Consider the following 72,089-nt stretch of genomic DNA (forward strand, 5'->3'; position numbering starts at 1 on the left):
GGAGGCCATGACTGACAGTCTGTAGGAGTGGACCGAGCTGCAGCCAGTGCATCAACATCGGGGGAGGCCTCGTATACCTACCCACAGACTTTCTGCTGAAATAGTCTGTATGGGCATCCCTCCTTTAGAATCTCCAGTCACTGGGGGGCTAATCCTTGCTGTCACTGTTTTCTGTCGCAGACAGCTTTTCATTAAAAATCCTTTCTTAGGATTTTTTCCTGCTGAGAAGCTGAGAGGCTTCAGGAACAAAATGTAAGCAATGGTTATATGCTGCTGTGGATTGCAACAGGTGTGGTAGACAGGGAAAGGCGCTGCGGAAGATCTCGCGATGTCACGGAAAGCCAGGACCCTCTGATCCCCTTAGATAAGACCATCTGCTTCCCGTAGATAAGAAACTAACATAGGAAGGTAGCCTCCCTTAACCAAATTCCAGTAACTTTCCATCCCCTACCCAGTAACAGTCCACCTCTTACTAACCATAGATGGTAAAGACAGACCCATGCTGACGTAGAGACCCCTTAGACTATAAAAACCCAAGAGACGAGATAATAAACGCCTTTTGACCGTCCATCACATTGATGACTGCGTGTGTCATTGGCCCGAGTGGCCCTGGTGAGTGGGCCGCCGTGCTGTTCCTCTGAACCAGGTCGCCTGCCTTGTTCCAGAAGGCAACATACTGGTGCCGAACCCGGGACTGCTGCAGTGCCCGGGGAACGGGAATTCTCCTGGTCAGAGGGCGGCAGCTGTAGCGGCGGGTCCGACTACAGCGGGAGGGACGCCTCCGGACCAGCGTGGACCATGGAATCCACAGCGAAGGTCGTAAGTCAGGCTCATGAGCAATGGGGAATTAAAGGTGAGCTCAGGAACTCTAATCTTGCTATTGCAAGGCTCCTAGAGCTGGGGACGATCGAACGTCCGGTAAATATATTATATTGGGAAGCGCGGGAGAAGTGCACTGCTGCCTCAGCAAAGGACTCTAAGTCCGCAGGCAGTGGTAAAAACCTCAGAACGTGGGGGAAAGTAGAAGAGGCCCCACGCGAGACGTTAGAAGAACAGGAGACGCGGGAAGCCGCGTGTACAGGTTTATTAGCTACACGAAAGCTGGGGGTGGGGGCCACGACACAAACCGCCTCTGAGAGCGATCGGATTGACGGCGGGAACATGCGGGGGCCGGGCGCGTTCCACCCCTTCCCGAGCCCAGACCCCCCGGAGCCCCCAGGAGACCCCCCGGAGCCCCCAGGGGACCCCCTGACCTTCCCACGGAGCCCGCCGGGTCCTAGCCCCCCCGCGGAACCATCCGAAAAAACCGCGGTTTCTCTATCCGTCCCTTCCCCGCCGGTCGCCGATCCAGCACAAGAGGCAGAGCAGCGCGCGCGATGCTTCTGGCAGGGACCCGCGGAGAAGGCGCGGAACGCGGCCGGATGGTCGGACCCCATAGGGATCGGTAAAAACTCGCCCCTGCCATGTGCGTTTAAAAATGGCGCCGAACCACATGGTGAGGGCGGAAAGGAGGAGGCGGGGGGCGGAAATGCAGTCAGCCTGCTTAACAACGCATGCGCGGGCGAGCGGGGGGGGGGGCAGTCTCCGCAGTAGAGTGCCAGACCAACCAGAGCGCTCTATTCAAATTAGGTCCTTATAGGGCAAGGACCTCCCCCGGCAGGAGGCGGGGGGACCCCAGGGGGAGGGAATGGCACCACCCCCAAAGGGAGGAGCGGGGTCGGAGCCGTACAAAATGGCACGGAGCGCCGGAAGTGTACCGGCAGTCAGCTTCCGGCTCAGAGTCAAGTAACAGCTGCTCAGACAGCTCGGAAGAGCCGACCGAGTCCGGCTGGGACTCGGAAACGGAGAGAGCAGAATTAATGCGGTTTCGAGCGAAACCGAATAAAGCTTTAAACAATATCGGGAAACAATCGCAACACAAACTCACCGATAGGGGAAAAATAAAAGCAGCCTGTGGGGACCGGGCACCGGCAGCCTCCATGCACGCTTTCCCGGGGGGGGTTGCCGGAGCACGGGGGAACCAACAAAGGGCATATACTCCAGTTAACCCAAAAGAAGTCAAAGGGATTTCAGAAATAGGGATCAACTCAGCTGTAGTACCCACTCCTGAGGACGACCTTTCTAGCAATAACGATCTGCTCACTTTTGATATTACGCAAATAAGCCGCATGCTTTTTGATGGGGCGGGGCGGATAGTATTTAAGCAGGAATGGCAAGACGACCGTGTTAGCCCAGGCTTCCGGGGAAGGACAGCAACTCAGCGAGCTGTCCCCAGCCGGCACAGCTTTCCCTGGCAGCACCCTCACTCCAAGCACGCCCGAGAGGGACGTGTCGGAGCTGCGGGAAGACGCCTCGCTAGGGACTGTAGATCCTGGCCCCGGGGAAACGGGAGAGGGAGGGGGCGCGCGGGCCACACTCAGCCTCCTCCCGCTGCAAATGCGAGACGGCCCAGCTACAGCAACCCCCAGTGGGGCAGGGGACCCTCATACCCTATGTCCCCACAGGGAGCAGTCAACTTTGCAGAATTCTCCACCCCTGTTAGGAAAGGACGTCCTTTCCATGCTCGGATTTCGGATCACAAATTTACCACGAGGGCCACTGCTGTACACCCCCCGCTGCCAATCAAATTGACTTGGAAATCATCAGACCCTGTATGGGTTGAGCAGAGGCCCCTGACAGAGCCTCGAATGGCAGCCTTGCTGGAACTGGTCGATCAAGAACTGCAAAAGGGTCACATAGAACCCTCCACCAGCCCTTGGAACACCCTGGTATTTGTGGTCCCCAAAAGGTCCGGACAAGGCTATCGTCTCGTCCACGACCTGAGAGAAGTGAACAAGACGATCAGACCCATGGGTCCAGTCCAGACACTGCTACCCACGAACTCAGCCATCCCCGCAGGGCAGCCATGTGCAGTACTGGATATCAAGGACTGCTTCTTTTCAATACCCCTGCATCCTGAGGACAGAGAGCGATTCGCCTTTTCCGGGGCATTTCGGAACGGCGAGCGGCCCAACCTTCGCTTCCAATGGAGAGTACTTCTGCAAGGCCTGGTCGACAGCCCAACCATATGCCAAATCACCGTGGACAAAGCACTGACGCCAGTCCGACACTCCTACCCCACCGCAACCATCATCCAGTACATGGACGACATCCTGGTCGCAGCACCATCGACAAGCCAAGTAGATCGCCTGGTGACCACAGTCACGGAAACCCTTCAGGCCAACGGCTTCGAGATCGCGAGCGCAAAGATCAAGAGAGGACCCTGCGTGACCTTCCTGGGAGTAGGCATCACAAGCTCCCACATGACACCCCCCGAGATGAAGATCAACCGAGACATCGAGACGCTCCACGACGTGCAACGCCTGGTGGGATCGCTGCAGTGGCTTCGCAACATCGTCCAGATTCCTCCCGAGGTCATGGACCCTCTGTACGACCTCCTGAAAGGAAAGAACCCCTGGGATCCCAAGGAGCTGACACCGCAGGCAACGAGCTCCCTCGACTTCATCGAAAACCAAATGACCACTGGCACGCTTGCCAGGTGGAACCCAGCCATGCCACTGGACCTGTACGTCCACTTTACACTGAAGGGGGGAGTGGGAGCACTGGCCCAAGGACTTGCAGAAAAGGCCCGACCGATCCAATGGGTGGTCCTCGGAAGACCCGCTTGTGCACTTTCCCCAGGAATCGAGTGCATCGCCAACCTCATCATGAAAGGCAGGAGACTCGCCTTGAAACACCTAGGGACAGAGCCGACAAGCATCCACCTTCCGTTTCGCAAGCAACCGACCATAGAGTCAGCCGCAATATCGGAGTACCTGGCCCTTGCTCTCTCCGGCTTCGGAGGAGAAATCTCCTACTCCTCCAAGCCACCCTGGACTCAGCTGCTGACCATAGTCGACATGGACATGCCACCGAAGGTCAAGGACAGACCGCAGCCGGGACCAACGGTCTTCACAGACGCTTCCTCCACGACTTCAACCGCAGCAGCAGTGTGGCAGGCAGGAGAGCAATGGCACTGCGTCAAAGCGAGGGACCCCACACTGTCAGTGCAACAACTGGAAGCAGCAGCAGTGGTTTTGGCGTGCGGACTCTTCCAAGACGAACACCTCAACATAGAAACGGACTCCATATTCGTGGCAAGGCTCAGCCTAGCCATGGCAGGACCAGGAGTGTCAACATCAGCAGCAGCCCTAATGCTGGAAGAAGCACTCTCCTCGCGACAGGGCACCGTGTCAGTCATCCACATCAACAGCCATGATCCAGTCAAAGGTTACTTCCAGATTGGCAACGACAAAGCGGACGCCGCAGCGAAAGGCGTTTGGACCTTGCAAAGAGCCCGTCAACTGCACGAGTCGCTCCACATCGGAGTAAAAGCACTGGCGAGGAGATGCGAAATCTCGACGGCGGACGCAAAACATGTGGTGGCCACCTGCCCTCATTGCCAGAAGTCACCCCTTTGGACCTACGGAGTCAACCCGAGAGGTCTCAAGCCTTCAGAGATCTGGCAGTCGGACTTCACTTGGTGCGAACTGCTGAAGCCCCGAGCATGGCTTGCGGTGACAGTGGACACTTATAGCGAAACGATCATAGCTACACAGCACCCCAAAACTAACTCCAAAGCCACAATTCAGCACTGGCTGACAGCCATGGCTTGGCTAGGTATCCCCAAGCAGATCAAAACGGACAACGGCTCCAACTTCAAATCCAAACAAGTACAGGAATTCGCCTCGAAATGGGGTATCACGCTAGTGCATGGCATCCCACATAACAGTACCGGACAGGCCATAGTAGAGAGAGCAAACCAGACCCTGAAAACCAAGATAGAAGTGTTGGCAAAAGCAGAGGGCTTTGCCAATGCCATTCCCCCAGGAGATCAGGCACGTATTCTGGCAACCGCTTTGCTGGCACTGAATCAATTCCCTAGGGGAGATGAAACAAACAGTCCCGTTCAAAAACACTGGGTCACTCGAACGCTAGAAGAGGGCCCGCAGGTGGTAATCAGAAACGAGCTAGGCGAGTGGGAACGGGGTTTGAGGCTGATGCTCACGGGGCGAGGGTACGCAGCAGTCAAAAAGGACGGCAAAATCAGGTGGTGTCCACTTAAGTCGATTAAACCGGACCTTCAGGGCGAGCAGAATGAGACTGACGAGAATTGCGAGTTTTTGTTCACAGGACACGAGACGTCCTCGTGACGCGTACTTCCCGGTTCCAGACGAAAGAGACAGACCACCAAGCCGCCAGGCAGCACCCGAGAGACCCGCACGGGTGAGACCCAAGCACCAAGGGTGTTTCTGTGGGATTTTGCTGTTGGGGCTTGTTGCCAGGGGGCAAGCCAGCCCAGACCACTACCCCCATCGGCCCTTCAGGTGGGTCATGCGACACCTTAGTAGTGGCAAAGCACTCAGAGAAATCACCACACCGAACACCCCATCCTTCGTGCTCCGCATCACCGACCGGTTTCCAGGACGGCCAAAGGTACACCCCTATTCCCCACACGTCAAACACTCGTACCTATCCTACTGGTGCCCAGCTTCAAACCCTGGGAAAAGCTACTGCAATCACCCAGGGTGGGGATACTGTGGGCACTGGGGCTGCGAAACCATAGTTACAGATGCCAGACGGTCGGGGCCTGGGTGGGATCCACAAGAGCCAGACAAATTCTTACAATTCACCTGGGCACCCATCGGCTGCAGAATACCCCTCTTCTTTCACGGAAACTTCCATCGAAACCAGCATAAAATCCCTAGATTTCGGGCATGCACTGATTACAACAGGACGGTCTTGCAGCCAGATCACCCTAGCTGGGCCACAGGCAAAACGTGGACAGTAGTCCTTCAAGGGTCAAAAGAGAGGGAGAACGTGCAAATTATCAGGCTCCAACCGTCGGCACCCCGAGCGGTCGGACCCAACAAAGCGATTAAAAGCGTGCCAAAAGGGAGAAACGTAACTTACCCCAAAACCTTACCCACAGGGGTCAGCAAAGTCCCGACCGGTCAAGCGGAAACATTTCAGATGAGCCGCTTAACCGAGTCAGACTCAGACCCAATCCTTCGCATGTTAGAAGCTACCTTTGTATCCCCGAACGAATCCAACCCTAACCTAACCTAATCCTGCTGGCTTTGTTACGATGTCAAACCCCCCTTTTTTGAAGGAGTCGCCTTAAACACTCCCTTCAGTTACTCCACAGCCGACGCCCCTCACCAGTGCAGATAGGACACCCCTCGCAAAGGAATCACCCCAAGTCAAGTCACAGGCCGAGGCAGATGCTTTGGCAATGCAACCCTAGCTAAGCGGGGAGGTAACATCTGCACCAAAATTGTCAAGCCTAACAGGAAAAACAATAAGTGGGCAGTCCCATCCGCATCTGGGAGGTGGGTTTGCCAGCGAACCGGAGTGAGTCCTTGTGTGTTCCTTCCCAAATTCAATGACTCTAACGACTTCTGTGTCCAAGTTCTGATTGTTCCTAGGGTCCTGTACCACTCAGGCGAAGAAATGTGCCATCTTCTTGAGGGACCCAGCCGGATCCACAAAAGAGAAATATTGACAGGTTTCTAACAGTCACCTTCGGACCATGCCTGCCAAACAAGCTAGTCTCATTCGTTCAGAGCCGCCTGGAACGGACCAACATTCGGTTCTTAGGCCGACGACAATTGCTGTGAATTCAACCGGAGAATTCAACCAGAGAATTCAACCAGGGAACACTGTCAGTCACAAGATCCTCCGAACTTGTCTGGCAAAAGCTTACTCAGGACTCCCAAGACCCTTTTCCCTTGTCAAGTTACAACCTTATACCTCATTTAAGTACCTATGTGCATGACTACCTCATTCATTTGTGAAAAAGGGGGGGGAGATGCGGTAGACAGGGAAAGGCGCTGCGGAAGATCTCGCGATGTCACGGAAAGCCAGGACCCTCTGATCCCCTTAGATAAGACCATCTGCTTCCCGTAGATAAGAAACTAACATAGGAAGGTAGCCTCCCTTAACCAAATTCCAGTAACTTTCCATCCCCTACCCAGTAACAGTCCACCTCTTACTAACCATAGATGGTAAAGACAGACCCATGCTGACGTAGAGACCCCTTAGACTATAAAAACCCAAGAGACGAGATAATAAACGCCTTTTGACCGTCCATCACATTGATGACTGCGTGTGTCATTGGCCCGAGTGGCCCTGGTGAGTGGGCCGCCGTGCTGTTCCTCTGAACCAGGTCGCCTGCCTTGCTCCAGAAGGCAACAAACAGGTGCATCTGTGATTGGCCCCTCTTGGATGTTTCTAATTAATGGCCAATCACAGCCCAGTTAGCTTGGACTCTCTGTCCGAGACACAAACCTTTATTATTCATTCCTTTCTATTCTATTCTTAGCTAGCCTTCTGAGATGAAACTTTTCCTTCTATTCTTTGTAGTATAGTTTTAATGTAATGTATATCATAAAATAATAAATCAAGCCTTCTGAACATGGAGTCAACATTCTCATCTCTTCCCTCACCTGAAAACCCCTGTGAACACCATCACAGTTTTCTTTATGTTAAGATTTTTCTGTGCCTTCACTTGCCACAGGTGGTGCAGAAGACAGCGTGAGAATTAGATTAGGTGAATAGATTACACCATTAGAATGCTTTTCTTAATAATCCTATCTTTATATTGTCAGTTAGGTTTGGGCCAGAGGTGGGAGAATCATCTTCTAGTCCTAGGAGAAGTAGCAAAAACATTTGACTTTAGCAATTGTTGGGCCTGTGGAGGGCCAGGAGGATCTGAAGACTGGCCATGGGTGGCCAGCTGAATCGAACCTAAATGGTGGGTGTCCTGGGTTAGGGCAAATTTGGGAGAAAACCTCCAGAAGGGGCCCCTCCTCCCAACCGGTTCGGGAAGGATTCCTTGGAGAGAAGTGGAAAGAACTTGTTTATTTAACAGGTAAAGCTCTCCCCAGCACACAAAATGAACAATACCAGATGACAAAATTCATTTGCTGCTCTGAAGAGATGACAAATTCAGAAAGTCTCTCTGGTGTGTGGTTGCTCTGTTATCAGTCCCTCCGGCGCTGGGAAAGACTGCAGAGTAGGCTGCGGCAGGCTGCAAAGTACAATGTTTCCTCAGTGTTTCCCAGGGTCCTGGTCTGGAGCAGGTTTGAACGGATCCAAGAAAAGGGAAAGTAAAACAGTCCAGGGAAAGCTCAGAATGCCTCAGCTAGCTAAACTAACTAAAAAGCAAAAGGAGGGCAGTGTTCTCCCCGTCCGTGCCCAGACAACAACAGTGGAGTTCTGTGTTCCAGCAGACTGTGGGGGAGAAGGCAGCTGATAACGAAACTCTGTGCTTCTTCTTCTCCCCATCTTCGCTCTCAGCCAGTCTTCAAGGCACATAAAATTATATCCAGCATAAACAGAACACACGATTGGGGATACAAGCATCATAACATCAACTCAGGACAGTGAGTCAGCACCCTGAGTGAGGTCCATAATAGAATGGGATTTTGGGATGAGAAAGCATGTCCATGGTGACTTTATTCTTCTGAAAGAGGCATTTGTTGTCTAAATAGAACAAGAGGCACATACATGGGAAAAAGTGTTTGTAACTGCACTTTATCTTTGGGTTTACATTGCTGGACCCCCAGCTGCCCTCCTTATGATTGTTCCAAATATTGAGGCAGATGGAATCAAACACATGTTAAGCTCACTAATGGTAGCTGGGTAAGGTGTTCCTACCATAATTACCAAAGGGATTCTGAAGGCTGTAAAGCAGTGGGGGAGGACAGTTTTTTGGATCACTTATTTTTAAGCTGCCCCCAAGCTAATTCCACAAGTAGGACACGTTGTCTGTGACTATCAGTGGAAGTGGCAACACCAGAATGGAACTTGAACCCTTTTTAATAAGTTCTGGTCCAGATCTAACAAAATAGATCTGGGATGTAACTGCAAGTGGAAACCTCATGTGGGAGCTTGGAAATGCAAATATTGTGATTCTTATGGTGGAGCAACTATTGTTGGAGGACTGTTAGGCCCAGGAAGCAAACTGTATTTTGACCCACCAACTGATGATGAAAATTGAGAAGGCCCCTTTGCCAACAGGACCTGGGCTTTGAAAGGGCATTATTGGATTTGTGGCCAACATGCCTATTGCAGGTTACCTCCAAACTGGTCAGGGATACGTTATGTAGGGTATATTAGACTGTTCTTTTTGCTACCACAAGTTCAGGGAAATCAGTTAGGAATCATGGTATATGATGATCTAATTAGAGAAAACCAGTCAATTGATGCAGCCCTGGCTGGAGGAAGCACCCAAAAGTAGGGAAAAGATGAATGGCCACCTGAGCAAATCATACAACACCATGGACCAGCCACTTGGAATCCAAATTAATTAGTATCAGGTGCCAGAGCAGCCATTGATAATTTAAATCAGATAATTAGGTTACAAGGTGTCTTTGAAATAATAATCAACCAGACAGCTACAGCTCTTGACCTTCTTGCTGACCAATCCACTCAGATGAGAAATGCAATATTTCAACATCGGATGGTATTAGAATATTAGCAGAAGAAAGGGAAGTGTGTGGAAAATTAAAAGACTCAAACTGCTGTTTGCAAATAGATGACAATGGAAAAGTGGTGAAAAAAACAACAAAGGGAATAAGAAAGTTAGCTCATGTACCAGTCCAAACATGGAAAGGATGGGAATGGGACGTTTTGCTGGTTATCTGGTGGACTGTGGGTTAAATGAATGCTTTTTTTTCCTCTTATGTGCTATAGCAACTCTCATATTTTTACCATGCATGATCCCTTGCTTAGTACAACTTATTCAACATGTGATCAAGGGGATGCAGGTAGTAGCTGTGCCTACTGATCCAGAAATGGCTACTAAAGGACAGAAAATGATGTTGCTGCAAATAATTGCAAAACCAGAAAAGACCCAAAACCAGAAAATTAAGTCACTGATAACTGAAGTTTTTAAAGATAATTATTGAGAAAATAAGAAGAGGAGGAATTGAAAGAAATTAGAAGGAGGTGTCTTTACAAACAAACTGTGGGTCTGCTGGTAGATAAAGCCAGATATTGATAGGTGAAAGAAGCAATGGGGGGGAACAATAAATTCCAGAGGAATCCCACTAATTGACACAGACTGTTACTTACCCAAGGCTGTGCTAAATCCCTGGATTTAGAGAGAAAGAACAGACATGAGAAAAATGAAAAGGGGGGGGGGAGGGATGCACATTAGAAAAGGGGGTTCAAATTAGGAGATTAGGGAAGTCTGTACCTCTCAAGTACCTCAGCCAATGGGGAAAGAGAGGGAAACGTGACTGGGAAGTTAAGATAAAAAGGAGGCTGTGTCCTCTAACAATTTGAGAGACCGCATGGGAATTGCCCCATGACCTCACCTTTTATTAGAATATGGTTACAGGACTCCTCTGTCTCCTTTTTGGACATAAACTTCTGGTCTTTGTGGATTAATTTTCCTGACAATTACAACTCTGAGTGCTGTAATTTTTTTCAGAATTCTTGATGCAACTTATACAACAGCCCTGTAACACACCTAATGACCTTCTGTGGTAGAGCTATGAGTTCACATTAATTTGTCAAAGTGGTCTGAATTATAAACAAAAACTTTCCTTTGATCTAAATCTGATAGAAATTTTAAAGTGTCAAATTACCAGCAAAAGATTTCTCTGTAAAATTGCACAGAACTAAAAGACTTAATCACATTAAATAGTTGAAAGACTGTGAAGTAAACTACTCCATAAGTTAGGAAATAGCTAATTGCATCCAAATCAGGGAGAATTCTTATTGAGAAAATGCATATAGTAGCAAATAGGTACTTCCCTGAATTGGAGATTCTTCCTGCTTGACCTTATGTGCTATTATGTCAATTACATGAACAGGTCTGTGTCTGTGTTACATATTCTGTGTTCATAGAAAGCTATTTTGCCTTGCCAGAGCTGAGGCTTCAAGGGAACAGGGATAGGAACTGGGTTTCCTCTGTCTGGAGGGAACAAAACTGAAAAGTGCTGAGGAACATTAGTGGGTTGTAATGGTATTCCAGATCAAAGGTGGAAAGTATTAAATCTTCCTTATTTTTCGAACACGTGCAGTGCGCTCTGACATAGCCTGTCTGCTGCTGATAATTTTTACCTGATAACTCTCATCTGTGTATACAACTTGGGAAAAAGGCAGACAGATCAGAGAACAAGGTACTTCTGGAGCTGCTTGTGATTGCGAGAACTTTCCTAAAAAATATGTTTCTGCAAAGTCTTGGGATTTTTATGTTGCAAACATCTTACCGCTAGGTATATCAAGAGCAGGTATGTCTACATCATAGGCTGCTGTGTTGTTTGGACAGTTGGAAGTAGACTAGACTCAGCAGTGCAGCATGTGACACTAGCCAATTTACTCTGTTTCTCAGAGCAACAAGAGAATAAATTAAATAGTATGGAGCTTCATTAATTAAGTACCTAAACTAGCTTGGAATTTCTGCACTGTCTGCAAACCCAGTTTACAAACTGGTCACTTCAGGATACAGCCTTTAGCCTCCCAAATTCTCAGGATGGGACACAGTCTGGGGCATTATTGCAACTGAGTGTCACTGTGATGTACACCATTCCTCCAGTAGATCAATATTCTATATAGCAAGTATGGCAGATGGCATTTTGGCCAAAGGCAGAAACATGTGATTCTAAAGTTAAAAGCATGAATCTTTATAGCCTGGGATCAAGTTGAAAACGGCCAAATTCCCACTTCTGTGTACTGGGACAAAAAAAAACACTAAAAATGGAATAGATATTCCATTGTACATAAAACACTTCAACTTTTAGATACAATATCCACTGCAAAGTAAATTTCACTTTCTCTGTTTAACCCACAGCAGGCAATCAACAACAGCAAGGTTTGTAGGCTTTGACATTTTGTTTTCTGCTTCAGACACTTAGGATGCAAGGTGTTAGCATAACTACTCCACACCAGCACTTAGGAAGAGGCTCAATACGGAGTGAAGAGTAGGTCACAAACCCGAGTATTAATTGGCCGCAAAGTAATGTTTCCGCACAGTATTCCCGGCCCCGAAACAGGACTGCAAGTCGCAGCAGTCACAGACAAGCTGATTCAGACAGGCGCGGCATGGCGCCCAAACCAGGGGACGTCCGAGGTACCTTGGCTCCAGCCGGCCTCAGGGCCCCAGGGACTCCCGCTCACCTCCCCCAGTGACGAGCAGCTTCTGCTGGCCGAGGCTTCCCCGGGCGGGCGGCGAGGCGAGGCAAGGACAGCAGCCGGGTCCGTGCCCCTCGAGCCTAAGCTCCGCGGCGGGCGTCCAGCGCCCTCTCCAGGCCGGGCAGGCAGAGCGCCTTCGCTAGCCGGGGCGGGAGGCCGTGGCGCCGCTGGAGGCGGGGTCCCGACACGACCTCCTCCGCCCCAGTTAAGTCCTGCTGATCTCTCCGTTTCTTCGCTCCCTGTCTATCTTCGGCTAGAACTCGGCTGCTGCCATTGGCTTAGCGGCCTCATCCGGGCACTCGGCGCAACGCTATTGCTCAGCTCGATCGTCCCAATATGGCGGAGGTGAGTTGGGAAAGCGGGTTGGGGGTGTCGGAATTCGGCTGGTTCCCTGCGGGGTCCCGCTGCTGGCGGGCCTTCTTCACCCGCCTCACCATCCCCTTAAGGCGCTTCTGGGACGGCTCGGTGACGCGGAGTGGCCAGCGAGGCGACCTGCAACGCCTGGGCACTGAGAGCCTGCGCGACTAGGCCGCACGGCGGGTGCCGCGCAGCGCGGGTCCCGAGTTCGCCGCCCGCGGGCGGCCGACAAGCCGTGGCCAGGCGCGCGGTCGCCGCACCGAGCCACGGAGGGCGCAGAACGGGCCAGTGGCGCTGCCGCCGCAGCGCGGACAGTGGAGAAACCTTTGGCGGGAGGAAGGAGAAGCGAGCTCTGGCCTGGCAGCGGGGAAGAGGCTGCTAGTCCGGCTCTCTCTGCCTGCCACTGTCATGTTCCGCCGGGGTCGGAAAGAGTGGGAGTGTCGGGTCAGGCGAGGCTCCTTGGGGGACTTTTGCCAGGGGAGGAGGAAAGAAAGAGAGAGACAGGCAGGGAACGAGCGAGAGAAGGAGGGATAGGAGAGGGTGAACACGATGGAGGGGCGAGTAGGGCGGGGGCTGGCGGGGGAAGGGAATAGGTCCGGGGGGGAAGGGATGGGAGGGGACATGAAATGGAGACTCCCTACCTGCTGCTGGGTTGGATGGAGCCCGTGTCCCACCTCACTCTTTTCTCTCCCTGCAGGCTTCCTTTGGGAGTTCGAGCCCAGGTTCGTCTTTACCCACCTTCTGCCCCAGTACCTAGCCTGCTGCCTACATGCTGTTCTCTCCTTCCTCCTCCTTCCTTAACTTACCTTCTGTTGCCTCGTAGCTGTCCTAATACTTCATGTAACTAACTGCCTGCCTGATTTTTAAGAGAAGGTGTGCTCTGGGGAGTTCTTCCCTTACTTCTGGTCACAGTTAGTAATTGGCTGCTCAGAACCCAAGATGAAAATAAAATTTTGTAGTATTTTTAAGACAGCATCTCAGTAAAGCCATGTAGCCTGGAGAGAGATCACTTCTGCTGCTGCTAATTGCAGGGTTGTGTAAATTTTTGATTTCTTGATAATATCAGAAAACATTTTAAATTATAATGATATGTAATTGTTAAGGTTTTAACTACTGTTAAGGTTCTTTGGAATATTTACACAAGGAAGCCTATTTAACATCAGCAGGGCTACTCCTGAACAATATTTGGGAAATGCATTTGCTTCTGTGTACCTGCTCTTGGCACTGGCTGAGCTCTAGTATGTAAGAACTAGAAGGGGAAACCAGGGGTGAAAGAGAAATATCCTAGTCTGTTTTTTCCTCCATCATGACAGTCTTAAGAAAGTGAACACTGAAAAACAAAACAACCCTGCATTTCAGTAATTTTCATTGTAGAACACTGACATTGCTGTACAGAATATTTGCATCTTAAAAACTTTTTGAATATAGTGCTTTCTAACAAATGCATTCAAAATAACAACAGTACTTTTTTATGACTTATGAGTATCCTCTTGGGTAATGAAAAAGTGTCTGTTGGACCACAGAGCTGTCATAATGACTTGTTACTGTGATCTATTAGAAATGTTTTGTTATTTCTGGTATATTTCCCTCTATATTTCTTGAAACTGCTATGTTTGTTCTCTTTTAGATCAATTACTAAGAATTAAATTAGTTTTAATAAAAGATCTCATCTGTGAGACTAATCTGAAGTGAGTCTTGCTGCTTATTTTGCTGTTGTTAGGAAACTGGTTTGCAACCTAAGTTAGCTGTTAATCAGTAAAAAGCTATGCTAGTTACCATAAAAATAATATAAATGGAATCTGAGTCTATAAGTCAGTGTCTTGCAGCATCTGAAATCTTGTGACATGTGGATGTTATACTTTAATGATGATTTCCAGGATCTTTAAAACAAGCTTTTATTCAGTAAAATATTAATTTGTTATTGTACTTTCTGAAACTTTGTTTCAGTAGTTTAGATACTTTTCCCAAGTACTCTATACTGCAAGAGAGAAAACTGCACCTATTGCAATACAAAAAGGGAAGGCCAGCTAAAATAGTTGAATTTGTCAGGTAGTTAACAATTTGTTCCATTTATTCCATTGAGAGTTCTAACTATGTATGTAAAGACTCATGCAACCTTATTTTTTTCTGTGTTGTAATTTCATATGTTGGTATAGAAAAAGAAATTACTCAAATTAGGGTTTTTTGATAGTTGGCTCTTTATCCTCTGAGGATCATGACTTTGACCCTTCTGCTGAAATGCTGGTACATGATTATGATGATGAACGAACTCTTGATGAAGAGGAGGAAATGATGGAAGAAAACAAAAATTTCAGCTCTGAAATTGAAGATTTAGAAAAGGTAAGAGTGACTTGCTCTCTCCTAAATGTCCATATATGTTGTAGCTTTTTAGTGAAGACAATACTCAACCTGTACTTTAGTTTGTATAGCATAATATAATTTTCTGCAAAGTACCTTTGGAGTTTTTTTTTTTTTTTTAAAGAAAAAAATATCAGGTTTGGTTAGGACGTAGCAGTGCTTCTTCACAAAAAGGCTGACATTAGCTTCTCAAAGTTATTAGTGTTAAGTTGAGATTGGTCTTTTTCATTTAATAACTTTTTCACTTTGGAAAAGAAATTACTGAAGCAGATTTTAAAGTCTTATTATCTAATATCACTTGTCACTTCTAAGTTTTATAAGTTGGAAATAAATTTCAATTGTACATTAAGTGACAGCTAGCTGTGTTTCATTCTGTTGGTCAGATTTTGGTTTTCCAATCTGGAAGCGCAGTCTTGTTTTACACATTTTTCACGTTCCTTTGCTACATAAATTGTAGTTCTGTATCTCAGTTTCATCAGTTTGGCATTTGCTGGGTGTATAAAATAATCAGTGTGCTCCTTGGCTTTTCCTATTCCTTTTTACATTCTTTAATTACATGTTTTTTCTGTTTCTACCTTTTGTTCATCTGTGTCAGTGCATCGCCCATTTTAAATGCCTGCTGAATGCTAAATAGCCAGAAACTGATGCTGCTTGCATTACCATTCAGTGACCCACTTACACCACTCAGCATAACTGCAGATTTTGATCAGCAGACTTCCAGTGTAATTTTTAGCATTAAATAGGAGGTTGTGCTTTTGTAGTCCATTTAAAAACAAATTTTCTTAACTTCTGGGGGTTTTGTTTGTTTTGGTTTTGCCTTGCTACCTTTTACAGTTATATTTTTGCTAATTGTGAACTTGCAATTATAATAGCAAAGCAGCTTGCAAGTCCAGTGGTTGAAAGGGAGTTGGTACTCCACAAAATTATCTTATTGCTTCTATAAAATAAGGAAAAAGAACTGAGAGCCACTCATCTTAAATACTTTAGTACTTTATGTCCCAATCCTGGAAAGACTTGTACATGAATTTGCATTTACCCATTGTGAAAAATCTTTGCAGGACTAAGACCTTAGTTGATTAAAGAAAACAAGTAGCTTAATCAGTGTATAAGTTCAACAAGAAAATTTTTAAGGTAATATAACTTTTAAAGGTATAAATTATTGGAAAATATTCCTAATTATTTGATAACTTGAATCAGGTAACTAAAGAAAATTTCCACAGTTTGTTTTATTAAATGTGTTAGGATGCAAGTATGATGATATTTAGTCAAATAGTTTGATCAAAAGCTGTTGGAAAAAAGAAGTTATAAACTAAGCCTTTCTCTTGATTTTTGCTTCTGTATCATTAGCTGGTTTTCTCCTATTACTTTCTGTACTAGTCTTGTCTGGGAGAGTTAATTTTCTTGCTAGTAATTAGTATGGGGCTATGCTTTGGATTTGTGCTTAAACAGTGTTGATAACACACTGATGTAGTTATTGCGGAACAAAGCTTACACAGAGCCAAGGCCTTTTCTGTTTCTCACACTGCCCTGCTGCTCAGGGACTGGCTGGGCATTGGTCAGTTCATGGTGAGCAATTGTTTTCATTTGGATAACTTGTGTTTCTTGGGTTTTACTTCCCCCCTCTTTTTATTTTTTCTTTTCCTTACAATTAAAAAAGATATTATGTCTTATTAAACATTAAACTGTCTTTATTTTAACACACAAGTTTCTTTTTCACTTATCCAATTCTCTTCCCCCCCATCCCATGGGGGAGGGAGGGAGCGGCTCTGTAGTGTTTAGTTGCCATCCAGGGTTAAGACACAACAGGGCACAAATGGTTTGAGTTAACAGATTTGACCATAACATTAGGAAGAATTTACATCTGTTAACATTTGCTGGTCATTATATTGATTTTTCTGTTCTTGACATTAGCTTGTCTGGTCTATGCCATCCTCTCTTTTTTTGCTGTACGTGTTCAAGATTGGTGTTGGATTTTGCAGTTTGCTACTGCTCTGTAGTGCTTAGTGATGTTTTGCCTGCAAGATTTATTATTAAAATACTGGCCTTGAGCTTAATCTGGTATTTGGGCTCTGTACTAAAGATTAATGTACTTCAGGTACCATCTCATGGAGACAACAATTATACTTCTTCCTCTGAGAGATTTTTTTTTTTGTGGAGGTAATACAGAATGGCACCTTCACCACCACCTTTTGTCATGTTTTCTCCCTTGTTGCAATAACTCTTTAGTATCTTGAACATCTTTGAGTAGTCTAAATGCTTCTATTTGTATTTCTTAGGAATATTACTTCAGCTTTTCATGAGGTTAACAAGCTATTTAGGAATATGACCCAGGACCTTTAGCAGTGTGGTTATGAGTGGCAAGGCATGTATATGGGAGAATATGAACAGGTGTCTAGAAAGGTTTATACCTCCAATGGTCTGAAACTTCACTCCTGAAGAAGTGTGGAATCCTGATGAAGTGATAGAATATATGGGGGGAAAGAAAAAGATGCCCTGGCTATTCCAAAGAGGCAGAAACAATGGAAGCAGAAGTCAACTTGTTTAGTAAGAGATGAAGAAGCTTCTCCTAACAGGGAGCAGGAGAGCAAATCAGAAGAGGCAGCCTCAAAAAGAAATATTAGCAGTATATGAAGGAGTTCAAGCAGCTTCAGAAGTAGTTGGTACTGATGCACAGCTCCTTTTGGCACCTCAATTTCCTGTGTTGGGCTGGTTGTTCAAAGGCAGGGTCCCCTTTACACATCATGCAACTGATACTACGTGGAGTAAGTGGGTTGCACTGATCATACAGTGGGTTTGAATGAGAAACCCCAACCGCCCAGGAATTCTAAAAGTGATTGTGAACTGGTCAGAACTTCAGTGTTGCCAAAGGAGGTGACTCGGGCTCAAGAGTCTCCACTATATAATAAACTACCAGAAAATAAAAAGCAATATGCCCTGTTTACAGATGGATCCTGTCATGTTGTAGGAAAACATCAAAGTTGGAAAGCTGCCATATGGAGTCCTACATGACAAGTTGTGGAAACTGCTGAAGGAGAAGGTGAATCGAGTCAGTTTGCAGAGGTGAAAGCCATCCAGCTGGCTACAAATATTGCTGAACAAGAAAAATGGCCAGTACTTTTATCTCTGCACTGACTCGGGGATGGTGGTAAATGCCCTGTGGGGGTGGTTGCAACGATGGAAGCAGGATAACTGGCAGTGCAGAGGTAAACCCATCTGGGCTGCTGCATTGTGGCAAGATATTGCTGCTTGGGCAGAGAACCTGGTTGTGAAGGTATGTCACGTAGATGCTCATGTACTCAAGAGTCAGGCCACTGAAGAACGTTGAAACAATAAGCAGGTGGATCAGGCTGCTGGGATTGAAGTGACTCAGGTGGATCTGGACTGGGGACAGAAGGGTGACCTATTTATAGCTTGATGGGCCCATGGCACATCAGGATATATAGGAAGGGATGTAGCATACAAATGGGCTCATGATTGAGAGGTCGACTTGACTTAATGCCACTGCAGAGGTTATCCATGAATGTTAAATGTATGCCATGATCAAACAAGCCAAGTGGCTGAATGGTGGTGGGAAGCTACTGCTCGGGGATTAGCTGGGCATCAGTTGGTTGGTGGTAAGCAATTGTTTTCATTTGGATTATTTATCTGTCTTGGGTTTTATATACCTCTTTCTTTGTCTTGTGGTTCTTTTTTCTCCTATTTTCCTTGCATTAAAAAAAAAGTTTATTTTTAAAGATTAGACTGTCTATCTCAACTCATGAGTTTCTTTCTCACTTTTACCATTTCATTTCTCATCTCCACACTGGGGAGGAGTGAGTGAGTAGCTGTGTGGTACTTAGTTACTGCTTGGGGTTAAACTACACCACCTTCTCTACAGTAATTATAAAATGTATTGTGCAGAAGATGGAAAGGAGGGATAAAAGATTGCTACATTGGTTTATTTCTGTGGTGTTTTGGACACTTTGCAGCTGTAACTATGTAGGACTAAAGTTTTCAGGTTTTTCTGCATTTCTTGTAAGGGCATTGTTAATGTTCCTAGTCTATCTTCTGTCTTGAAGAAATATAGGCAAATCATGTTCTACAGTGTGAATCAGATAAGGAGCAAATTTTTAATAATTGCTCTTTAGTTTCATCCACTAAATGGTTTTCTTCAATAGTTTAATGTGACTTCATTATATGCCAAGAGACACAGTTATGAATTATTTCAGTCTCATGCCTGAAAATATTTTAGATTTTTAATCAAGATTCCTGCTTTCAATTAAATTTTTCTTGTTTGTTTTTTACTTTTGTTTTTCAAAATATGTCTTATCCTTTTAGGCCTGAACTGTTTACAAGTATTTGGCAATATGTTGAAATGTTTGTAAATCTTGTATTAGGAAGGAAGCATGCCGTTGGAAGATTTGCTGGCATTTTATGGCTATGAACCCACAATTCCAGTTATGGCTGGTTCCAGTGTGGATAGCTCTCCAAGTGAACTTGCAGATGAGCTTCCAGATATGACTCTAGATAAAGTAAGTCAGAACTGTTTTCCCCTGTATTACAGTTTAAAAGTAGAAATCCGTGTGACCTTAACTTATATTTACCTGTCTCTTCATGTTATGAAATACATATCTTTGTCAATTTCAACATACAATTAAGAGTTACTGTACTAGTGGTGGACTTGACAGTGTTAGGTTTATGGTTGGACTCAATGACCTTAAAGGTCTTTTCCAACCTAAATGATTTTGTGATTGTACTTTTAATTCTTTTTCAAAGATATTTAGGATCTGGATTAAATTATAATTATCACACAAATGCATAGCAACTTTAGTGGCATTATATTATTACAATTGAGAAATGAATAAGGTAGTGGTTCTTCTAAAACACATTCAGAGAACTTTAAATAGATTTTTTTTTTATTTCATAGAAGTGGGATTTTTTTCTGACAATTTCTGTATTTTATTTTAATGTATGCAATGTCCAGAAATAATAATTCTGGCTTCAAACATACATGCCATATATCAAACATTTGTGGATTACTTGAAAAGTGCACTACTGGGTGCTTTGGAATGTTTCTTTCAAATGCATATAATTTATAAAAAATCTCATATTTGAGGGGTGAGAGAGATTGTTTTCTGTGCAATTACTATATGTATCGCATTGTTGAATATAGAAACACAAAACTACAGTTTTTATGATTCACAGGCTAACTTTGAATTCTGAGATGAATCTGATTGTTGGCTATAAGGCATGCAACTAGTAGTTTGTATTATAAAATCTGTAGATAGTAAGTACATGTCTTTTTTTTTTTTTAATTTCCATATGTATGATGAAATTATGAACTCCACAGAAAGTATACTATAATGATGGCTTTGCACATCTGATTCTCATTAGGAGTCACCATTGTGTTGAGGCTACAGAAATGTACTTGGCTTCTTGTCTAATACAGTTCTTTGCCTCCCTAATCACTATAGAGGGGCTCAAGCATGTCTGGTAGTGGAGGAGGCGTGTTCTTGCCCCCCACCCCCCCACTTTATTATCTTTTGTCAGTTATCTGTAATTCTTCTCAGAAAAAATCTATGAAAGTGCCTGGCTTTTGGTTTTTGTTTGTTCACCCATTAGACCCCCCCCCCCTGAATTTAAGGGGTATCTGATGTAAAGAATGACAGAATTTAAAATGTTTCCACTCACTTTTTTATTTTAAAGCAGTTGGATGAGCATCTGAGATTTGATGCATGCAGGGGTTACTACTTGTGCATTTATTTTAATAGAAGACTAGGGGGAAATAAACCTCCGTGTTCAACTCTGAAATGAATGGTTATATTTGTTTTGAGAATTAGGAGTGGATTAGCTTTTTAATAGTTAACAGTCTACTAAAATTGCTTATGGTAAAATAATTCATTTTAATAAATGAGACTTACAATTTGCTGAATCTAAATGCTCACCAGTTTATATTTAATAGTCTGTCTGAAGTTTTGGGTTTTTTTTATTTTAATGATACAGGAGGAAATAGCTAAAGATCTCTTGTCAGGTGATGATGAAGAAACGCAGTCCTCTGCTGATGACTTGACGCCATCAGTTACTTCACATGAGGCTACTGACTTCTTTCCTCGGCCATTAAGATGTAGGAAACCTAATTTTATAATAGTACTCATAAAGTCTTACCATATATTATAAACTATATAGCTTTCTAGTTTAAAATATCAGAATTGCAGAGTGGGATTGAGAAACAGTGCTTTGCAGGATGTTGTACATGAATATTGTCTTTGGTTGGTATTATTGATTACCTAAAAGACCTATATTTAATATGGTGCTCAAAGCACAAGCACAATTTTTCTAAAACTACAGTAGCTTTTCATAAGTAATAGTTAATGTGTGTCAAGGAACACTCTTGGTAATTTTCTGTGCATTGGTGAATGGCAATAATATGTAACCTGTTCTTTTAAATTAGTGTTTCTCTACTAAAATTTTTGCTGCTACTTTTAAGCCAGTGACTCCTCTATTCAGCCTATGGATGTGAACTGGAATTTGGTTTCTTTGTGATTATTTCCCTTCACATATTCAATGATTTTCCATAGGAGTTCATGAGCCCGTGTTTTTATATGGGATGGGGCCTATGAACCCATGACCACCAAAATTTCACTACCCATGGAACTATTATGGGAAAGATCCAAGAACCATTGGTTCAATTATCCAACCTTGACAAGATATTCCTCATTGCTCCAACTCGAGTACACCAGTGAACAAATGAACTGCAATAGACAGTGTGGAGGATTTTTATCACAATTTTAATTTGGCAAGTATTTTGACATTTTCCCGGGGAACTTCATCCCTCTAGAGAAAGGGGATGATAAAGGGCACGTGCTGTCTCAATCATCAGCAATTGTAGCCCTTTGCATGCTGCTGATTGTGTAATGTAAGGCATTTTTGAGAGAGATATAAAAAACTTTAAAAAAGGGCATTATAATTTTTTAAGCAAACCCCAATCTTGCTGGCACTTAAGCATTGCTTGTGAACTGTTAATGATTATGACACTGAAAGTGTGGCAACTTTATGGAAAGAATTATTAGCCACTTCATTTTACTCATGATTAAGAAACAGTCATCTTTGCTTTCAGCTATTGTGGTTTTTCTATCAGAATGTTGCTCTTTCTCTATTAGAACTTTTGATTGGGCATTTTAGCATCAAATATCCACCATGTCAGCGAGGGGAATGTCAGTTTTCTGTGCTGTTGACAGTTCCCTCTTTTTTTTTTCTCATTCCTGTCCATTTATCTCAAAATAACATTCAATTTTAAGATAAACATGTTTAACGCAGGCCATTTTCTTAAATTTGGATTCATTGGAAAAAGTAATTGCATATTATCCAGGCATATTGCTGTTTCATGCATTCATGTTAGCTTCTTGCCTCTTTCTAACAGCAAAAAGAGATAGACTGGTGATTCTAGTAACGACTACAGAAGAGGAGCCTCAGTCTATCATCTTGGATATTGTCTTTGATGTTGACGATTCTATTTAGGTGTGATGAAGCTAAAATTAAAACCCTATTTATGAACATGTTATTACTGAAAGTTGAGAATATGTAATAGCTCTTATCAGAACTATAGATTCCATTCTGCTGGGGATAAAATAAAAAAAAAATATAATTACTTCAGAACCCAGAACCACAGAGTTCCAAATTCTAAAATATGAGTTACTCTGTGGAGTACTGTATTTGAATTACTTGGAGTGCTCTGCTGTATTTCCTCCTAAGGAAAAAAATATTTCAGAGGAGTAAGCAGTCTTTTGTTCTCTTTTGCTTAATCTGTTTCCTGTATATGTACTATATCTTTAGTCCTTGCTGAGGTAGCCTTGTTTAAAGGAATGTTTTGAATGTCAATTAAAACTTCAGATGAAAGGCTTCAGTAGGTAATAGACTTACCTTCAACTTTCTTTGTGATTAACCCATAGTTAAGTCATAGCCCTGGAAGTTTTCTGTTTTTCTCATACCTTTTCTATAAGGTGTAAGCATTTATTGAAGAAAATCAATGAAGAAAAATGATCTAATTTCCTTTTGACTGTTAGAAATATTGTCTTAGTTGCAATAATGGTAAATGTTTCAGTTCTGCAATATGCAAGCACCAATGCTTTCTGACTTCATTCTAGTTTGATAGAAATGTAGAGCAACAGACTGGTGATGAGTGTCTTCCAGAATAAAAGCAGGGCTCCTTTAAAAAGTAAAGAATATCTCTGTTTGAACTGAAAATTCTTCCTAGCTAAAGCCAATTTATTTGTGTCTGAAGCAAACACTACGTGTGATGGAGATAAGGAATCAGATGGTGAAGACATAGAGGCAGACAATGGTAATTCATCTGAAGATTTGAGAAAGGTAATAACTATATCTTAAGAAAAAGAAATACTTAAGAAAACTTTAAAAAATGCATTAAAATTTATAGTACATATCTAAAATAGTACCTTAATTCTGAAATTATCTGCAAAATCCCATGTTAATGGACTTTATAATGCTTCCATGCACAGAATATTAATACTCTTATGATTTTTGTTACATCTTCAGGAAATAAAGGTTGGTTTACAGTATCAGGCTGAAATTCCACCTTACCTCGGCAGGTACAGTAATAATGAAAAGGGTAAGTTATTCTGTTTTAGTACTTATATTTATACATAGCAGCTGATGGGAAAATGTTATTGAAATTTATAAGATAAATTCAATGACTTAGTTAAAAAAACCAAACCAACCAGCCAAAAAACCCCTAGTCAACTGAAGTAATACAACCACATAATTATATCTTAAAAGTGTGACTCTACAACTTTGAGAGAATATTTTTGAGAAGACATAGGAGGGTGGGTTACAGTGTTAATTCTGAAGTATCTAGCAATATTAGGAGGCAACAAACTGGGTCAAGAAGTAAATATTTTCATCAGGATATCATAACTGGGCTATGAACATGTAAGTTTGCATTGAAGATCTTCAGTATTTTTCTTTGCTTCTTTTTTAGCAAGTACAGCACTGTGGGTTGCAAAATGGTTATGAAAAACAAAGCAATGAACTATTTGAATTTTCCATAGCATGAGTAGAAGATGTAGATCTCAATATACCTTGTCTTTAAAAAAATATATATGTTTTAAGTATGATGTTATTGCTGTGTAAATTTAGGTTAAAAACTGAAATTGTGCCAAAGTAGAAGAAATAACTTTATTTAGTAGAGTTTTATATGGTACCTTTAGAAACCTTCACTGGTTGGAAGCATTAGCAAATTAACATCTCTTGTGTTGCTTAAGAAATCTATGGAAGTTTTCAATTTTCTATGATTTGGGCATGATGCTTACTGGTTGTAAGAAACAGAAGAGTGAAAACCAGTTTTATCTGAATAGTCCTTTTACTATTTACACATCTTGACTTCTCCTTGGTCAAGAACTAGAGAAGGGCCAATAACCAGAGGATGATCAGGAACGCATTAATCTGACAACTTTCTCTGGAACAAGCTGATGCAAGAGAGAACCAGAGAGAGTATTGTTCAGTGGCATAGCCAGGAGCAAAGAGGTCTCCCAGATGGGAGAGCCTGAGGAGTTCCTCTTGAGAATATCAGGTATGGATTCCAGAGAAAAGTGTTGGGTTGTCTTGGTTGATAATAGAGATTGAAGCTGAGCTCAGCAATGCTTGGAGAGGGTGGAAGATTCTGTAGAAGCCTCTTTTGTACTTCCTGAAGAGCTTGTGATGGCAAACAGGGGCTTATATTTCTGCTGTGAAGTCCCAGGTACTGAAATTGTGCTAGAAAGCAATTCTACTCTTCTATAAACCTTACACTTGTAATATGTCTGTTTGAAAACTTTCAGTGTTCTTAAGTCATAACAGAACTTTAGGAGGAGATGCAATTTTATTCTTCATCTTAGCTTAATATTCTTTCCTGCAGTTATATGAGACATTTGAGAATCTTCTTCATCTCTTCTAGTGGAACTGCCATTATACTTGGGTGTGTTAGAATTTAATAACTCTAATTTATATTGCCAAGAGAGTACATAAAGCATTATGTGTAAACACATCTATTGATCAGAGTAAAGGATTTAGTTTAATCTAGAGTTTAAATGTGTGTGCATAGACAAGGGTTCAGGCCAACTCTTGAATATTTCCAATATATTTCAAATAAGCTACTTAAGAGGTGCACATATGATTTCAGTATACTATGAAGGAGGACTATACATCCTGATTGCTTGTAAAATAGTTGATAACAACATTCAGTTGTTAGTGAATGCTAAAAGAAATTACCACATTTAGACCTAGATTTCCATTCTGCTAAGTAAGTTTTAGCAAATTTTAGTTGAAAATGACCAGTTAGCTGCCACCTCTTTTTTTTATTTTATATGCAGTATTTGAAATTTTAAAGTACACTTTTTATTGTAAACTATAGCTTATTTGTTGTAAACATCTGAATAAAACAGAGTGGTTTTGCCAGTTTTTTTTTATATTAAGATTAATATATATGCATATTTTGACTTGAATCATCTACCTGTCAACAACGTGGTCCTCTGTAGAGATTCTTTCTCAAGAGCCAGTCCCTTATCTCATCCTCATGGAATCTGAATCTCTTCACCATACCACACTGCAGTCTCTCTCTAAACTAAGGCTTTTTGGGGAAAAAATGAAAAAATGAGCTGCAATTTGAAAGTGGCATGACAGTGCTTGATTTTATTACTTCTGTATTCCTGTTCTTTGTGAAATAGCCTTTTATGTTCTAGCCTTAAAAGTGTCACACTTGCCATAAATTAATTCTGTTTTAACAGCCTATGAAAATGAAGACCATTTACTTTGGAAACCTGATGTGATCTCAGAAAATAAAGTTAAAGAATACCTTTTTGAAACCTCCTTAAGAGCAGGAAATGAAAATATGATTGGCAGAATTCCTGAAGGACTACATACACGTGACAATGAACAAGTATATTTTATATCCTGTTCCATTTGTGGCACATTGCTTTGTAAATAATGTGTTCTCTTTCTCTGCCTTGTATTATAAAGGCAGCAATATTTTTTTTAATTGGATGCTACTGGGGTCAGGATCTTATTTGTAGTTTTAAACATGTGCTTAAAATTGAGTATTTGAATGTTGGCAGTGTGATCTATGATGTTTCAAATTGGCATGATGTTGACAAATCCTGCTTTTCTAATTATTGCATATAATATTTTACATTTCCTTAATTAAACCTTGCCTTAATATTTGGATGGTTTTGCTTTTGATTATTTGAACATTTTCATCCTGTATAAAGATATAACCTCTTTTTACATTAGATATGTTCACTGAAAGGCTTGTTTCAGAAATTTATATAGGATATTTGGAAACTTTAACTCTTTCTAAAGACTACTTCTATTTTATAGGCACTATATGAACTACTCAAAAGTAGCCATAATGTTAAAGAGGCAACTGAGAGATACTGCTCAAATGGAAAGGCATCTCAGGGTAAGAGAAAGTATCTGCTTTTTAAGAAATATGTCTTTTGAGGGAGTAGAAAACACATGAGTAAGATTCAGATTAATAAGCACATCCCTTTCCATGATGTCTTTAGCACAGATTACTCATAGAATCATAGAATATGCTGAATTGGAAGAGACCCACAAGGATCATCAAAGTCCAACTCCTGGCCCTACACAGGACACCCCAAAAATCCAACCAAATGCTCCTTGAGTTCTGGCAGCCTTGGGGCCATGAGCATTCCCTCGGGAGCCTGTTCCAGGGCCCGACCACCCTCTGGGTGAAGAACCTTTTCCTAATATCCAGCCCAGACCTCCCCTGATACAACTTCAGACCATTCCCTTGGGTTCTGTCACTGGTCACCAGAAAAGAGATCACTACCTCCCCCTCCTCTTCCCCTCACAAAGAAGTTGTAGACTGCAATGAGGTCTGACCTCAGTCTCCTCTTCTCCAGGCTGAACAAGCCAAGTGACCTCAGCTGTTCCTCATACGGCTTCCCTCAAGGCCCTTCACCATCTTTGTTGATCTCCTTTGGCCACTCTCTAATAGCTTTATATCTTTCTTATATTGTGGTGCCCATAACTGTCCCCAGGACTCGAGGTGAGGCCACCCCAGTGCAGAGCAGATTGGGACAATCACCTCACTTTGACTGGATGGCAATGCTGTGCCTGATGCACTCCAGGACACAGTTGGTCCTCCTGGCTGCCAGGGCACTGCTGACTCATATTCAACTTGCCATTGACCAGGACCTGCAGGTCCCTTTCCGCAGCACTGCTTTCCAGCATCTCATTCCCCAGTCTGTCCGTACATCCAGGGTTGCCCCATCCCAGGTGCACATTCCAGGACTTGCCCTTGGTTGAATTTGATACGGTTGGTGATTGCCCAGTTCTCTAATTGGTCAAGGTCTCTCTGCAGGGCCTTTCTGCCCTCAAAGGAGTCAACAGCTCCTTACAGTTTTGTATCATCTGCAAACTTACTTAGCATCCCTTCCAGTCCTGTGTCCAAGTCATTAATGAAGATGTTGAAGAGCATAGGGCCTAAGATGGAGCCCTGTGGAACCCCATTAGTGGCAAGTGGCCAGTCTGATGACACCCCATTCACTATAACCCTTTGCGCCCAACCATGAGCCAGTTGCTCACCCATCGCATTACATGTTTATCCAGCTGTGGGCTGGACATTTTGTTCAGAAGGATCTTGGGAGAGAGTATCAGAAGCTTGATGGAATCAAAAAAGATTATATCAAGTGGCTTCCTTTGATCAACTAGGTGGGTAACCTTGTCATAAAAGGAAATCAGATTTGATAAGCAGGACTTTCCTCTCATGAAGCAGTGCTGGCCACGATGTCTGTGATTGATGACTGCGTTGTCTTTCAGATGTTTTTCAATAATTCCCACTAGGTATATAACTCAGATTAGGTATAATCTGACTGTTGATCAGATGGAGATGTCTGCTAGAGAAGTTTGCAATTTGTATAAAGGTTGCAGTATCAAACAGTATCAAATTTTACATCTTTCCTTTCCTTCTTTTTTCCTTTTTTTTTTTGATTTTTGATTTTAAGAATGATACAGACGAAGGAGAAGGGGGGGAGTTGCAATTTTGCTCCCATAAGGCAGTTCTCCCCCACATTACAGTACCTTTTTGAGATAATGATCAATTATAAACAAATGACATTTATACGAGAATCAGAACATAGCTGATAATATGAGTGAGCCCCACTCTTCATCACTGTGCTAACATTGTGCTATGTCAACCCTATACTTTGTTCTACTGTATAATCATCTAGATCTATGGTAGAGTGTGGAGAGTTTTGCTTGAGTTTACAGTGGAAAACAATTTTGTTTGTCCCTAACTTTTTTATTCCCTTAAATAAAAATCAGTGTATAATTTAGCAAAGAGTTTTTTGTCCTGTAGTTTGACACATGTTCCATAAAGCAGAAATGGCCTATGAGCCCTGGTATAAGTTTGTATTCTGGCAGACATTCCTTACTCAGACCTGAATCCAAGGGAAAATTGAATATTTCTGAGTTAGGTACTCTGAAAGCTTAAGTATCGAAGATCAAAGTGAAGGGAACAATAAGGACTATCAGAGCAGTGTTTCAGAAAGCTCTTTTATAAGAGATTGTGTGTTGGAGACCCAAATTCTGTCTTAAGGACTAGTGCTCATCTTCTCCCAGGCCCCAAGTCAGATGGGGTTTATATCCTCATTAAAAATGGTACAGGATGATAATACTGTTGATGCCTGTCTCTTAGAATAATCATTGTGCATTTATCTATACCCACTGAAGTTCACTGCTATTCTCAATATGCATTGAAAATCTACATCTCCCAAGATAATTTCATAACAGTGAGACTTTACATGTGGATCTCCTCTTTGAAGCTTGAGAATTCTGTAGTAAGGAGTACAAAATTAATGGACTTGTAGTGGAATGATTATCACTTTCATCTGAAAGGAGCAAGGTCTTTGTTCCAGTGTCTGCTTCCAGAAATGCTTTGAGATGTGATTGTTGGTTGGTTTTTGTTCTCCACCCTCATTGGCTTTAAAGGACAACTAACCAGATCACTACTATGAATGTAAGATGCCTGAAATATCCCTCCTTTGTTATATATAGACACAAAGCCATAATCAAGATAGGGAAGCAACAATACTTGAGACAAAACTGACCTACTCAAATAGTTTGAGCTACTTTGTTTTAAAGCTTTTATTCCTTTGTAGTGTGTTTTGTTTTGTTTGTGAAGCTAAAATTCACTTCTGTCTTTAAAAAGTCAGAGGTTGTTCCTTCACTCTTTTGTTCCAACTGTCACTGTTTGTATCTGATGCAAGAAGGAATATTCAGAAAAATAATGATGTTAACAAATCTTGGGGTTTTTTTTATGACAAACTTCCTAAGAAATAACAAATAAAGTCTTTTGAATGTCCTTTGCCCTCCAGGGTGAAATACTTCAGTAATCAGATTAAACTCTTTTATGAGTCTTTATAAGCAGGAATATTAGATTTCAGGTAGGATATCTTTACATTAGAGGAAAGAACATGGGTCAAAATAATTAAACGGTTGCATTTTTTTTAGAGTGTGTTTGGATGTTCAGGCATTAGCAACACAAAGATTAGTGAGTGAAAATAAGTTTATCATGCTACTTTTGCAATTGTCTAGAAGAGATGACAGCATGGACAGAAGAAGAATGCAGAAGCTTTGAACATGCACTTCTGATTTATGGGAAAGACTTTCATCTCATACAGAAAAACAAGGTTAGTATTTTACAGTTAAATGGAAGAATTGGTAGATTATATGATGCTGAATGTTTGTAAAAGCAATGCTTTTTCAGAAGCTATGCAAAAGAGTGAAATAAGAGCCAACATATTAAAACCGACTTGGTGATTCCATGCTGATTTTGCCTTTGATGCCATTAGAAAAGTAGGTGTTGCAACATGAGTCATATTATCTTTGAAATCAACTCATGTTGATATTGCTTCCATATATGCATTTATGTTAAAATTAAGATTAAATGTCTGCCTCTCCTAGAGGTGTATTATTTTCATACCATGTCTGTGAGAGGGGAAAATACATCTTTAATTATTTTTGTCACTCAGAAGATGTAATTCTACGGAAACGGGCTTAGCTCTTTGCGTTCTCAGAAAGTGTAGTCATCCATCAGTACTCTGGTTTCTGACCAACAAAGGAGTTCTAATCTTGATCTCAATTGCTTCTGATTAACTCCTCTGTGCCTGAAGATTAGGAATTGGGCTTTCTTTTTTTTATTAAGTAAATGTACCATTTGGTACAGTTACCAGTATGTGTGTTTCCAAATTTTCTGTACATGTCCTGTATGTTTTGATACCACCTTGAGGTTTCATACTGGTTGTGACTGGGATAGAGTTAATTTTTTTTATAGTAGCTAGTATGGGCTATGCTTTGGACTTGTGCTGGAAACAGTGTTGATAAGACACTAATGTTTTAGTTATTGCTGAGCAGAGCTTATGTAGAGTCTATCCATTTCTCCTCAGACTATCCTGCCAGTGAGGAGGCTGGGTGTGCACAAGGAGTTGGGAGGGGACACAGCTGGGACAGCTGACCCCAACTAACAGGGGGGTGTTCCAGACCAAATGACATCCTGCTCGTAATCAAACTGGGGGGTGAAGATTGGTGGGTGGGGGCTGCTGTGGCTTGAGAACTGGCTGGGCATCAATTGGTTGATGGTGAGCAGTTGGGTTTTTATGCATTGCTTGTTTTTCTTGGGTTTTATTTTCCTCTTTTTTAGCAATTTTTTTTTTTTTAATTAGTAAACTGTCTTTATCTCAACCCATGAGTTTTCTCACTTGTGCCCTTCTAATTCTTCCCCCCCCATCCCACTGGATGGGGGAAGTGAGCAAGCAGCTCTGCAGTGCTTAGTTGCTGATGGGGGTTAAACCACAAGTCTTTTCTTTAGGAGACTGGTGCTTTTGTTGTATTTCAGGTAAACTTTATAGGGTTGTGGTTGCTGTTCAACAACAGTCAGTTAATCCTGTTCAACACTTAGCTTAACCTGTCCAATGCTAAATATCTGGGGGGTTCAATTTTTAAATGGACCTTACCCGTAAACAGTAATTCACCAGCGATACAAATAAATAATTTTAAAATATTTTTTTCCAAAGTTCTACGAAGCAAATGAGTTGGTCTGTCACTATGGACCAGAATTTTCCAAATACCCAATGTCTTTTCTGCTTCACTTCTGTTGGATTATTCAGTTGCTTAGTGTTTTACTTCCTAACAGAGTCTGTCCCATAGTTTAAAAAATTGCTATGTAAGTTATGAATTTTAATGCTTCAGATGTAGATACAGTTTCAGTCTAGTTTAAAAAACCAAACCTAAACAACAATAATGCATACAATAGAACAGATGTAGTAATTATTTAGAATAGAATATACTGTTTCAGTTGGATGGGACCTACAACGATCATCTAGTCCAACTGCTTGACCGCTTCATGGCTTGCCAAAAGTTCCAGCATGTTTCTAAGGGAATTGTCCAAATGCCTCTTAAACAATGACATGCTGAGGCATCGACCACCTCTCTAGGAAGCCCATTCCAGTGTTTGACCACCCTCTCGGTAAAGAAATTTAAAACTCTAGATCTCTTTTTCAGGTCATCTGATTGAATTTGTTTGTTACAGACACTAGAACAGTAAAAGGGACAATATTGCAGGAATATAGGGACTGGGGAGATGACAAAACATAATGCATTGCATTTATCTTGTCAATTCTTCTTGCCTTCTTTTAGGTAAGAACCAGAACAGTTGCTGAGTGTGTGGCTTTCTATTACATGTGGAAAAAGTCAGAACGTTATGATTACTTTGCTCAGCAAACAAGATTTGGAAAGAAGAGGTATAACCATCATCCTGGAGTTACGTAAGTAAAATGTCCCTGGAATATGTTTTCTGTTGCAAATTGTAAATGTAAAAGATAAGTTTTTCTTCCCATCATTGCAGTGTAAAGCTGCAGTGGCTGTGACAACTGAGAATAAATCCATCTTCATTTTTAGGCCTTGTTTTCCTTTTAAATAACCTATTATGAATGCCATATTCTTAAAGGGACTACATGGATCGTTTGGTAGATGAAGCAGAAGCTCTTGGTGGAGCAGTACATTCTTCAGCCTTAACATCTAATACTCGAACAGAAAGTATTCCTGATCAACAGCTAAGCATTCTGAACTCTATCACTGCCAACGAGTTGACAGGTAAATCAAGGGAAAAAAACCAAAGGAAACCCACAAATTTTTTGTTGTAACTATATAAACAACTGTTTCATTTACATTTTATGTTCATCTGTTTTCCAGCACTGACAAACACTGTAGCTACAGTCTGTCACACTTCGGCTGTGAACTGCCTGGATGATGCCTTCCCTCCTATGGACAGCTTACCCCGAGCACCGGTAGTTAATCATGTGCCTGTTGTAACAGAAGAATTGCTTAACTTGCCTAGCAGTGGTGAAAATGATTGTTTTAATTTATTTGAGACTGGCTTTTATCACTCGGAGTTAAACCCAGGGAACATGTGCAGTGAGGAGACAGAAAGACCTGCAAAGAGACTGAAAATGGGAATTGCTGTCCCAGAATCTTTCATGAATGATGTCTCTGTAAATAACCTTGGTGTGGACTTTGAGAACCACACACACCATATTGCCAGTGCCAAAATGGCTGTTTCAGTGGCTGACTTCAGCAGTCTATCTTCAAATGAGACAAATGGTTTTATAAATACCCATACTCTTCACCAACATACTGCCCTTCACTCAGAATGACTGTGGAAAACTAAAGAATGGGTACTTTATGCAGTAGTAGTAAACTTGATGGGAACTATCAGGTTTGCTTAATCTTTCACTGGAAGTTTGAACTTTGACATCAGTGATGTCTTTTTATGTATAGGACTATATCTTGATTTACCAAGAGTAATTTCTTTTTTCAGTCCATAATTGTGTAAATGTTTGGCAGAGTTTGGAACTAAGAGAACTCTGTGGTTCAGCTTTAGGCTCTGCTTCAAATTTATTTTAAAGCCCGTAGAGAGAGGCCACCATTTCAAAACCAGCACAGAAATTCTGAACTGATCAGAGTGGCTTTTTAGTCAAAGTTACTTTTGCCATAATGGATGCAGTGTAATAACAGCGTTTACAGGTACCGTTCCTGATCCCTGCTCAATGTAGCATTTTATTTTAATTTTTTTTTTCTTATAAAGGCAGGGATGGATTTCTTTAACTTAAACTGCACAAACATACAAGGATGTTTTTTAAATGGAACCTTCTCTCATGTGATACTAAACTAGAGCACTTCAGTTTAAAAAAAACCAGCAATTTCATCTTGGTGGAAGCTAGCACAAGGGACATAGCATGAATAAATTATGAAGACCTACACTTGGAGGCTGTTGCAAAATTATAGGCTGTGGCTACCTTACACAGAAGTAATTATGCTGCCAGAGGTATCTGTGTACTTTAAACTTACTGGCTTAAACAGATATATTTTAGGCTATTGTATTCAAATTAGTTTTGTCCACAACTTTAAAGATTAATGCATCTGTGTAACTTAACTTTCCTAAGACAACTGATGTATAAAGCTACAGTCTGCACACCTTAGGATTTACCACTAAACAGTCTGTATTTTAGAAGACAAATTGTTTGGAGCACTGTGGTTCAATGTGTTACAGTTTTGAGGGTCTATCTAGTTTATATAGAAGTAGTAGAACCTTGAAGTATGTATTTGAAAGTTTTTCTTCAGTGTGGATTGCATTTATTTGTTTAGCAAGTCATTAGCTCAAAAAATAGCACTTCACTACTTTTGATCAAATAGAAAAGGATGAGTAAAAATGTCTCCCATAAAAGCAACTATTTAAACTCAGTAGATTTTTATTTTGACCATTGAGTGCAATTTAGCCATTCATTAAGTTTTCGTTAAAATGTTAGCTCTAATTCTTGTGGGAGAACATCAGTAGGATTGCCCCTTTCCCTCCATACTTTTTCTTTGCATTGATCATATTACAAATTTAATTGCCACAAACTTGTTTTGATTATTGAAGTGATTAGGCTTGAATTGTTGATATTTGTACTAGTTGCTTCAAGGTTATGCTGAGTAATTAGAAAGTAGTGACCTTAATATTTGAAAGGGAAGAGGGTATTTATTATGCTTACTGTGAATTGGATTGACATCCTGAGTTATGGATGCAGTGTATGGAGCTTTCTTTACAGCACTGCAATGAAGAGTAAAGCATTTATGCAATAGCACATTTATCATATTAAAACAAATTAGTTTATCACAGTGGCCAAAAGTAAAGATAATTTTGTAATCAGTTCTTATCTTATGCATCTGAAATATGGAATTCTAGTAAGTACACAATAAATAATGGATAGACTTGGCCCTGTGTTGTATTCTGACATTTTTGGCCAAGTTGTCAGCTTCTTGCTGCTGTGTTTTTTGCTGAACTGTGTACCTTGTTTTTCTTTATGAATCAACATATTTTATGTAATTTTGTAAAATACTGATCATAATCCTTCATTGTTATACATTCAGGTCTATGGGTTTACAGTGAGTGGCTGGTCTGTATAAAAATCATCACACAAAGATGACTGAATGTTTATAACAGTTGTGTTTAAATGAACCTGCCCATTCTCATTAGCTGATGCTGTAATATATTAAATTTATCTATGCATTGCTGGGCTCTTAATGTAGACAAATACTTGTCTAAGACTTGAGTTGTCAGCAAGTTGAATGGACACTTTAGTTATTTAATAAAGACTTTTGACCAAAATTCAGAAAATTATGGGAGAAAAATTAATTTCAGCTAGTTTAATAGATTTTTAAATGTTGATCTTATTTAGCTTGTTGGCTAGCTAACTGTTATTGTTTACTTTTAATTCCTTGTTAAAATGAGGCAATAATTTGCAAGAATTTGTAAATATGTAATTGTTCATATCTTTTTAGATATCTATTTCAATATTTTCTGACTACTTGTGTGTATAGTAACATTTTTGTGCATGCTTGATGTGACATTCATAAATTTGTACCATGATAACTTTATCCATGTAAGAGAGCTATTTATTGAATTTTTCATTTAGAAGCTGGACTTAATTATTTTTCTCTCAGTTGAAATGTTTAAAATGGAGAACTTGTTACTTTTTATTAAAAGAATTGTCTTTTGAAAGTCAGCATGAAAACAACTGAATTGCAACCATATGAAGAAATTATATTGCCTTGGTTGTTTGATGGTGAAGCACAATTCTTATAACAAACTGTGATGAATTCTTTGTCTTCTGCTATACTTGTTTTTCATGCAAGCAAACCAAAAATCCATAACGGGAAATTGCAGTGTTGGTAAATGTATCCTTTTAATGTACAGGGAATCCGAAGGGGATAGCTGATTCATTTAGAAGTGTAACTTGGTGCTGTGATTCTAGCAATACTTTTACTTTGGTTACTCATATGTCATCTTCTCATGTTAGGTTTTTAAAGGTTTAGTTTTCCTCTTGCCATGGTCAAAGTACTAAATTGTGTACTATTAGGTCAATGAATTGTGTAATTGTTTCCTGTTTTTAACTTTTAAAATTGAGGATCAAAAATGTACGAAAACTTCAGATCAAGTAGAACATAATGATAGTACTTAATTTAACCAAAGTCTTTAGGTAAGTATTTCAACTTTGAATGTAAACTAATGTATAAACTGACCAACAGGGACACTATTTGCCCATCACTTACAAGCACATTGTCTACAGATGGGGAACTAAATACAGTAATTTATAAAATAATGACAAGGTTACTATTTTTTTATTCCTATTTTTCGTTGGAAGAAAGAAAATACTATCAATTGTAAAATACAGAAGGTATGGTTATAGTCCTCTGAATAAAGCAGATTCCAGTTATTCAAAGTACCTTGTGCATAACAACAAATTTCGTGACAATCGGGACATGAATTTAATATCAGATGTTCAAGAGGAATTCGCTATTGTTGCATTGGTTTTAATATTTGTACATAAACACTGATTTTTATTTTTTTTAGCATTATTTTCTATTTGTTGTACTTTAATACCTGGTGTACAATTCCAGAAATAAATGTCTGGAAACTTTTCTTTATTTGTGATGCAGATATATGAAAAGCTTGGTTAGCGACTTTCTTTCCAGAAATACACAACAATACCTCTGAACACATTTTAAGATACTCTGGGTCCTCCTGAAGTGCACACTACCACTCTATAAGCAGTTGGGAGAAGTCTCACATACATTAATTACCCTTTGTTCTTGCAGGGGACTTCAACTTACCAGATGTCTGCTGAAAATACAATGCAGGGGAGAGGAAACAGTGTAGGAGATGGTGTGGTTTAACCCCAGACAACAGCTACGTACATGCAGGAATAACCCAGCTGTTTTCCCCAGCTTATTTTTTAATGTGCACTACAGGAACTATCCCCTTCTACAGTACATAAAAGTTTTGATTAGGCAGGGACAGCCTGCTTGGCAGATCCTCTGGTGTTGACTATCCAGATGCCTTTTGTTAAATGTGTATTCCAGTGTTTGAAGGTCCCACCAGCCATTGCTCTCAGTGTCATCTTTAACAGTCCATTATGTTGTTCAATGTTTTTAGAGGTTGGTGCATGATAGGGAATGTGATACGCCCACTCAGTGCCATGTTCTTTGGCCCAAATGTCTATGAGGTTGTTTCAGAAATTAGTTTTGTTATCTGACTCAGTTTTCTGCTGTGGCATTTGGCCATAAGACTTGCTTTTCAAGGCCCAAGACAGTATTCTGGGCAGTGCCATGGGGCACAAGGTATATTTCCAGCCATCCTGTGGTTGCCTCCAGCATTGTAAACACACAGTGCTTGCTGTCATGGCTTTGGGGGAGTGTGATATAGTCAATCTGCCAGGCCTCTCCATACTTATATTTCAGCCATTGTCCTCCATATCACAGAGGCTTTAACCACTTGGCCCTGCTTGATTGCAGTGCATGTTTCACATTCATGGATAACCTGCGTGATAGTGTCCATGGGCAAGTTGACTCCTCCAACTAAAAGTTGCATCTCTTCCCCTGATGTTGCCAATCCAAATTGACCTGAGCCACTTCAATCCCAGCACCCTGATCCACCTGCTGGTTGTTCCAATGTTCTTTGGTGGCCTGACTTTTAAGTACATGAACATCTATGTGACGTACTTTCACAACCAGATTTTCTGCCCAGGCAGCACTATCATACAATGATAGAATGGCCTGGGTTGGAATGGACCTTAAAGATCATCTAGTTCCATTCCCCCTGCCAGGGGCAGGGGCACCTTCCACTACACCAGGTTGCTCAGAGCCCTGTCCAACCTGGCCTCGAACACTTCCAGGGATGGGGCAGCCACAGCTTCTCTGGGCAACCTGTTCCAGTGCCTCATCACCCTCTCAGGGAAGAATTTCTTCCTAATAGGTAATTGTCATGATTTGATATTGGTTAAAATATCAGGTACTCATGGAAATCATAACAAAGGCTTCATGACTTGAGATAAGGATTAGGAGAAAACACTTTAGGGCAAAACAGGCTCAAACTTGAAGGTATTAAGTAAATTTATTATTAACAGAGTCAGAGGAAGATAATGAGAAGTAAGATAAGCCTTTAAGCACCTTTTTTCCCCCAGCCCCTTCCTCCTTCCCACTGAGAGCACAGGGAGACAGGGCATGGGGGTTTTGGTCAGTTCTTCACTCAAAATCTTTCTTCAGTTTGCTTAGGGAAAGGAGTCTTTTTTCTGTTATCTGTGGGATCCTTCCCATGGGAGAGTTTTCTGTGAATTCCTCTAGCATGGTTTTAATTTCATGAGCAGCAGTCCCGCCTGACCCGCTGTAACGTGAGTCCCTCCCATGGGCAAAACCGTCTTCCCAAAACTGCATGGCATGGGTCATTTAGTCCATGGGGTGTAGCCTTTTAAGGATGAGCTACTCTAGTTTGAAAACAAGGATCCCTTTTCTCTATCTCTGGAAGCAAAGGCCCTCTCTCTCTGTTCGGGTCTCTCACTGGATTAGAGTTTTTTTAGCATGCACCCACTCTGGCGTAAGCACCTTGTCCCACGGGCTGTGAGTGGATCTCTGCATCCCCCCATGAACTTCATGGATTACAGGGAGACAGTTGGTTTTATTATAGTCTTCACCATGGCTTGCAAAAGAATCTCAGCTCTGATGCTTGGACCACCTCCTCCCACTCTTTCTTTTCATCGACCTTGGTGTCACCATGTTGGTTTTCTCCACATGTCCTCACTTCCTCCTCTTTTCTCCGACTAGGAAGAAAAAACTAGTGCTCGGAAGTACCACTGCCAACAAATTTGGTCAGTTCAATGATTCCTGCAGAGTCTCACAGCGCTGACAAGTTGATTTTGTCTAGGTTCAGCATCAGGGAATTGGTTACCATGTTTCCACTGCTAGCCACATGGTCTCTGCTGTGACTGTGTGGGCGGTGCCAGCCGCCATGCCACCGGTGCCATTCAGCGCTTCTTTTCATGCAGGGTGCCAGGAAGGAGAAGCTGCTGCCACTGCCCCTGCCCTTCTGCTCGTGGCACAGCTGGCTAAGGGCAGACAGGCAGGCAAAGTTCACTGCAGGCCATGCCGAGATGGTGGCAGCCACATGGCTGTTTCAGCCACGTGGCCACACCTGGCATCCAAGATTGATGTCCTTCCTGTGCTGGGCACCCAGAGCTGGAGGCAGCTCTGTAGGTGGGGTCTCACCAAAGCAGAGCAGAGAGGCAGAATCACCTCCCTCACCCTGCTGCCCATGCTGCTTTGGATGCAGCCCAGGACACAGGGGGTTCCTGGGCTGCAAGTGGACATTGCTGGCTCATAGGAATACTTATCACACAATATGCTGAGTTCGATGGGACCCACAAGGATCATCAAGTCCACCTCCTGGCCTTGCACAGCATCATCCCCAAGAGTCACACCATGTGCTCAAGAGTATTGTCCAAATGCTTCTTGAACTCTGTCAGGCTTGGTGCTGTGACCACTTCCCTGGGGAGTCCATTGCAGTGCCCAACCACCCTCTGGGGGAAGAATCTTTTTCTAATATCTAACCTAAACTTCCCCTGACACAACTTCAGGCCAGGTCTCCACAGAGAGATCAGTACCTGCCCCTCTTCCCTCCCTCATGAGAAAGTTGTAGACTGCAATGAGGTCTGACCTCAGGTCTCCTCCAGGCTGAACAAGCCAAGTAACCTCAGCTGCTCCTCATACAGCTTCCCTCAAGGCCCTTCACTACCTTTGTTGCCCTCCCTTGGACACTCTCTATTAGCTTTATATCTTATATTGTGGTGCCCAAAACTGCCCCCAGGACTCAAGGTGAGGCCACCCCAGTGCAGAGCAGATTGGGACAATGTGTCGGTTTGAGACAAATTAGGAGGAAACGTCCTGAGATGAATATGTTCTCTAATGGAAGGCCAGTTTCAGCAGTCTCTCCTCCACAGGTTTGAAAGGAATTTCTTGGAGGAAAGTGAAAAAAACTCAACCTGTTTATTTGATAAGCAGGGTGCACACAGGCACGAAAAAGAAAATTAATAATATTAGATAATAAACCTCATTGTGAAGAAAACTGGTGGATTTTTTAGAGCCCTTCTCTTGCTCTTCCAAGATCTGGAGCCGGGGTGCGGCATCCCAGGGCCTCCCCTCTGGGCCGCATCGTGGGGCTCCTGGAGATGTTCTGGTGTTTCAGACCAGAGCAGAGCTGAACAGTTCCAGAAGAAGAAGCCACAGCCCCAGGAAAAACTTCTTGCCTCAGCTAACAAAAAAGAAACTAGCTAAAAAGCAAAGATGTCCTCTATCTGTGCTAGACAACACAGCTGAGAGAGAACCCAGGGGAGGATGTGTGAAAACCTCGCTGAAAGAATTCCACTGGTCCTACCCCTTTCCCCAGGCCTAACTTAAAGCTACAGGACCCATGGCTGGGCATAAAGCAGATGATAGGGGATACAGTATCATAAAGTCACCCCAAGACAGAAAATCACCTCACTTTAACTGGCTGGCAATGCTGTGCCTCATGCACCCCAAGGCATGGTTGGTCCTCCTGGCTGCCAGGGCACTGCTGACTCATATTCAACTTGCCATTGACCAGCATCTCATTCCCCAGTCTGTCCATACATCCAGGGTTGCCCTGTCCCACATGCAGAATCTGGCACTTGCCCCTGTTGAACTTGATATGGTTGGTGATTGCCCAGTTCTCTAATTTGTTGAGGTCTCTCTTCATGTCCAACCTCTCATCCACCAGCACCCTGACATCCTTCTCAGTAGGGCTGCTCTCAATCTGTTCATCCCGCAGCCTGGACTGATACTGGGTGTTACCCCAACCCAGGAGCAGCACTTTGCACTTAATGAGATTGCCATGGGTGAACTTTTCAAGCTTGTCCAGGTCCTTCTCGATGGCCCCATCCTTCCCGTGTTTCATCTGCACCTCTGAGCTTGGTGTCATCTGCAAATATTCTGAGGGTGCCCTTGATCCCTTCATCTGTGTCATTAATGAAGATATAAGACTGGTCCCAATACAGACCCCTGAGGGACACCACTGGTCACTGATTTCCATTGGGACTGAGCTGTTGACCACTACCCTCTGGATGTGACCATCCAACCATTGAATATACTTCTCTCCAATTTTGAGAGAAGGATGTTGTGGGGGGCTGTGTCAACAGCTTTACAGAAGTCCAGATAAATGACATCTGTAGCCTTTCCCTTCTCCACTGATGTAGTCACATCATCAGAGAAGGTCACTGGGTTGGTCAGGCAGGACTTGCCCTTAGTGAAGCTGTGCTGGCTGTCCTGAATCACCTCCCTGTCCTCCATGTGCCTCAGCAGAGCTTCCAGGAGGGTCTGTTCCATGATCTTCTCAGGCAAAAAGGTGAGGCTGACAGGGTGGTAGTTCCCAGGGTCCACCTTTCTAGTCTCTTTAAAGATGGGGGCAATGTTTCCCCTTTTCTGGTCACCTGGGACTTCACCTGACTGTCATAACTTTTCAAATATCATGAAGAGTGGCTTGACAACTACATCAGCCCATTCCCTCAGGAGTCTGGGACGCCTCTCACTGGCTCCCATAGACTGATGTACATTCATGTTCCTCAGATGGTCATGAACCCTGTCTTGTCTTACAGTGGGAGGGACTTTTCTCTCCTAATTACCATCCTGCTGTCCAGCCACTCAAAAGGTGTGGAAAGAGAGATTGCCTTTGAAGATTGAGGCAAAAAAGAGGAGCTATGCTTCAGTATTAAAACAAATACTTCTGTTAGATTCCATTTTACCTTGTGTATATGGGATGGGAGCATGAGTACTATGAAAAATCTTTTGATAAATTTTAATGAGAGCTAAATATACAGTTATCACAAACATTTTGTAATATCTACCTTATAAACAAAGCTAAAATCCCTTACAGTTTTAAGATGGGTTTTTAACATGTAGGATATGATGACTATTGTGGTTTAACCCCAGCCAGCAACCAAGCACCACCTGCCTCCCCTGCCCATGAACAGTGGGAAAAAAAAGTAAAACTTATGGTTTGAGACAAGAACAGTCCAACAACTGAAACAAATTAAATTTAATAGCAGAACCAATAGCAATAAAAAGGAGAGAGAGCTAAAACCAGCCCAGCATGGATCACTGGGATGCCAGGAGAATCTGTACTTCAGTACCAATCCCCTCCAAAGCAGCTCAGACCCCTTCATAAGCTGCCAGTATGTCCTTTTCACTTGGAGTATAGTGGGCCTCAGATCCTTTGTATTCCAGACTCCAAAAACCTAGACATCCACCTCGAGTCACCTCTGGTGCTTTCTGCCAGAGGCTCCAGGTAGGGCCATTCTCCCCAGCTGCAGTATAAAGACCATTTTTTACATCTTGTCCTGTTCAAACTGGTGCAAGGGCTACAGCATGAACTATCTCTTGCTTGATTTGTTCAAAGGCTTGTCACTGCTCAGGGACCCATTTGAAATCATTCTTCTTCAGGTCACTTGACAGAGGGTTTACAATCAGACTGCAATTTGGAATGCGCGTTATCAAAAATCTCACAACACCTAAAAAAGCTTGTGTTTCTGAGACATGGGGGGTTAGACATTAACTTAGAGTAGAAATTAATTTTGGATTTGGATGAAGTGTACTGTTTTAACTTGTTTAGTCTGTAACTTGCTGTGCTGCAAAGGCCTGCAGAGACGGACAAAAGAATGCAAGCCTCTGATAGAGACTTCTACCCCAAAGAAGGTGAAAGGAATGTGAGCTTCCAAGCTGAAGGGAGATAAGAGGGGCCCCATCGACCTTGAAACTAGAGCAGACTAAAACCGAGGTTGGGCTTAGAAGCACGGGGAAGACTAAAGGACGACTACCAGAGAGCTCTGTGCAGGCTCAGAAGGACTGATAAGCTAATTTTAATGTGAAGCGGGGCTGAAAAATTAATATGCATGGACCTATTGCGAAACTCAATGCATATGCAACAAGTTAGGGGACAAAAGAGGGTCTGAATTCTCAGGAAGTGCGCATGCCTTTGTGGAGCAATCCCGCATGCGCCTGATGCTGAATAAAATACATACCTGCTTTACGAATTTTACGAGTTGTGGAGTTTTTTTGTGAACCAGTTTCTTTATTAGTTGGTGGGGACATGGCTGTTATTTTGATGATCACATGCATTGCAATCTGACAACATCCATTGTGCTATTTTATTTCTGAAAGATGGATCTCCTGTGCAGGTCCCTTGACCTTATTTTGTTTTATGACAAAACCAGTTTTCAGAAGGATTTGGGCTATTTTCTTCTCTTCCTTAAAAACTTCTTCTGCTGTATTTCCATGCAATGATATCATCAATGTATTACAGGAGTTATGGAGCTTTACCCTGTTCCAGTACAGTCTGGACCAGTCCATGGCAGATGATGGGGCTGCATTTCCACCCCTGGGGCAGTTGATTGCAGGTATGCTGGACATAGCTCCAAGTGAAAGCAAACTGTGGCCTGCACTCTGTTGCCAGAGGGATTGAGAAAAATGCATTAGCGATATCAGTTGCGGTACGACTGGGCTGCCTTTGACTCCAGTTTATACTTAAGTTCCAGCATTCCTAGTACAACAGTGTTGGAACCCTGGATGCTGAGAATTTTAAACTTTCTGTGCTGAAAGGCACAGACCCACAAGAGAACACTGCATTTGACCTGAGGCTGTGGAGAAGGCTTCCAAAATTGATTAATAGCACTGAGATTATGGGTGTGTAGTTGAAGTGTGTAATATCACAGGGTGGAAAACTTAGAGTTTGGGGTTTTAGAATATAGTAATAAATATGAAGCAAGATGGAGGTTTTAGGGTGGAGACAGGTTGTTCTATACCTTCTTTTTCCTTCTTCTTCATGGGTTTGGGTGATATTTTGTACTTGGACAGAAAAGTCTGCATTGTGGACTTCGAGTGATCAGTTACTGAGTTAAAAGGGAAAATAATGTAGGTGTCATTTCTTAATTGGATAGTCTTAAAAGACCTTGTAACAAGAGATAGTTAGCCTTTTTGTGCCTTGCTAATGAAAGACTGCAGAACTCACTGCTGTGAGGCTGTAACATTGATAAGAAACAATAAACACCTGAGTCTGAATGCGAACTATTGTCCCAAGTGACTTCAGTCCTGACCCTGATAGAGGTAGAAAAAGGAAGCAGGGAACCCACAAGCAGTGCTTAGTGGTGTGACTTCATTCAGGCCATTATAATCTAGTGTTAGTCTCCATTCAACTTTCTCAAGGGCCTTATGTAGCTTTAAAGTGAGTGGGTCCTGTTGATCACTCCTTTGCTCTCCAGCTGATGAATCATCCCATGGATCTCAGGGAGTCTGGGTTGGTGTGATATTGCTGTGATCAGTACCTGTTGTTCTTTGACCTTAAGCAGCCCCACAACAGAAGGGTCCTCTGAGACACTGTCTTGGTTTCAAAAGACAGGTGTTTGCTAAGGAAGATGGGAGCCTCCCCAGAAATGGAAAGTGTAAACTCATCCTCTCCTTTCCGAATTGCTATAAATTTTAAATTAAGGGTCTCTCAGGCAAAAAATATGGGAGCAGGGAATAACAGTTCTTTAATAGGGAAGAAAATAAAAAGATAAAATAAACAATGTAGTAAACTAAAACAACACTGACAGAGTCAGAACATAATCTGACACCCTGTTGGTCAGGGTGTTGGTAGCAGTTCAATTGGAGATGTGGCTGCAGTCCTTCTGGAGTGTCAGGTGTCGTTCTGTTGGAGCACGGATCCTGTAGAAAAGGTGTAGTCTTCCTCTGATGATCCAGGGGAAGAGAGCAGCTGTTCCTCTGGGAAATCCAGTGGAGAAAAAGCCATCCTGGTGTTCCAGAATCTCCACATTATATCGGGGTAGAATTCTTGGCTCTCCCCTCTGGGTGGAGCATCTCACAATAGGATGCTAAGTTCTTATCAGTCATGCAGTGGCATTCAATAGCCTATTATCAGCAGATGTCTCCCTGGTTGTGGAAGAGATAAGGAAAACTGCCCTGCTTAACAGAGGACAACTGCCATACAGATGGTAAATAGAATACAATTTGCTTGGCAATCCAGGACATTATCCACCCCTTATTCTATTTTCATCTGCATCACAATGAAACCTTACACACAGTTCTTACTTAAGACTAGGTTTGCCTGTGGTACACAACGGCTTTCTCCATCTTTCTGCATTATCCACCAAGTGTAACCAGGTCCTTGAGCAAAAGCAATTCCACAGATGGATTTGTCTTTGCCTGAGGTGGGATTAATCCAAACAGTCTTTGCTAAAATACCTTTCATGTGTTCAACAGGGACTTCATCTACTGTGTGCAGGGGCTCAGATTGGGCAGTATCAGCTCAACTGATGGACCCTCGGGTGCTGACCATCCAGGTGGCTTTTGCTAAAGTAATTTCCCAATTTCTAAAAGTCTCCCCCACTCCAAGTGCCTTCAGGGTAGTCTTAAGTAGTCCGTTGCACCGTTCAACTTTCCTGGCAGCTGGTGCATGATAGGGGATATGATATATCCATTCAATGCCATGTTCCGTAGCCCAGGTGTTAATAAGGCTGTTCTTGAAATGGGTTCCATTGTCTGACTCAATTCTCTCATGGGTACCATGTCTCCACAAGACTTGCTTTTCAAGGCCCAGGATGGTGTTACGGGCAGTAGCATGAGGCACAGGGTAGGTTTCCAACCATCCTGTGGTGGCTTCCACCATGGTCAGGACATAGTGCTTGCCTTGGTGTGTCTGGGGCAGTGTGATGTAGTCAATATGCCAGGCCTCCTCATACTTGTACTTGGACCATCGCCCACCATACCATAGGGGCTTCACTCGCTTGGCCTGCTTGATGGCAGCACACGTCTCCCAGTCATGGATAACCTGAGATATACTGTCCATGGCTAAATCCACCCCTCAGTCCTGTGCCCACTTATAGGTGGCATCTCTGCCTTGATGACCTGAGGCATCATGGGCCCATCGAGCTAGGAATAACTCCCCCTTATTTTGCCAATCTAAGTCTATCTTTGACACCTCTATTTTGCTGCCTGATCTACCTGCTCGTTGTTTCATTGTTTCAGTGTTCCTCATTAGCCCGACTCTTGGGGATATGGGCATCTACATGATGGACTTTCACAGGTAGCTTCTCCATCTGAGTGGCAATGTCTTTCCATTCATCAGCAGCCCAGATTGGCTTTCCTCTATGCTGCCAGTTGGCCCTTTTCCACCTCTCCAGCCACCCGCACAGAGCATTGGCTACCAGCCACGAATCAGTATAAAGGTAGACCTTTGGCCACTGCTCTCTCTCAGCAATGTCCAGGGCCAGCTAAACAGCTTTGAGTTCAGCGAGTTGATGTGATCCAACTTCTCCTTTGGTAGCTTGTGCAACCTGTCATGTGGGGCTCCATACAGCTGCTTTCCACTCGTTCATCCCTACGATGCGACAGGAACCGTCAGTGAAAAGAGCATTGCATGTTTCCTCTGCTGGTAGGTGGTTGTATGGTGAAGCTTCTTCAGCACTTGCTCTTGTTCCTCCTCATCAGTGAGGCCAAAGTTTTCACCTTCTGGCCAGTTTGTAATTATCTCCAAAATCCCAGGGCTATTCAGGTTTCCAATATGGGCACGCTGTGTGATGAGAGCAATCCACTTGCTCCATGTAGCATCAGTGGCATGATGGGTAGAGGGAACCTTTGCTTTAAACATGCACCCCAGCACCGGTAGTTGGGGTGCCAGGAGAAGTTGTGCTTCCATGCCAATCTCCTCAGAGGCGACTTGAACTCCTTCATAGGTGGCCAAGATTTCCTTCCCTGTGGGAGTGTAGTTGGCTTCAGAGTCTCTCTAGTTTCGACTCCAAAATCTTACTGGTCAGCCTCAAGTCTCCCCAGGCACCTTCTGCCAAAGGCTCCAGGAAAAGCCATTGTTCCTGGCTGCAGAGCAGAGCATGTTCTTTACCTCTGGTCCTGTCCTGACCGGGCCAAGGGGTACCACATGAGCAATTTCCTGCTTAATCTGGGCAAAAGCTTGTTGCTGCTCAGGGCCCCAGTGGAACTCATTCTTCTTGTGGGTGTAAATGAGCCTTGATTGGTCTTACCTTAGGGCAAGCTATTACAGCTCCAGAGCTCAGCCCCCAAGGGGACTGAGTGCCAGAAGCCAGCTCGCTCAGATCAAGGCTGTGGGTCAGCCCCTAGCAAGCAGGGAATATTCAGCTCTTAGTGATTAGGCAGCTCTTATGATTTCAGCTTTGCTTGCTAGGTAGCTTTCCTTGGCTTAAGGCTCCAGCAGACGGTAGAGAGAGGAGAAGGAGAAGACACTGGCTGTTCCACGTGTATGGCTTTATTGGAGGGGTCTGTGAAGGGTCTCAGCACTTCTTCTTCCAAGTTAGTAGGGGTACAGTATGCTACTTTTATAGCCTTGGCCCGGTTCCAGTCCTAACCAAGGGCAAGGTGTTAGAGTGACCATAAGTGACCAATAGTAGGGCTAACAACATATTGCCTTACATGGCTATAGGGATAGGTTATAGGGCGGATATCCCTGGAGTCAGGAAGCTTCTTTGCTTCTGTGTCAGCATTCAGATTCTCCACGGGGCCCTGGATAAAGTTGATTGTTTCACTACATGGGTGACCAGGTAAAGAGGGCTCATGACCTGACTGTACTCAGGAATGTGCATTCTCCAAAAACCTATGGCACCTAGGAAAGCTTGTGTTTCCTTCTTATTGGTTGGTGGAGACATTGCGGTGTTCTTGTTGATGACCTGAGTTGGAATCTGCGGCCATCCATCTTGCCACTTTACTCCCAGGAACTGGATCTCTTGGGCAGGTCCCTTGACTTTGCTCTTCTTGATGGTGAAGCCAGCTTCCAGCAGAATCTGGATGATCCTCTCTGCTTTCTCAAATACTTCCATTGCCATGTTCCCCCACACAATGATGTCATCGATGTACTGCAGGTGTTCTGGAGCTTCACCCTTTTCCAGTGCAGTCTGGATCACTCCATGGCACATGGTGGGGCTGTTTCCACCCCTGGGGCAGTTGGTTCCAGGTGTACTGCACGCCCCTCCAGATGAAAGCAAACTGAGGCCTGCATTCTGCTGCCAGAGGAATGGAGAAAAACGCGTTGGCAACGTCAATAGTGGCGTACCACTTTGCTCCAGCTCGCACTGGAGTTCCAGCATGTCTGACACAGCAGCGCTCAGCTCTGGAGTCACTTCATTCAAGCCACGATAGTCCACAGTCAATCTCCATTCTCGGTCAGACTTGCGCACAGGCCAGATGGGACTGTTGAAGGGTGAGTGGAGTTTGCTGACCACTCCTTGGCTTTTCAGCTCACGGATCATTTTGTGGATGGGGATCACAGCATCTCGATTTGTCAGATACTGCCAGCGGTGCACCATCGAGGTGGCAATTAGCACTCATTGCTCTTCTGCCTTCAGGAGACCTACTGCAGATGGGTTTTCTGATAGTCCAGGCAAGGTGCTTAATGGCTTAATATCCTCTGCCTCTACAGCAGCTATGCCAAAAGCCCATCTGAGTCCCTTTGGCCAGCAGGACCGGGGCAGTGATCATCTCCCTGCAGTTGGCACTGGTGAGGCCACACCTCAAGTACAATGTCCAGTTTTGGGCTTATCACTACAAGAAGAATATTGAGGTGTGTTCTGGGGTGACTGTGTGGCCCGGTATCCCCATCGTCTGTCTTTTTGTCCAGATATATGCCTTGTGCCTTTAAGAGCAAAAAAGTGGTATGCTTTTTCAGAGTGCAGTTTCTGTGTGCAGAAGCTTCACTTCCTCCCCCGGGATTCCTTTGTCTTGGCTGTTGTCTGCGGCACGGACAGGCGGAGAGTTGGGGATTTTTTCCCCTTGCTTCTAAGCTGGCTTCTAGTTCATCAGGCAAGACAAAAAGTTTTCCTGGACTGTGGCTTCTTCATCTGGAACTGTTCATCTCTGCTCAGGTCCAGAGGACCAGCAGTGGGAGCCTACGCTGGTGGGGAGGCCCCCCGGGACGCTGCCCTGACACCTCCTAACCTGGAGGAAGCCATACATATAGGAAGGACTTTGGGGCTCTGAATCTCTGAACCTACCATCTCTTCAGAGCAATGAGAGGTTTTATTGTGTAATATTAATAATTTTTTCATGTTTGTGAACACTATGCTTGTTGAATAAACAGTTTTTTCCACTTTTCTCCAAGGGGATTTTCTCCCAAACCAGTTGGGGAATGGACTGCTGGAATCTGCCTTTTAGAGGAGACATCCTTTTGGGAAGTTTCTTCCCAAATCTGTCTCAAACTGGGACAAGGTGTTAGAGTGTATTCAGAGAAGGGCAACTGTCCTGGTTTAGGGCAAATTTGTTAAAGAATCTGGAAAGGAGGGCCCCACCAGAAAGCAAAACCCACACGGCCCCTCCCCCCAACCGGTTCGGGAAAAAATTCCTTGGAGAGAGGTGGAAAGAACCTGTTTATTTGACATGCACAGCACCCCCCCAGCACACAAAATGAACAATACCAGATGACACCGCTCTGAGAAAGATGACAAAATCAGAAAGTCTCTTTCGGGGGTGGTTGCTCTGTTCTCAGTCCCTCCGGCGCTGGGCCAGCTGCTGCAGCCAAACGGTGTGAATCCTCGGTGTTCCCAGTCCCAGTCCAGAGCAGGTTAGAGATGGTCACAGAAACAGGAGAGGAGAAACAGTCCGGGAAGGAATTTGGACTGTTTAGCTAAACTAGCTAATAAGCAGAAGCAAAAGCGAGAGCAGAAGCAAGAGCAGAAAAGCAAGCAAGCCAAGCAGCAAGCTGAAAGCAAGAAGTGAAAAACAGCCCTATGTACTGCCTGTCTCTGTGTCCCTGATAAGAGAAACCCAAACCAAACTTCCACTCCTCAGAGCCAGTCTTAAAGGCACAGAACAGATGAATGAGGATACAAGCATCATAACATCATCCCAGGACATTCCACCCCTTATCCCCATATCATCAACATACTACAACACATCATGCATTATTCATACAAAATTTCCATCTGTTTCCCCAAAATTACAAGCAATACCCATCATGCCTTCATCACATCCCCACACTGGACCACTGAATCCAGGCCCTATATTACAGAGCTGCAGGATTCCCCCTTTTCACTTTCGTCACTTCAAGCTCCATCTATCACTTGCTCAGACCTTTGACACTTACACATTTCCTTCTCCATCTTCCACTTGCCCAGACCTTCAACTCTTACACATTTCCTTCTATCTCATGTCTGTATGGTTTAATGTACAGACAATGGCAGTAACATCCAATGAACAGTGATATTGCATACCATTCTTACCCCACAATCAGATCTCCCTGAAGTACACATCGTGTTGTTCCATCTCTTTGCATTATCCACCATGTGCAACCTGGTCCCTGAGCAAAGACAACCCCACGAATGGGTTTGTCTGTACTTGAGGCAGAATTGATCCACACAGTCTTCCCTAACAAACCTCTGATATGTACCACTGGGACTTTGTCTCCTTCTATTACATTCAGGGACTCAGACTGGGCAGGACCTGCTCTGTTGGTGGAACCTCGGGTGTTAACTAACCAGGTGGCCTTTGCTAAATGCTGCTCCCAATTTTTGAAAGATCCCCCACCTAAAGCTTTCAACTGGGTTTTTAGTAGTCCATTGTACCTCTCCACTTTTCCTGCAGCTGGTGCATGGTAGGGGATATGGTACACCCACTCAATGCCATGTTCCCTAGCCCAGGTGTTGATAAGGCTGTTCTTGAAATGAGTCCCGTTGTCGGACTCGATCCTCTCAGGGGTGCCATGTCTCCACAGAACTTGCTTTTCAAGGCCCAGGATGGTGTTCCGGGCTGTAGCATGAGACACAGGGTAGGTTTCCAACCATCCAGTGGTGGCTTCCACCATGGTCAGCACGTAGCGTTTGCCCTGGCGTGTCTGGGGCAGTGTGATGTAGTCAATCTGCCAGGCCTCCCCATACTTGTACTTGGACCGCCGCCCACCGTACCATAGGGGCTTCACTCGCTTGGTCTGCTTGATGGCAGCACACGTCTCACAGTCCTGGATAACCTGAGAAATACTGTCCATGGTTAGATCCACCCCTCGGTCTCGTGCCCACTTATAGGTGGCATCTCTGCCCTGGTGGCCTGAGGCATCATGGGCCCATCGAGCTAGGAATAACTCTCCCTTATGTTCCCAATCTAGGTCTATTTTTGACACCCCTATCTTTGCAGCTTGGTCTACCTGCTCATTGTTCTGGTGCTCCTCATTGGCCCTACTCTTGGGTACATGGGCATCTACAAAGCGGACTTTCACAGGTAGCCTCCCTACCCTGGTAGCAATGTCCTTCCACTCATCAGCAGCCCAAATTGGTTTCCCTCTACGTTACCAGTTAGCCTTTTTCCACCTCTCCAGCCATCCCCACAGAGCATTGGCTACCATCCATGAATCAGTGTAGAGGCAAAGCTTTGGCCACTTCTCTCTCTCAGCAATGTCCAGGGCCAGTTGAACAGCTTTGAGTTCAGCAAGTTGGCTTGATCCACCTTCTCCTTCGGTAGCTTGTGCAACCTGTCATGTGGGGCTTCATACGGCTGCTTTCCACTTCCGGTTCATCCCTACGATGCGACAGGAACCGTCAGTGAAAAGAGCGTAGCGTGTTTCCTCTGGGGGCAGTTGGTTATAGGGAGGAGCCTCTTCAGCACGTGTCACTGGTTCTTGTTCCTCTTCATCTGTGACACCAAAATTCTCACCTTCAGGCCAATTTGTAATGACCTCCAAAATCCCAGGGCGATTCCGTTTACCTATACGGGTGCGCTGAGTGATGAGAGCAATCCACTTGCTCCGTGTAGCACTGGTGGCATGGTGAGTGGAAGGAACCTTGCCTTTGAACATCCACCCCAGCACCGGTAGTCGGGGTGCCAGGAGGAGTTGTGCTTCAGTGCCTATTACCTCCGAGGCAGCCTGAACTCCTTCATAGGCAGCCAGGATTTCTTTCTCTGTTGGAGTATAGTTGGCTTCAGACCCTCTGTAGCTTTGACTCCAAAATTCCAGTGGTCGACCCCGAGTCTCCTCAGGCACCTTCTGCCAAAGGCTCCAGGACAAGCCATGGTTCCCGGCTGCAGAGTAGAGCATGTTCTTTACCTCTGGTCCTGTCCTGACCGGGCCAAGGGCTACTGCATGGGCAATCTCCTGCTTGATCTGGACAAAGTCTTGTTGCTGCTCAGGGCCCCACTGGAACTTGTTCTTCTTGCGGGTGACCAGGTAAAGAGGGCTCACGATCTGACTGTACTCAGGAATATGCATCCTCCAAAAACCTATTGCACCCAAGAAAGCTTGTGTCTCTTTCTTATTGGTGGGTGGAGACATTGCTGTGATCTTGTTGATGACATCTGTAGGAATCTGACGCCGTCCATCTTGCCACTTCACTCCCAGGAATTGAATCTCACGAGCTGGTCCCTTTACTTTGCTCTTTTTAATGGCGAAACCAGCTCCCAGGAGGATCTGGATGATTTCCTTCCCTTTCTCGAACACTTCCGCAGCTGTGTTCCCCCACACAATGATGTCATCAATATACTGCAGATGTTCTGGAGCCTCTCCCCTTTCTAGTGCAGTCTGGATCAGTCCATGGCAGATGGTGGGGCTGTGCTTCCACCCCTGGGGCAGTCGGTTCCAGGTGTACTGCACTCCCCTCCATGTGAAGGCAAACTGAGGCCTGCATTCTGCTGCCAGAGAAATGGAGAAAAATGCATTGGCAATGTCTATAGTGGCATACCACTTTGCTGCCTTGGACTCAAGCTCATACTGGAGCTCTAATATGTCTGGCACGGCAGCACTCAGTGGTGGAGTCACTTCATTCAATGCACGGTAGTCCACGGTCAATCTCCATTCTCCTTCAGATTTTCGCACAGGCCAAATGGGGTTGTTGAAGAGTGAGTGGGTCTTGCTGACCACCCCTTGGCTCTCCAGCTCTCGAATCATCTTATGGATGGGGATCACCGCATCTCGAGTGGTCCTATACTGCCGTCGATGCACTGTGGAAGTGGCAATTGGCACTCGTTGCTCTTCTCCCGTCAGGAATCCTACTGCAGATGGATTCTCAGACAACCCAGGCAAGGTGTTCAATTGCTGGATGCCCTCTGTCTCTACAGCAGCTATTCCAAATGCCCCTCTGAGTCCCTTTGGGTCTTTGAAATACCCACTTCGAAGGTAGTCTATGCCCAAAATACATGGGGCCTCTGGGCCAGTCACAATAGGATGCTTCTTCCACTCATTTCCCGTTAGGCTCACATCAGCTTCCACCAAAGTGAAATCCTGGGATCCCCCTGTCACACTAGCAATAGAAACAGACTCTGTCTCCACATGTCTTGATGGGATTAATGTGCATTGCGCACCAGTATCGACCAAAGCTTTGTACTCTTGTGGTTCCGATGTGCCAGGCCAACGAATCCACACAGACCAGAAAACACGATTTTCCCTGGCCTCTACCTGGCTAGAGGCAGGGCCCCTCTAAGCCTAGCTATCCTTCTTTCCCTGGGCATATGTTTTGGATATTCCTTCGAGGGGATCAGACATGTCATCATCATCATACCTGGCCGTTCGGCTACGGGCAACTGGAGCTGCTTTCCTTCTGGTGGCTTCCTTCAGTTCACGCACGCGTCGTGCCAGAACAGCAGTAGGTTTCCTATCTCACCTTCTCATGTTTTCCCCACAATCACGCAGGTAAAACCACAGCTCAGCTCGTGGGGTGTACCTTCTCTCACCATCTGGGAAACATCTGCCTTGGATACCAGAACCTCGGATCTGTACTGCTGAAATTTGGAGAAGGTCTTCTTTAATCTCCTCTCTAAGCTTCTTATGGTTCTCCTCTATCTTATCCTCTAAGTTCTTCAGACGTGTTTCTACCTCTGCGATTCTGGCATGTGTCGGGCCATGTACAGCATCTGCATATGCTCGGAGCTTCCTTGCCATGTCAAGCACAGTCTCATCCCTCTCATCCCTCTTCATGATGGCTAAGGCAGAAGCATATTCGTGTGGCCCAAGTCGTACGAGTTTTCGCCACATCACAGACGTGCAGGGTACTAAGTCTGGGTTCCTAGTTGTTACATCATCTGAGAAGATAATCTCTGCCACTGCCATTTCTCTCAGGCGTTGGATCCCTTGCTCTATTGTCTTCCACTGAGTTTGTTGCATATAGAGATCGTCTGAACACAGGTATCTTTCTGCTACGCTTCTTAGGACCCGTTCCCAGAGGCTGTGAGGGTTAGCCCCCCCTCATCATTCCTTGGTCTATGACAGGATCCTGTGACAGGGATCCCAAATGCCTGGCTTCAGTGCCATCCAGAATTGTAGCCTCGCCTGCAGCATCCCAGAGACAGACCAGCCAACTAATTATGGATTCATCAGACCTTCGAGTGTAGTCCTTCCGTAGGCCACGAAGGTCCTTCAGGGAAAAGGATTCATCTGATCTTGCACCTGCTGCTTTGACTCCTGATTTTATGTCAGGAGGCATTGAGGTTCCTTCTCCTTCATCATCATCATCATCATCATCATCATCCCCGGGTCGATTGGTCTTGTCCGTACATTTCCCACTTCTAGTGCTGGTAGCAACAGCCATGGGTTTAGATGCTGGCTTAGGGTCACTATCTGGTTTGGCTGCTGGCTTCGAGCCTGGGCTGTTGGCTGCAGCCTGAGTCACCGGGATAGTTGCTGATTTATCTCCCTGCTCCCCTGCCTCTGTCTGCTGCCCGACAGTATCTAGCAGTGTGCGATAAGCATATGCCAGGGCCCAGCTCACTGCAATGACCTTCCTCTCCTTAGGCTCATTGTGGTACTTCTCTTTCAGATATTTCCCCACCTCAGCTGGGTTCTGAATTTGTTCATGGGGAAAATCCCAGATTATAAGGTCAGAGAATTCCTTCAGGATTTGGCCCATATCCTCCCATTTCCCACACCACTTAGGATTTTCCACACCACGGCTTACTCCTGAGTCAGGGGTCTCATCAGCCTGTCTAGAAATCTCAGCCCTCATTCTAGAGAAGCAGCAGGTTGTATAGAGGAAGGTTACCAGATTGAATACCAGGAAGATGGTTTCTTTAACATTGAGGGGAAACTGAACATCCTTCACTAGTGATGCAACCGATTCATAGGAGAAGGAGGAAAGCAGAGGCTGAAAAACCTCATTCCCTCCTGCTCCTCCTGCAACAAACTGGATGCATAACCATAGCCAGGAACCATTCATACCTGGAGCAGACCCTAGCATGTTTATAAACTTCTTGCACATTATTGCCACCAAGCCCAGCAGGATAGCTACTCTGGTCACTGCCCCTCTGATGTAAAAACTACGTATTAGGGGCAATACTAAAGCTATTTCTGGATAAGAAAATAAACCTAGGGACCATTGAGGTGTTAAAATCTCAAAAAACCCTAGGGACCAGAAATGCATGCAAACCTTCACCCCAATAGACATTATGAATTCAAAAGGCATGGCTATTAGCTGAACACAGAGTAATAGCAACCAAAATGCAGTCAAAACAGGGTTTTTCCACTCTCTCTCGAGCCCCACGTTGGGCAACAATCTTTTGTCCTGGTTTAGGGCAAATTTGTTAAAGAATCTGGAAAGGAGGGCCCCTCCAGAAAGCAAAACCCACACGGCCCCTCCCCCCAACCGGTTCGGGAAAAAATTCCTTGGAGAGAGGTGGAAAGAACCTGTTTATTTGACATGCACAGCACCCCCCCAGCACACAAAATGAACAATACCAGATGACACCGCTCTGAGAAAGATGACAAAATCAGAAAGTCTCTTTCGGGGGTGGTTGCTCTGTTCTCAGTCCCTCCGGCGCTGGGCCAGCTGCTGCAGCCAAACGGTGTGAATCCTAGGTGTTCCCAGTCCCAGTCCGGACCAGGTTAGAGATGGTCACAGAAACAGGAGAGGAGAAACAGTCCGGGAAGGAATTTGGACTGTTTAGCTAAACTAGCTAATAAGCAGAAGCAAAAGCGAGAGCAGAAGCAAGAGCAGAAAAGCAAGCAAGCCAAGCAGCAAGCTGAAAGCAAGAAGTGAAAAACAGCCCTATGTACTGCCTGTCTCTGTGTCCCTGATAAGAGGAACCCAAACAAAACTTCCACTCTTCAGAGTCAGTCTTAAAGGCACAGAACAGATGAATGGGGATACAAGCATCATAACATCACCCCAGGACAGCAACAAAGCTGGTGAAGGGTCTGGATCACAAGTCTTATGAGCTGAGGGAGCTGGGGTTGTTTAGCTTGGAGAAAACGAGGCTCAGGGGGGACCTTATCACTCTGCAACTACTTGAAAGAAGGTTGCAATGAGGTGGGTGTCAGTCTCTTTCCAAGTAATAAATGATAGGATGGGAGGAAACAGCCTCAAGTTACACCAGGGGAGGTTTAGATTGGATATTAGGAAAAAATTCTTCGCTGAAAGGGTTGTCAAGCAATGGAACAGGCTGCCCAGGGAAGTGGTGAAGTCACCATCCCTAGAGGTATTAAAAAGATGTCTAGATGTGGCACTCGGGGATGTGGTTTACTGGTAGACTTGGCAGTGTTAGTTTGGGTTGGACTCTATGCTCTTAAAGGTCTTTTCCAACCTAAATTATTCTATTAAGTAATATGCAGAGATGCCTGTAAAGTAGTAAGTAGTAATTTCCCTCAAACACTAAATCATTATGGCTTTAGCATAGCAAAATCTTAGATGGGATTTAAGTGTAGCTTTAGAGTAATGTAACACAGCGGTGTTATAGATGAGTAATATAATAATTGGCTCTCACAATTAAGGCATAGATATTATGTGGATGTTAAAATGTATAGTAATGCTATGGTAATATGTCCTCCTATAGTCCTCTTTCCCCTTCCCCTTGTAATAGCCTTAGTAGTCAGGGCATTTGGGGAGGGCCAGCTTGTTACCAGGAGGCATGGCATAACAACACCTGACCTCCAATTAAGATGTAAGAAAGTAATCTCCACCAATGGACAGCAGAGAAGGAGTTGACTGACAAAACTTTGGGAGGGGCTAAGGGTATAAAAGGCAGAGCATCCATTTTGTAGGGGAGCACCTGGCTGATAGTCATGGGCACTCTCAGCACTGTAATTTTTCCTTATTTAGTCCTTTTATTGTATTTTTATATTAAGGTTTAATAAATCTTTAAAATTTTAAAAGTGAGCAGTCATTTCTCACAGCAGTACAATCCAGTGTTCAAACTACATGGTAAGCTTTAGGGAATACATTCCCTCTCTTTTGTGTAAGAAAACCTGCCCAAATTCTTCAATCCATGTCAGGTTAAATTACACTATTTGAAATGTTTTTTATCTTTTGTTTTCTTCCTTTCTTTCAAGAAAATGAACAATAATCTTGGACCTTGAAAAGCTCTGTATTATTTCTAAGGTCTTACATATCACTTCTGTCAAAGGTCAGTGTTCTGAACAAAAAAAGCTGCCAATTTTTTTTTAAGAAAAAGGTTACAAAGACTAGGCAGACCACTGTTGGTGCTGAAGTGCTACCTGTTTGTTATGATAATAACAAGTCGTTGTCGTTAAATGATTCTTTTTTGTATTGGTGAGGGCCCTAGCCGGGGCTGGGTTGATGGCTCTTCTCTGGAGACAGTGAAGGGCGTGGTCCCCCCCCAGACAGTGAGGAAACGTGGGAGGGGGGACATGCAGATTAACTCCAGGACCAGCATGCCATGAGAAGCTACTACTCCAAACTTACTGAAAAGACCCCCAAAACAACGAACCAAGATAGAGTTAGGAAATTAGAGTGATGTCTAGACGTGAGGAGTGGAGTGCTGGGCCTACAGAGATGCTGAAAACCTTCGTTGCCCCTCACCCTGAGTGGGAGAGTCATCCCGAAACCGGGAGGTGGAGAGGAAAGAGGTGCTCATCAATATCTGGGTTACACCCAAACCAGCTCCCACGAGGACTGGACCCCAGCTCTGCCCCTAGTGGACAAAGCTAGTCACCCTGGGAGAGACGACGGTGACTGCAGGCCCGTCGAGTTGCCCAATCTTGAACTGATCACTTTTAATAAAGGAGATAAAAGGAGAAAAAGTCTCTTGCCCTGTTTATTTCAGTCAGCATTATTTAATGCTGTGGTTTCCGAGGCTCAGCATGCTTTGCATTTGCAATAGATGGCACAATAACACTTCAGGGAAATAAATTATTTATTTATTTATTTATTTATTTATTTTTAAATACATAAGAGTGCAAGCTGGTATGAAATCAAACTAAAAAAGCAGTAATTTGCCAAGTAATTTAAATGAGCTTTACTTCCCTTTCTCCATGAGCTAAGATGCAATATCATTGTCTTCAATGATGGCTGATACAAGGTGCAAAACAAAATACCTTTCGAAAACACCTAAATGTCTCTTTTTCCAGTTATTTAGCATAAAGATCAGTGTTGTTAGACAAAAAAATCATAATGATTAACTGTCAGAGACTGAAATGGTATGGTTTATGGCTTAAGCATTTTTATGAAGGACTTTTGCCTATTATAGCAAAACTATAATGAAGCTGCATGACTGAAGCCCACCCTGAATGGGCTTCGTGACTGAAACTCTGAGCTGAGAGTTAAACCACCTGAGGGATGGAGATAAGAAAAGTGCCACTATTGTTCAAAGCATCTGTGAAGTAATGGATAAGACTGGAAGAGCATCCAAGGCAACAGCTTTGGGTAGAGGCCATAGCCCCAGGCTTATATGTTGCCAGGTTTGCACACAATCCCCCCAACCCAGGAAGGGAGGATGAGAGGTTTTGGGTGTACAGCAAAAAAGCCTCTTGTCAAAGGCAGTGAACGCCTATCCACTGCACAGACTAGCTCAGCTGTGGAGGGACCCCCCACCCCAGGAAAGTCACATGTATGGGACATTTACATGAGGGACAGCTGAAAGGATGTCATGGCCCATCAAAAGCCCCCTGAACAGTTCCCCAGACCCTGCACCAGAGCACTGTGTGTGAGAAAGAGTAGAGATCCATTCTGAATTAGGTGAAGTGTCTAGGAGAGGTGAAAAGTCTGTGAGGCCAAAGCTGAAGGAAAAACTCGCATGCCGGAGACAGCAAGGAGACAGAGAAAGAAAAACAGAAATGACCACAAGGTCAATTTGCCTCCGACCTAGGAATTCCTTTGATAAAGAAGAACTGGCGATAAATGTCACGCGGAATGAACATGTATGAACCTATTGTGAAACTGTATGCATATGCATTTGGAAGGGGGATAAAAGGAGACCTGAGGTCTTCAGGGGTACGCATGCCTTTTGGGGACGCTTGCGTCCAACGCGGGTCGTAATAAAGGCATACCGGGCTTTACAACTTTTATAAAGTTGTGAGGTTTCTTCTTTTCTCCGCAAAACACGTGTGATGCAAAATGATGCAAGTGATCCAGTCTTGCAAGAGACAGTGGAAAACTAGCCTCCCTCAGGGGAGGCACCTGGGCATTCTCACGTGGTCTAAACACAGATTAATCCATTGGATTCTGTACTTTTCGTTATAGATATATGTGGGGTTTCAGCTAGAGAGCAAGGCTGAAACGGACATAGATGTGCTAACCTTGGTGGAACAGAAACCATGGCAACAATGAATAGGAATGTGAGAGGGGAAGCAAAAAGGAATGTTATACTTTGTTTTAGAGTAGCGAGGTAGAACTGCACCTGCAGAACTGTGGTTAAGCAACATAGTTAAGAGACATGAATGATGTAGTTATTGTTTAGTAGTGGAAAATTTTAGCTGATGCTGTAAAACTATATAAACCCTGCTACACAAAGAATAAACGACTTCTTCTTGCATACAACCCAAGAGATGCCCTGTCTTTTCAATCAATCACCGTCACCTCACCACCAAGAAGACCGGATGGAGTGGAGCAATGAGATGTCTTTGGGACCCATGAAGGAGTAATATCTTTCTACTTAATCTGTCTCTGACACTCTCCCTGTCTGTCCATCACACACCTCCCCCCTTTCCCCCTCTTTTTCCTCCTTTCTTTCTCTTTGCCTCTTTTACTGTTAAAGAAAATATATCAATTTTTTTGTATCAACATTTCACCTCATTTGTCTTTTGTGAGAAACTATGCTGCGGAGGATCATTAACGGGACATCACGTCATGATCAATATGATCAAGTGAAGCCGATTTATTACAAAAAGCAGGCCATATTTATACTGTTCTCTATTGTTCACGCCTCAAGTTAATACGATTGTTTAAGTCCTTTTTATGCACTCATTTTAATATTTCAGTAAATTTTAGTTAGCCTTCCTTCCTCATGCGTCTTGCTGCGATTTTCTTGTCTGCCTTTGCATCCAGAACTGTCTGCTTTTGAGCGTGTTCTTCTCCTTTTGTGTGCTTCAAGGGCATGGTGACCTTACTCTGTTCTATGAAGGCTGGATTGTGCATATGTTGCATATGTCCATTGTCCTGCAAAAAACTCTCAATACTATGCTCTTTTAAAATTTTAGAGGTTTATTAAAATTTTATCAAAAATACAACAGAAGAGTGAATAAAGTTAAATTACAGCGCTGGGAGCAAAGGACTCAACTGCCATGTGCTCATCTACAAAATGGATGCTCTGCCTTTTATACCTCTAGCCCCTCCCAAAGTCTTGTCAGTTGACTCATTCTTTGCCATCCAGTGGTGGAGATCACTTTCTTACATCTTGATTGGAGGTCAAATGCTGCCATAGTAACAAGCCAACCCTCCCAAATGCCTTGACTCCTAAGGCTATCCCGTGATAACAATGCAAGGAGGAGGGGAAACATAACTATGCATCTACGAAACTTGTCTTAACAAATGCATAATATCCACCCTTTAATTGTGAGAGTCAACCATTTCATTACTCATCTATAACACTTTAAATCACATTTTGGGGAATATTTCGAACCTCAGGATTCATAAACCAAAGAGAGCTCACTTTGCTCCTCTGTGATTAGAGTGGGTTGCAACACTGACCCCATCTAGTTTTATATTGTTTTGATGTAACTAATTGTTAGCCGTGCAATACTGAAGTAATAAAAATGGTCTTAGTATACTGAGTACATGTATATACATTCTAAACCTCTGCAAAGCCTTTTTGCTTATTTCTTGATCTTTCAAGCACCTGTTTTCCTGCCATCCCAAATCAATAGGGATTACCTCCTGGAGAACTGCAATCAACTCTTATCACCAACTTTACCTTTTGAGGTAAGAAGTCAAATGTCAGAGACCTGCAGACCAATTTTCTTCAGAAGATTGTGGTGAGAGCAGTTGGGTGTCTCTTGATGCAATCTCATTTATTCTAAAATTTTATTTCACTATCTGAACAGCAGAAGCAAGCCCTCACAGTTTCCAAATTGTCAGGAAAATTAATCCACAAACACCAGAGGTTTATGTCCAAAAACTAGACCCAGGAGTACTGTTACTTTATTTGAATAAAGGGAGAGGCCGTAGGGCAATTCCCCTGGGATTTCTCAAATTTTTGGATTACGCAGCCTACTTTTTAGCCTAATTTCCCGACCACATGTCCCTCTCTCTTCCACCATTGGCGGAGGTACTTGAGAGGTACAGACTCCCCAAAACGCCTAATACCTAAGACCCCCTTCTAATGTATAACCTCCTCTTTTGTCTTTTCCTTATGTCAATTAATAAAATCCCTTATGTAATTTGTAGTTCTCCCCATTGTTTCTTTAGTCTCTCAATATTGAATTTTATTTATCAGCAGACCTACAGTTTGTTTGTAAAGACAGATCTCTCATTCCATTTATCAATCAGTGGACTCCTTCCCATTGTTTATTTCATCTCTCAGTATCTAGCTATATTTACCAGCAGATCCACAGTTTGTTTGTTGAGACAAGTCCCTCATTCCTTTCACAAATCAATACTGTAGTGTCAAAAGCTCCCTTCTCCTGCTAAGGAGGCACATGGATTCAGCCCAACCTGCTTAAGCTTCTCAGCATCTCACACCCCCTCCAAATTGGCAAGCTACATTTGCATGCTGGTGCCTGTAATGAGGGACTCCCTCACTGACAGCACCAAGACTGCCAGACATTTATCACAGGAGTGAGAAGTAAGTTCAGACAAATCCAGGGAAAATAAGACTAAAGCTCTTCATGCACTAGTGAGTCTCCCTTTTTCCCATACTCATGGTTTAGCTCTTATGTTCATGATCCTCACTGAGGATTCAAGCCAGTATATCCCAGCTAGTGACAGAAACATAGAAATTATGTTCTGAATTAGTACAATATTCCAACATGTACAGACTATAGGCCTGAATCTGTGAGAAGAACTTTACAGACCAGGCCTATAAGTTGAAAAACCCTCTATTCTCTCCTGCTTGGTTACCGTGTTGTGCTGCTTCTTGCTCAAAAGTACCACCTGATTGCACCTGCTCCTCCTGCTAGTTTTTTCATTCTCAATGAGTTGTAAACATAATTTTCACAGTTTTCATACAGGAATATACTTTCAAATCCAGTAATTTAATAATTAACAAGTATATGATGAGACAGCTGAAGTAATTTATGCCCTTTCATGACACCATCTCAGCCTGGAGAAACATAAACCACGCCTGCTTTGTCTGGTATGCTGAGACTAGTATTCCCCACCTACCTGTAAACCCTGGCCTCCTGAGCTATGCAACACTTCAGGCACCCTGAAAACCAGTGTCTGCTTCAGAGATCAAGAGATGCCCCAAAACCTCCAACCAGAGAGCTGGGGAAAAGGCCCAGCTCAGAAGACCAGGGATCCTCAAAGTGATGGGGGAGGAGCATCCTCTTCAGTAGACTGGAGATCACTGCCTGCTCTGATCTGGTAGCACAGTGAAGATGCATCAAGGACTGCTACCAGAAGATGAAACACAGTGATATAGGGAACCTATACCTAAACTTATGAAACTATAATTTGCTGCGTAATCAAATGTGGTAAGAACAGATAATCCTTTGGTATGCAACAATAGAATTTAGCCTATTAATTAAGACTGATAAAGCAGGAACTAGTACTCTAAAAACCAGTAAAAACTGGATCTTCAGTTTGGACTGTGGCCTAAAGCCTTGAAGGACAACCAGACACCAAGAGAGCCTGCGTAAGGACTAGGTTCATCCAGAGGGCATTGTGGAGGATGGCTACTTACTTCATCCAACGACCTCTGCCCAAGACCACCAGAAGATAGCAGAAGATAGTGTGCAAGTGCAGAATGATGAAAGGCGGACTAACATACAAAGCAAGAGTAGGTGGGGATAGGTCATGAATATGTATCAGCAATGTTGAAACTTTCATGAATACATACGATCTTAAGTGTCTGTATAAACAGAGTGTCTGCTTTGTTTAGGGGCACACATTTTTGGTGGAACTATTCCCCCGTGTGCCCAGTGCTGAATAAACATACCTACTTCACAAACTCACTGGTTGTGGAGTCTCTATTTCGGGTGTCTGTTTGGCAAGCCAGCCAGAAGAGGTGTCCGCTTGGCTGCAGGGTTGGCAGTGGAAACGGACATCCTAGGTGCATACCGAGCCCTTTTCTCGGAAGAACTCCTTCCCCGGTCGGTCACTACGGGAGCAGAGAAGGACCTCCCGTGGCTGCGGACAAAACAGTATGTTTGACAAAAGGAGGGGCCAGTAAGTCGTAGGGGATGCCTGTGCTTGACCACGGCCACTGATAAACAGGCCAGAGATGTCTGGCATATGGCATAGTCCCCATTTAGGAGGAGGTTACCCTATATGTAGATTGGGGATTTGCTGACCGGTAGATGGAGCAAATCTGGGGTTACTGCTGCATCCCAGCATTGGGAGCCAGACTCCAGCCTTGGGACTCCCAGGTGTGAGTAAACCATTTTTACTCTTTTCCCTCAAGAAGCAGGGGATTGCCCTAGGAATATTGGCGCAGGATCTGGCCCCGTATTGCTGAGCAGTGGCTTACTTTTCCAAACAACTGGACGCAAGCGCAAAAGGTTGGCCCGGATATTTGTGAGCAGTCTCAGCCATGGTACTAAACATCCAGGAGGCCTGAAAATGTACTCTGGGTCAGAAAATGACTGCGCTAGTGTCCCATACAGTAACTGCAGTACTAGAAATGAAAGGTGGGCATTGGCTTTCCCCACAAAGATTTTTTAAATATCAGGCTGCAATGGTAGAACAAGATGATATGGAAATCATAGTAAATAACATTGTCAATCCAGCCTCTTTCCTCAGAGGAAATACAGGGGAACAAGTGCATCATGGCTGTCTGGAAACCATCGAAGCGATATATTTGAGCCATCCGGACTTGAAAGATAGTCCTGTGGAGAACATGGAAAACTAGTTCACAGATGGAAGCAGTTATATCCTAAGCGGTAAAAGACACACTGGATACACCATCACCACTAGCCAAGAAATAATAGAGTCGGGACCTTTGCCCATCAATACCTCTGCACAAAAGGCAATTGCTCTAACTTGTGCCTTGGAACTGGCCCAAGGCAAAACTGTAAATATCTATACAGATTCAAAATATGCCTCTGGAGTCATACATGCGCATGTAGCAATATGGAAGTAAAGAGGATTATTAAATTCACAGGGCAAAAACATTAAACATGTAGAAGAGATACTGAAACTGTTGGAGGCAGTCCAACTCCCTGAGAAACTGGCAATCACAAACATCAAAGCACACCAAAAAGTAAGCTTGGAATTGGAAAAAGGAAATGAGCTGGCGGACAGAGAGGCAAAACAGGCAGCCAAAAGAGAGGTAAAACCAGAAGGAGCTTTGATCCCTGAAGGGCAAATCTCCCTAGAAGGTGAGCCAAAATATACCAAAGAGGATGAAAGCCTAGACGGGTCATATAATAAAGAAGGGTGGGTTCTCACCCCACAAGGGCAACTGATCATTCCCTCCTATTTAATATCTCTTTTAGTTAGGGAAGAACACAAGAAAAGGCACTAGGGGGCAGAAGCCCTATATCAGCACCTACTTAGAGAAATTATAGCTAGAAACTTATATGCCACTGTGAGACAGATGACTCAGCAATGTGATCTTTGCGTCCAGACTAATCCCAAAAATACTCCCAAACCACAATTCGGCCAAATTAAAAAAGGCAACAGGCCTGGGCACCAGTGGTGGATTGATTTTACAGAACTCCCAAGAAAAGGAGGGTACAGATATTTACTGGCACTAACTGATACCTTTTCAGATTGGCCAGAAGCATTCCCTACCAGAACAGCCAAGGCTCAGGAGGTAACCAGAATGCTAATACAAGAAATGATACTGTGCTTTGGAGTTCCAGCAACTATGTCTTCTGACAGAGGACCATATTTTATCTCAAAAATAGTGCAGCAAATCAGCAGCCATTTGGGTATTGATTGGCAACTTCATACCCCGTATTGCCCTCAGTCAAATGGACAGGTAGAAAAGATGAACCACTTGATCAAAAAGCAGATTGTGAAATTAGGACAAGAAACGAACTTGGCCTGACCTCAGTCTCTTGCTATAGCACTCTTGTGCATATGAACTAGGCCAAGGGTAAAAGAAGGACTGAGCCCTTTTGAAATCTTGTATGGAAGACCTTATAGAATACAAAAAGAGATGCCCACACAAGCTGGGGATGAAATGATGACCTCCTACATGGTGGCATTAGGCAAAGAACTCAGCAAAATTGAGAAATGTGGTTGGGACTCAAAGTAGGGGTTTGGATGGGCCTGTGCATAACATCCAGCCTGGAGATTATGTGAATGTAAAGTCTCTTGCAGAAAAAACTCTGGAACCACAGTGGGAGGGACCATTCCAAGTGTTCCTCACTTCCTTCACAGCAGTCAAGATGAAGGAACAAGCATCATGGATTCATCACACCAGAATCAAAAAGGCTCCACAGTCTTCCTGGAAGGTCAAGCAAGTACATCCTGGAAAGCTACTCTTTTCAAGATCCTAATTTTAATCAAAGGATAGAGAATACAGGAGAAACAAAAAATGTAATACCCACACGCACCTGCAATGGCATGGCCACTGTTGATAAGTTGTGAGCAGACTTGTACGAGTCTATACCTATGGATGTTACTGGGAACATGTTGCAGACATCTTTTCATTAAAATCCTTTCATTAGGATTTTTCCTGCTGAAGCTGAGAAGTTTCAGCAACAAGATGTAAGCAATGGTTATCTGCTGCTGTGGAATGCAACAGGTCACAGAATCACAGAATCACAGAAATTCTAGGCTGGAAGAGACCTGTAAGATCATCGAGTCCAACCCATGTTCTAACACTTCAACTAGATCATGGCACCAAGTGCCACATCCAGTCTTTTTTTAAACTCTTCGAGGGATGATGACTCCACCACCTTCCTGGGTAGATGATTCCAGTATTTGACCACTCTTTCTGTAAAATACTTCCTCCTTAATTCTAGCTTGCATCTCCCTTGGCGTAGCTTGAGACTGTGTCCTCTTGTTCTGTCTGTTGTTGCCCGGAGAAAGAGACCGACCCCCAGCTCACCACAGCCACCCTTCAGGAAGTTGAAGAGAGTGATAAGGTCACCCCTTAGTCTCCTTTTCTCCAGGCTGAACAACCCCAACTCCCTCAGTCGTTCCTCATACGGCTTGTGCTCCAAACCCCTCACCAGCCTCGTTGCTCTCCTTTGGACATGCTCAAGCATCTCAACGTCCCTCCTAAAGTGAGGGGCCCAGAACTGGACACAATACTCCAGGTGAGGCCTCACCAGTGTTGAGTACAGGGGAAGAATGACCTCCCTGCTCCTGCTGGCCACACCATTCCTGATACTAGCCAGGATGCCATTGGCCTTCTTGGCCACCTGGGCACACTGCTGGCTCATGTTCAGCCGACTGTCAACCAGCACCCCCAGGTCCCTTTCCACCTGAACACTGTCCAGCCACACCGTCCCTAGCTTATATCGTTGCAGGGGGTTATTGTGGCCAAAGTGCAGGACTCGGCACTTGGACTTATTGAAATTCATCCCATTAGATTCTGCCCATCCATCCAACCGTTCCAAGTCCCTCTGCAAAGCCCTACGTCCCTCTAACAGATCAACACATGTTCTCAGTTTAGTGTCATCTGCAAATTTGCTGATAAAAGACTCTAAACCCTCATCCATGTCATCAATAAAAATATTAAACAGAACTGGCCCCAGCACAGACCCCTGAGGGACACCACTGGTGACTGGTCGCCAGCTGGATGCAGCACCATTCACCACCACTCTCTGGGCCCGGTCATCCAGCCAGTTCTGAACCCAGCAAAGAGTATTCCTGTCCAAGCCACGGCCTGCGAGTTTGTCTAGGAGTATGCTGTGGGAGACAGTGTCAAAGGCCTTGCTGAAATCCAAGTAAACAACATCTACAGCCTTCCCTTCATCCACTAGGTGGGTTACCTGGTCATAAAAGGTGACCAGGTTGGTCAAACATGATCTACCCCTCCTAAATCCATGCTGGCTGGGTCTGATACCCTGGCCATCCTGTAAATTTTGCGTGATGGCGCTTAATATAAACTGTTCCATTATTTTGCCAGGTACTGAGGTCAGGCTAACTGGTCTATAATTACCAGGATCCTCCTTTGCACCTTTTTTGTGAATGGGTATCACATTGGCCAGCTTCCAGTCATCCGGAACCTCACCAGTAAGCCATGACTGTTGGTAAATGATGGAGAGTGGCTTTGCAAACTCATTTGCCATCTGTCTCATTACCCTGGGGTGGATCCGGTCTGGTCCCATAGATTTATGAATATCCAAGCATTTCAGTAGTTCTTTGACAGCCTCCTCTTAGATAATGTGGGGACCATTCTGCTCCCTGACACCATCAACCAGCCCAGGTGGGCAGGTGTCTTGAGGGCAAGTCATCTTCCCACTAAAAACTGAGGCAAAATAGGCATTAAGCACTTCTGCCTTTTCCTCATCTGCAGATACTAAGTTCCCTCCTTTGTCCAATAAAGAACAAAGGCTGGTCTTACCTTTCTTTCTACCATTAATGTATTTGTAAAAACATTTTTTATTATCCTTTACAGAAGTCGCCATTCTAAGTTCAAACTGAGCTTTGGCCTCCCTAAATTTTTTTCTGCATGCTCTAGCAGCCTTCTTGAATACTTCCTTAGAGACCTGACCCTTCTTCCAACGCTGATACATCCTCTTTTTATTCTTAAGTTCCTCCAAAACCTCCTTGCCCAGCTAGGCTGGACGTTTACCCCGTTGACTGATCTTTCAGCACACAGGGATGGTCTGTTCCTGCACCCTCAAGATCTCTGTTTTGAAGTATGCCCACCCTTCCTGAACTCCTTTGTTTTTAAGGGCGGCTTCCCAAGGGACGCTCTGAATAAGTCTCCTAAACAGGCCAAAGTCTGCCCTCCGGAAGTCCAATGCAAGAGTTTTACTGGTGCTCTTCCTGACTTCACCAAATATTGAGAACTCTATTATTTCGTGATCACTCTGCCCCAAGCGACCTCCAACCACCACATCTCCCACCAGCCCATCTCTATTTGCAAATAGCAGATCTAACATAGTCCCTCCCCTGGTGGGTTCACCCACCAGCTGCAACAAAAAGTTGTCCTCCATACATTCTAAGAATTTCCTGGACTGCCTCTTTATTGCTGTATTAAGTTCCCAGCAGATGTCTGGTAGGTTGAAGTCACCCACAAGAACAGGGGCTGATGATCTTGAGACATTACCTAGCTGCTTATAGAATAAGTAATCTACTTCTTCTTCCTGGTCGGGTGGACGATAACAGACTCCCAGTATGGTGTCAGCCTTGTTGACCTTCCCCTTAATTCTTACCCATAGACATTCAACTCCATCTTCCTTTGTTTCAATTTCGATGGCATCAAAAGTTTGCTTAATATAAAGGGCCACCCCTCCTCCTCTTCTTCCTTCCTTATCTCTTCTGAAGAGCTTGTATCCATCCAGTGCAGTACTCCAGTTATGTGAGTCATCCCACCATGTTTCCGTGATGGCAACTACATCATAGCTCTGCAGTTGCACCATGGCCTCCAGCTCTTCTTGTTTATTGCCCAAACTGCGTGCATTGGTATACATGCACCTCATCTGGGCTACTGACTTCACCCCTATCTTAGCCTTGCAATTCTTGGGCCTGTTTCCAGATAGCTCAGCTGGTTCCCCTTCCCCCTTCAAACCTAGTTTAAAGCTCTCTCAATGAGGTCTGCCAGTTCGTGAGCTAAAAACCTTTTGCCCTTAACAGAGAGGTGTACCCCATCTGGTTCCAGCAGAGAAGATGCTGTAAAAGTTTCCCCATGATCAAAGAATCCAAAATTTTGCCGATGACACCAACCCTTAAGCGACTTGTTGATGATGCAGATTCTTCTGTTTCTTTCATCATTTTCCTCCGCCACCAAAGGGACTGAGCAGAACACTACCTGTGCTCCTGCCCTATCAATTACCTGACCCAGTACCCTGAAGTCCTTTCTAATTGCCTTGACACTCCTCTTCTCAATCTCATCACTGCCAGCCTGGAGTATCAGCAGTGGGTAATAATCAGAGGGCTGAATCAGCCCAGGAAGTCTCTCAGTGATATTTTGTACCTGGGCCCCAGGGAGGCAACAGACTTCCCTGTTGGATGGGTCTGGTCGACATATGGGGCCCTCAGTTCCCTTCAGGAGGGAATCACCTACTACGATTACCCTTCTTTTCTTCTTGATGCTAGAGGTAGTGATCCGTCTTGCAGGTGAATCATAATTGGGGGGTTCACTGGGCAGACAATTCGCTCCTAAATCATCTAGTTGTATCTCTAGATCCAGGATCTCATACCTATTCTGAAGTGGTACTTGGCTGGATGATGGGGAGGGGGAGGTCTTTTTATTATTACCACCCTGAATGGGGACCCGTTTCCACTCCTCTTCATCCACCAGGTGCCCTTCTGTTGCCTGAGAGCGGGAGGCATATAAGTCCCCAGTCTCTTGATCAGAAGCCTCCCTTAAAGATGGTAGGGCTGAACTCCACCAGTCTATTTCCCTTTCACTTTCCCTAATACTCCTTAACCTTTCAACTTCCTCCCTAAGCTCAGCCACCAGTGAAAGGAGGTCATTCACTTGTTCGCAGCGCAGGCAGGTCTCCTCCACAACACTCCCTGATGCCACCGATAAGCTCAAACACTCTGGGCACGGATGGGTCTGTACACACACGTCCTTTTTGGAGGGCCCAACTTGGTCACTTATACCAGCCACAGCTTTTGACCGTGTAGAAACCATTATTGACAAACACCTCAGAAACAACCAGGCAGCAGGGGATTCAGAAATCCAGGGGTTCAGGAATCCGGGGATTCAGGAAATCCGAGGGTTTAGAAATCCAGGGATTCGGAAATCCGGGGGTTCAGAAATCCAGGGGTTCAGGAATGCGGAGATTTGGAAATTCAGGGATTTGGAAATCCGAGGTTTCAGAAATCCAGGAATTCTCCAGCAGCAGGTCCAGGTCGGTGCCGCAGGGCTGCTGAGGAGGCGGCAGAGGCACTGTGAGGGATGCAGGATCTGGGGAAGGGAGCTCCGCGGCGCAGCAGCTCCGAGGCGCAGCTGCTCCGCGGTGCAGCTCCGCAGCACAGCTCAGTGCAGGGACACGGTCTCGTCCGTCACATAAGGCGTCTCCATCTTAATTCCGCCATCTTAAGTCTTAATTATGTGATTGGCCCATCTTGGATGTTTATAATTAATGGCCAATCAAGGACCGAGCTATCTTGGACAGAGTCCGGGACAGCTGCCTTTGTTATCATTCTTTTCTATTCTATTTCTTAGCTAGCCTTCTGAGAACCTTTCCTTCTATTTCTTTTTAGTATAGTTATAATGCTATATATATATATATATATGTCATAAAATAATAAATCAAGCCTTCTGATCATGGAGTCAACATTCTCGTCTCTTCCTTCACCTGAAAACCCGTGTGACCATGGTCATAGGAACACAAACTGGTCAGGGAAAGTGTTATACAATACGACAAAATATGGACCCATGCATTCAACAGAGATTAGCAACAAATGCTTAATTAACTGTTCAGTTTCTGACATCTCATTGAAAGCAGAGAACAAGGGGCAATGAAGTTCCTATAAAATAGCACAAATTTGTTTAAATAAAGGCAAAGATCTTGATAAAAACATAAAAAAATAAAAACCCCAACATAAGGAGGAGCTCCAACCCATAATTACCAAAATAGAGCCACATGTCTGGGTTTAGGGCAAATTTGGAAGAAAACCTCTAAAGGGGTTCCTCTAGAAAGCAAATCTAAGTGGCCCCTCCCCCAACTGGTTCGGGAAAAGATTTCTTTGGAGAAAAGAGAAAAAAAACCTGTTTATTTAACAGTCAAAGCATTCACTAGCACAAAATAAAAAAAAAAGAATAATATTAAATAATAAAACCTCTCACTGCTCTGAAGAGATGACAAACTTAGAAAGTCCCCTTTGTGGACTGTAGCTTGGCTCATTCAGTTTCTTATCAGTCCCTCCAGTGCTGGAAAATGCTGCTGCGCAGGCCAGGTCCCAGTGGGCTACAGGTGCAAGCTGCTGGTGCTCTTCTGGGTTTTCAGTTTAGAGTAGGTTTAAACAGTTTTAAGAAAAAGAAAAACTACAGTCTAGGGAACTTCTTTGCTTCAGCTAGCTAAAAACTAACTAAAAGCAAAGAAGAGCTCTCTCCTGCTGTCTGTCTGCAGACAACACAGTCCAGGAGAACGATACAGGGGAGCAAGTGCAGTTTCTGACAACAAACTTTGTGCTTCTTCTCTCCCCTCCCTTTGCTTTTAGAATTAGTCTTAAATGTGCAAACTTTATTTTTGGGCTAAACAAATGAATGGGGATACAAGCATCATAAAGTCACCCTAGGACAGACCTTGTGCCATTAACAATAATGAAATTCAAAAGCTATTGATTAACCCAGAATGGTCCCTGAAGTGAGTCAAAATAGCAATGCAAGTAAATGCTTCTAACATCCGGTCAGAATGAGCTCCGTTCCTTAAGACTTCCTTCATGGAGTGGACTAATTGGCTACAGAAACTTATGCCCCACACAACTCAAAGGAAGAGAGACCTTACAGGGGCACTGGGAATAGGACTGGGGGTTTTAAATGCAATAGATTCAGAAGTACTAATGAACAGATTAGCTGTGACAGGCAGCAATCTAGCTAAATTGCAAAAACCTCTACAGTCCTCCTTACTAGCATTAGGTGATAGACAATGGAAACTATCTAAAGTATTACCGGGGTGGGAAAATACGGAGGAACAGGATCATGAGTTAACAATAACTGCACTAAGTACAGTTCAAGAAAATGTTTCTTTAGCCCTTAACTGTATACAGGCACAAATATGGATGCAATCAATGGCTGCCTCAGTTTTACAAGAGGGAGGGGAGGGCACTTTCCCCACTGAGATTAGAGGGGTTGTTTGAGACAATGCTACTGAGTTAGAGAGCTTCAATCCTAGTGAACTTTAGTAAATTTCACTTATGAGCCTGTCACTAGCACAGTGACTGCTTTCATGTTGACCATACATAATGCCTCAATACACAAGGTCCACCCCATCATTGCCTTAGGATTGAACCATGATAAAGCTGTGTTATATCCTTCTGAACACAGAACTTGGGCATGACAGACTGAGGAGAAGTGACGAACTGTAAATATAGAATCTTGTATTGCAAGGGAACAACTAGGATTCATTTGTGAAAGTAACACGATAGATGAACAAGATATTTGTCTAGATACTGAACAAAGTATCAGTCATTTTGAGGTTCATCCGGTTAACCAGACAACTATGCTTGTGTATATACGTCAAGGCTGTGTATGTCAAAGAACAGTGTGCCCCACCATAGTGGTAGATAATTTGACTATGAACAATAACCATTGTGGATGCCATGGGACAGAGAGAGAGAAGCGGCAAGAGTTTCTCACAGCGGCTTGTGAGAATTTATAGGGAGTTGTAAGGATGTGATAACTTGTTAAGT

At 43.8% G+C, this 72,089-nt stretch overlaps 1 protein-coding gene across 2 annotated transcripts; it reads left to right on the top strand.

Annotated features, from left to right (window-relative positions):
- Positions 1-13,243: 13,243 nt before the first annotated feature.
- LOC128947418 (mesoderm induction early response protein 3-like) lies at positions 13,244-32,606 on the top strand. 2 transcript variants are annotated; one of them, XM_054291675.1, is made up of 12 exons: positions 13,244-13,265; positions 14,735-14,883; positions 19,278-19,412; positions 20,884-21,004; positions 23,162-23,247; positions 23,434-23,506; positions 25,659-25,810; positions 26,248-26,329; positions 29,491-29,585; positions 31,591-31,718; positions 31,901-32,046; positions 32,146-32,606. In XM_054291675.1, the coding sequence occupies exons 2-12, from the start codon at positions 14,782-14,784 to the stop codon at positions 32,604-32,606; spliced, it is 1,581 nt and encodes a 526-aa protein (XP_054147650.1). In that variant the 5' UTR covers positions 13,244-13,265; positions 14,735-14,781. The 2 variants fall into 2 exon arrangements, with proteins under 2 accessions (XP_054147650.1, XP_054147651.1); XM_054291676.1 differs by having other exon boundaries at positions 29,494-29,585.
- Positions 32,607-72,089: the final 39,483 nt, after the last annotated feature.

Source organism: Melozone crissalis, unplaced genomic scaffold (genome assembly GCF_028551555.1).
Source record: "Melozone crissalis strain CALT ecotype California unplaced genomic scaffold, PUWL_Pcris_2 ptg000105l_1, whole genome shotgun sequence".
Lineage (NCBI taxonomy): Eukaryota > Metazoa > Chordata > Aves > Passeriformes > Passerellidae > Melozone > Melozone crissalis.

Excerpts from the sequence above, each read along its gene's own strand:
- LOC128947418 (XM_054291675.1), top strand. The coding sequence starts at position 14,782 with ATGCTGGTACATGATTATGATGATGAACGAACTCTTGATGAAGAGGAG. Across the intron at positions 23,507-25,658 it reads GTACAGTAATAATGAAAAGG|CCTATGAAAATGAAGACCAT; the intron begins GTAAGTTATTCT and ends CTGTTTTAACAG. Across the intron at positions 26,330-29,490 it reads AAATGGAAAGGCATCTCAGG|AAGAGATGACAGCATGGACA; the intron begins GTAAGAGAAAGT and ends GCAATTGTCTAG.